Below are 68,886 nucleotides of genomic sequence, written 5' to 3'. Positions count from 1 at the left end.
ATTAAAAGAATGTTGTGTTATCCTTCTTTTTAAGGTATCTGAATATATATTTAGATTTTTAAATTTGTTCTTAAATGGTGTTATCTTTTTTTTTACTTTAGATAAAAATATACTAACTGAAATTGCCAAAAAAAATATGGATATTAATAAATCCTAAATTAAATTGTTAGAGGTTTTTATTTTGAATAATAATTGTAATAAATTGTTTTAATTTTTGTTTAATAATTTTTGATCCAATGGTTAAGCTAATGAGTTAAATTGTAGAGGTTTATATATCATATATATTCTGAAGTAATTGCATTTGATTCTTTTTTTTAAATACATTGCTTAACATTAGGCATTTTAATTTTTTTTCTTTTAAATAGTTAAATAAAATTGTTTTATAGATGAGAAACCAAGTAAGGTTCAACATTGTGTATTTGTTTTTGTTACCAAATAATATCTTTTTGTTACCAAATAATATCTTTTTGTAGATATTATCTATCTTTTTTATATTATTTATCTTTTTGTAGATATGTTTAACTTTAGACTATTAATATTTTGATATTTTTATTTAATTTTTTTTTTGGATGGTTGATATTAGGCTTAAATAAGTTGTTAGAAGAAATACTATCAACTTAAAAATAATTGATAATTTAGTGAAATGATTAGAACTAGGCAAGCTGATATTAATTGTTGTCAAAATATAAGAAATGCTGCTTGGTGAGAAGAAATTAATTTAAACCTAAATTAGAACATGGTTAGATGAGTTGAAAGTAATTATCACATAAATGAAAGAGATAGCCTAGGCGAGATTAATCATTCTCAAAATGTACGAAATGCTCCTAGACAATCAGAATATATTGTATAGCAAGAAGTGATACTATTCTAGATTATAATTATTAAGGAGAAATGAGTCAGATCTGTCAGCATTGCTGTGCTTAAAATTTTCTTGATGAAACACATTTTTTATGTTGTCATAATAGAAGGGTAGTTTTGCTTCCATTTCACTATTTCTGCAAGATTTTCAGGAAGTTATGTATATATCTCAATACCAATTTTTAAAAATATATTAGAATTTATTATGCCTGTCTTTATTTTGCTTTATTTACTGATAATGTGGTTTAACTTATAAATCATAGGCCGCCATGTTTTAAAATGTGTGTCAAGTTTTTTATTGTGTAGATAATCTTAGACCAGATCAAGATATTCCGCCAACATTATCAACTGTATATCTCTGACCCACTTGCAGCAGTTAATTTTAGAAAGTAATAACATTGCAATCAACTTTGCTTACATAATTTAATGTTTCAGTTGCAAACTATAGTTATTGAAGTTGCTGTTGTACTTGTTGGAGATGGTTCACCTGCTTCCAGGGAGGTTATTTACCCAAAAAGTCATTTAAAAGTTTTATTGAGAATGTCAGCTAATTTAGATCCTACGGTTTATAATAAATTTTAAGTTGAAATATAGTCTTTGATTAAAAAAGATTGCAATTTTTATGATTGTTTTATGTTTATTTATTATTCAGTTGTAACAATAGTAATGTTATTGGTAATATGGTAGTATGTTATGTAGTATGTAATAGTAATGTTATTGGTAATAGCGGTAGTGGTGTTGTGGTAAAGCGCTCGCTTCATAAGCAAGAGGTTCCGAGTTCAATCCCCACCGCGTCCCTGGTAGTACCGCGCTCAACTTGTTTCTTCGCGCAGTGGCCTTGTTTGTCAAGGTTCGTGTTTCGGAGTTATAGAGTTGATAGAGAGGGTTATAACCACTATTAAGTAGCCTCCTCATCTGTAGTGGCTTTATCGGCCTTGAGAAGGTGAATAACAAAAAAAAAAAAAAAAAAAAATATGTTTAATGATAGTAGTGAAATTGAAATGGATAATATTAGACTCGATGTTATTAGTGTAAATGGTAATAGGCAACATAAAAATAGTTGTTGTCAAATAAAAGAGATAGATCTAGATAGGATAAAATTAATCGTTGTTGAAATGCAAGAAATGCTGCTCAGCAAGCAGATAACTTACTTGCGAGAATTCAGTGTCAAGCAATGTTTGTTAATTCCATTTTACTTTAGACATTTGAGAACAAAGCAATGTATGAATTTTTCTATTTATAGTAATATTATTTATATATTTATAGTAATATATTGAGTGATTTATAATATATTTATAATAATATTTAGATTAATAACAGTTTATAACAACAATTTATAAACAAACAGTTAATAAAATAAATGGTTTTAATTTTTCTTTATAATTTCAAACATAATTGTTCTTTTTTTTATAGTTTTTTTTTTAAACATCTTCGCTTCCAACAAGGCTGCAAGCAACCACTAATTAGAGTTGGAAGTTGTCTTTGTCATTACTTGATTAGTTTGCTTACTGTTGAAACATGGTTTTAATTTTGTAAATTTAATATGATGTTAAGTTTACTCTATTAATCATTAGTCAACAGTCAGAGAGAAGCCAGAACTTAATTAAGAAATGCTGAAAGTTTTAATCAAATGCTGGGATCTTTTAATCAAGGTAAAAATAATTTTGTTTTCTGGTAACATAATAAACCAGTTACTATTATCTATTGTGTGTTTTTTTACTTTTTTTAACATTCTGCTTCGAAAACATTTTCTTTCTCTCTTTCTCTTAGATTAGAGGGAGAATTAATAAAACTTATTACATATTTCTTAATATAACAATTGATAATGACCATTTATAAGAAATATCTTACAAGTTGGTTGCTATTTTCTGATATAATTGATAACAAATTAATAACTAAAATTGTCCCTTGATTGTTCAAATATTGTAGCAAATGAAATCCTTTTAGTTCAAGTATTTTAGTTAATAAAATATCTTATTAAGTTGTGGTGTTATTTTTACGTTGTATTGTCTATCCTTTACATAATATTTTCTTTTTTAATTTTTCTGGAGACACAGTAATGTGTGCTTACAAATATCCTATGCTATGCGCTATTGTTACTGTGTTTTGTGTTGATAGTACTAGGCTGTTATAGCTATTTTTTTAATTATTTATATTTTCTGTAATATTATCCTAATTCTACTAACAGTAAAATGCAAATAATACTTTTGTATTAAAAATTGTAATTTTTTTTGGATTTCTTTTTTTAGGTATTAGTAGGCTTTACTTGACATTCCTTTACTGATACCTGCTGTGTTGTGACATATTTTAAAAAGAACTTAACTGATGTTAATGCAGTTTTTATGTCGTTAACTATAAGCAATGACATTGTTGATCAGGAGTCAAACTTAAGATGTTATTTATAGATAAATTTGTCTTTAATTTTTCATATCAAGTTATTGTGTTTTTATTGTTATAAATGATTTAATTATTAATATCCAAAGAGTATTTATTCCAGTAGACGCTCAAGGTAAATTGGACTTTGATTATAAAGACATTAGCATTAATAAAAAAATTGTTAGTTTTCAATCCTTTCCCAATGTCAAAGCGCAAAATTTGAAAAATCATTATTATCTCAAATCTCACCATAATAATTATAATCAAGAGAAGGAGAATAAACCCAACGAAGAAGATAAAAACGATATAAATAAGGAAAAAGAAAATCCGTTAAAAAAAAGAAAATGGAGTGAAAGTACCTCAATGAATGGCGAAGTTCTGAATGGTGAAATTCTGAAATAACGAAATTTTTTAATGCATAGAAAAGTTGATACTTTTACTTTGTAAAATAATTTTATTTGATAATATCAGTTAGTATTTATAAGTAATAATTTTTTTTTTCTTTATTCATAAATAGATGTTTAAATCAAAGTTTATATACCATTAATTTGATGGTATATAAATCAAGATTATTTATAACACTCTTAAATTTTAATGATTAAAATTAAAGAGTGTTAATAATAATCTTGATTTTATTAATACTATTAATATGAAGAATTGTTGTCAAAATAAATCTAAGTATATTGATAATGCAGACATGTAGTTAAAGTTAAAAAGTTTGGTGCACAGTGATTAATGAAGTACATAAAGTTCAGGTATTTATAAAATCTGATTTTTTAAATTTATTTTTAAAAAAATTTAATAATAAATTCTGTTAATAATTTATTTAGAGTTCGTCCTAATAAACGCACACCTTTGCAGCCGTTGGAAAACCTAACCAGTGGAACTGACTCTTGGACTCTTTGGAATGCTTTTACAGCACTGTTTCTTTAACCGCTGAATGTTGAAAAAGTGAGCCACTATCGCCGATTTGTTCTCCACCATTAGTTCCAATGCATATATCTACCCCAGTTTCTTCTAAACAACGTGTTGATAAAAACCAATCACAAATTTCACCTCCTAGCATTTCAAATTTTTGTAAACCTTTGAAAGGCAAAGTGTCCGCATCAGCTTCAGTTGGTCCAAAAAAAGCACGAGCAAATAGTAATTGCATTTAACAGGTGTTAAGCAATGCCAAGGATGCAAATGCTTATGACAGTGCACATTCTGATCCAAAATGCCAAAGTAACTTTTTATTTATTTTGTGATACATCTCTCTCTCTCTCTCTCTCTCTCTCTCTCTCTCTCTCTCTCTCTCTCCCTCTCTCTCTCTCTCTCTCTCTCTAGAGTTAGATTTTTATATATATATATATATATATATATATATATATATATATATATATATATATATATATATATATATATATATATATATATATATATATATATATATATATATATATTATATATATATATATATATATATATATATATATATATATATATATAATATATATTTATATATATAATATATATATATAAATTTTTATAGGGGCTGTTGAATACAAGAAATTTAATAATGCTATGGATACAAATGATTGTGACAGTGCACATCCTGATCCAAAATGCCAAAGTAACTTTTTATTTAATTAGTAAAAATATAATAAGGTATACTCTTCCGGCTGGAAATCTATATCGGCTGGAGGTGCATACGCTTCATTAATTGCACCATCAATAACTATGTCACCTTTAATAAAAGTTGTTCATCAGTAACCTAACTACTCTATGATTCATATGTCAAAATTTAATTTTATGCTATTTTTTAGATGCTGCACATGAATTACGAAGACCAATGCCCAGAAAACATCGGATGTTTAGCCAATCTAATTTATTTGATGATTCAACAGATTCAAATTAATTTATTTTAAAAATATATTCAATTTGGATTTATATGTGTATATTTTAATTGCTTAATCCTTTTTTCTTACATGGTAACGTTTATACATCGAAATTTAACTTAAGTTTAACTTTCAACTTACAAACAAATTTTTGACTAACTGATTTCAGTTGCTTACTTATGTCACTATTTATAAATAAAAAATTAACATTACCTATTATAAAAAACAATTTCAAAATGTTATTACTTAAGTAATAAGTTTTAAAATTGATTTTTATAACAGAAAACAACGGAAAAATTCATACTTAAGTAATAATATTTTATATTACTAAAGTAATAATATTTTTAAATTATTTTTTATAATAGGTAATATGTTAATTTTTTATTTATAAATAGTTATTAATAAAAATACCTAAGTTTAGGAATTGAAATATAAAAAGGAAGAGACAGGACTGCAAGGCGAAATTCTAAAGATCCTAAAGGTATAAGTATTTTGTGAAATGTTGTTTTAATTGTTATTCGAAGTCATTACTATTTTTTAAAATGCTTTATATAACAATGTCCCTATGTAGTTATGTAGGAATCCTTGGTATGAATATTTCCAATATTTTATGTAAATTCTTGATGGGTGCATTTAGCAATTAAGGATGCATTAGGTCAATTTATTTAGGTGCTTTTAAACGTGATAATTCAAAACAATTGTAAGTATTATATTTCTAAGTAAAACAATTTTTGTTAATAAAGTAATGTTTTTATATTTTTTTTTTTTATAATAGGTTATATGCTAATTTTTTATTTATAAATAGTTATTAATTTAGATGTAAAAAAACTTTGGGATTTGAATAAAAGAGAAGAGGCAGGGTTGCAAGGCGAATTTCTAAAAATCCTAAAGGTATAATTATTTTGTGAAATGTTGTTTCAATTGTTTATTTGAAATCATTATTTTTTTAAATGCTATATATAACAATATACCTATGTATTTATGTATTTGTATTTAAGAATCCTTGGTAATAATATTTCCAATGTTTTCTATAAATTCTTGATGGGTGCATTTAGCCATTAAAGCTGCATAAAGTCAACTTATTTAGGTGTTTTGAATGTGATAATACACTTTAAAAGCTTGTATTTTTTCCATAAGTAATAAAATTGGTAATGCATATATAGTTTGTAATATATATATATGTATATATATATATATATATATATATATATATATATATATATATATATATATATATATATATATATATATATATATATACATACATATATAAATAGATATATATTTAATTGTTATAGGGGCTGTTGAATGCAATAAATTAAACAATGCCAATGATATATTTTGAACGGTCCACATACTGATCCAAAAATCCCAAGTAACTTTTTAATTAATTAGAAATGTATTAATTTTTATATTAGAAATATAAAATAATTGCTTCGTTCTCTGAAATCGAAAGTAGAAACTACGTTGATTTCTACGTTTCTAAGTTGAAATCTACTTTGTGAATTATATTATTTTACTATAACACATATCAATAATACATTTACATATATTATTGATACGTAAAAATTTAATTTTTTAGATGCACACAGTGAATTGTCAGTAAACAAAAAATGTTGGAAGTTCACCCGATCAAATTTATTTGATGATTCAACTGATCCAGATTTATTTATTTGAATAGAATATATAATTTTATTTTATATTTGTGCTTTAAATATACTTCAGTTAGTTTATCCTTTTTTCCGTAGTTATCTTACATGATATATTAACTCTTACATTAAACTGATTTTGATATTATTCCGATTTATGTTTTTGTGTAAAAATTTGTTTACGATAGTTCATCGTCTCGTCGAGCATTTGTGGCTTTTTTTAATCCTCGGGCCTAGATCAGCTGCTGACATTAGACCGCCATCCTTCGTTTCCTTACTGAATCGCGTCGGGGCGAGATCGGCCAGCCGATGATATAAGCGGTATCGCGTCGGCTTAATATCGGTCAGCCTATGCATCGCGATAGTTTGGGGGGCTAGCCGATGTCGGACCGACATCGATCCGTACGGACAAAAACGATGGCGGTCCGATGTCGGCAGCCGAGCTCGGCCCGACATCGGCTTTAACACAGGGTATTAGTTATAGTGAAAATATTTGGATTAGACACAAAATAAATAACATACAATCTAAACTTTTACTTCAAACAAAATTTAATCTTAAACTGCAAGATATTAACTTCACTTTACAACCTCATGTGCATCTTTGTGTGTGTACTATTTGCAACGACATTATACATAAACCAATTATTATCAAAAACTGTTTTCATTCATTCTGTGCACCATGTCTATTACCACTTATCATTGGCAAACTAATATCAAAAACAAAATGCTCTAAATGTTCCTTTTCAATTCCAAGTAATGGGTTAATTTCATCAACCAATGTCATTGAAATGATAGAAAATTTGCAAGAAGTATGCAAGCAAGATTGTAGTAGATTGTTTAAAGTCAAACAACTGTCAGAACGAAAGAAACATCAAAAAAACTTGTCAGACAACTCCGATATCAAGTTCAACAACATTATCAATATCATCGTCATCAACTTCACAAATAAACTTTTCAGATATATTTGCATTGGATTCAACAAGTGTTATACCAAGAAATATTGAAGATGCTGATCTGCATGTAATAAAACAAAAAATGTCTCAAACAAAATCCAATGTAATTGAATTTCCGACAGGTGGACCAAGGGTAAGACTATCTTTACAAAAAAAGAGACTGTAAAATTACTATAACAAAACAAAAATGCTTTTAATTTTATAATAGAAAACTAAAGTATGATTTTTTGAATATTTTAAATAAATTACACAACATTTTACACCTTATGCTTCACATCAACACCAAGAGCCTACAAAGAAAGTTCAGATGTATGTTTACACACAATTCACAGATGACAATTACATCTAAAACATAATATGAGTAAAACATGTGGAGAAAACATCAGTTCTACAATCAAGCAAACTGCTACTCTTTTGAAATCTTTTAATGAAAATGAAAAAGAAAACATTCTGAGCAAATCAAATATTTTAAAAGCCAAAATATCTACTGAAGAAATGATCGGTTTAAAAGCAAACATGAGCAGTACTTATGTCAACATGAAAATATTATCTAGGTACACAAGATTGCAATTATTATATAGAAATCTTGAAAAGACAAATTCAATACTTTTAATAGTTATTGATAATAAAAAAAACATTATCATTTTAGGTGGTTGAAAAAAAACAATGTAATTTGTGCTTCTAATGCAAAACAAAAAAATGTGGCTAAGAAATGGTCATGTGATGATCTTATTGTTAAAAACGCTCCATTTATGGTTGAAAAAAAAAATTCAAAAGGTTCTTATGAAATCAAGGAATTGCCATGTGCATATATCGAAAATCTACAAGGACATATAACAAATGTACTAGATAGACTAGATAGGTACAAACAAATCTTTTTTAAAAAAATACTTTAACATGCTACAATTAGTTAAATTACTTAAAAAATACTACAATAAATTAAATGCAATACTATAAAAACAAAAATTAATTTTTCTTGTTATAATTTCAGCAACAACCTCTTATTATACAACAAGATTAAAGACAACGAAATCCATATAAAAATATGAGGTGATTATGGAGGTGATTCGTTCAAAATGTTTTATCAAGTAGCAAATGTGGAAAAGCCTAATGCCAAAACTAATACAACAATATTTAATATATTTGAGGCAAAAGATTATACCACAAATTTGAAAATTTCATTGACAAGATTTACATCAGAAATTGATCTGGAAGTAAGAACATATTACGAACAACAAAATAATTCAATTATCCAAGCACACTAAAATTCAAAAACATCAAACCAATATTTGACATAATCAAAATCATCAACTATTGATTTCTTACCACAATTGTCAGGATTATGATAGATTGCAGTTTCTTTTTAAAGAAATGTATAATAATTTAATTCTGTTCAATTTTAGAGAAAAACAGATTTGTGTATTTGTATTCAGTGATTATGAATTCTTGTGTGCAATTTATGGAATAACTTGTGCAAATGGTAAGTACATATTTAGTATTTTAAAAGTATCCTTGAACTTTGCAACTTTATATCAAACCTTGTAGTCAAACTTGGATTCAACAACACTGATATACACAGAGAAACTATTGAAGTTTGTAAAAACTTCAAGGTACTCTTCTCTAAATTTGGAATATGTCACAAGCTTATTAACTCCTGCAATCAGTTCAATGAAGATAACAAACAGGACCTTGGTATGTCATATGTTATAGTTTAGCAGAACACAATAAATAGAGAAAATTATTTTTGTTATTTGATCTTTATCTTTGTTTTTTTAAATCATTGTGTATATATATATATATATGTAAATTATATATATATATATATATATATATATATATATATATATATATATATATATATATATATATATATATATATATATATATATATATATATATATATATATATACACATATATATGTGTAAATTATGAACATTGAGCACTCTATTACAAGTAAAGTGCTCAATGTGCTTAAAGAACAGAGCAATAAATTAGTAAAAAACACTTATCTAACTTTTTTCTTCAACTTTAAGTTTCACCATTGCTGGATCATCAAAAAGAGTAGGACTCTTCATGATGATCCAGCAATGGTGAAACTTAAAATTAAAGAAAAAAGTTAGATAAATTTTTTTTACTAATTTATATATATATATATATATATATATATATATATATATATATATATATATATATATATATATATATATATATATATATATATATATATATTTATATATATATATATATATATATATATATATATATATATATATATATATATATATATATATATGTATGTATGCATATATTTATATATATATATATATACATATTATTGGTTACAGAAAATCGAATCAAAGATTTCATGAAGTACTTCCGTGAAAACTAGCCAAACGCTTCAATCACACCAAGCTTCATTTGCTGGAATAACATGCATTACCTTTCATTAGAAAATGGGGAGTAGGACTAGGTACTTATGGAGAGCAAGATGGAGAAAGTCTTCATGCTGAAATTAACCGCATGAAGAGTACCTACTGCGATATGAAAGGAGTATGTAGATTAAAAAGCATAATGAATGAGCATTTCATAAAAAACAACCCGACTGTAAAAAAATACCAAAAAAAAGCTCAGCCAAGAAAAAGAAAAATCATAGATACTAAAAATATTACGAGAAAATAATGCAAAATGATTTAAAGAAAATTAATGGCAGTATTAAAGTCTATATAATATTTCTGTCAGTATTTTTAACCTTTCAAATAAAAAGAAAACTTACCAATCTTTAAAAGCATTATATTATCACAAAAAAAAGTAACCGGTTTTTGATTTTTGCTTTAAGCAATTCACAAACTTTTATATTTTAAAAAAACAAACAAAGGTCGTCACTAAAAAATTTAAAACTTTAGAATATAGACTATAATGTAAGCACAAGTTAAACTTCGCCTAAAAAATAGCTTAGTTTCACTTTAGTCCCACTTCTATTCTCTATGTAAAATTATTTAAATGATAGCCTTGATGACACATAACATATCTAAAGTATTGTTTTGATATCATTTTTTATAGACTATTTAGAAATATCTACAAATAAATCTAATTTGAAGTTTAGCAACTTTATTAGTAGTTCTTTGTTTACTTGCGGACATTATTGTTTACCAACATCTAAGCAGAATAACGCATGCGCATAATAAATGTCCATTACAAAACCACCGTGTCTTCAATTAACTTTTGAAAATAATTAAGTCATAAAAACAACAACAACAACAACAAGGTTTCCGAGTATAAGGCTTCCGAATCTAAAACTCCCGAATTTAAATTTCCATAAAGAATCATTTTAAAATCAATCCTAAATTTAATTTAGGTAAAAAAATAAATTAAAGTTAAAATAGTAAAATATGATGTTTTCTTAGCTAACTAAGTTTTTTAAAAAAAATATAGAGGTGTAAACAAGTAAAAAAGTTTAAATAACTTGTTTAAAACTTGTTCAATTAGTTTAAAGTTAATTTTCTGCTTCCAGTTTAATTTGTGTGTGTTTGTGTTATCTTTATACAGAGTTAATTTAAATTCATGTATAATAATTTCGTGGTCATTTTCACTTTTTCGAAACTTTTTAGTTTAATTTTACTAAAATACAAAAAAAAACAAAAACTAAATAAAGTAGATTTAATGAAGAGAAGTTATGCCTCAGCTAAATGATGTTGTATGGGTAAGAAAATTTAATCTATTAGCTCTGATTCTATTATAATGATGCTGTGTTTTTAGGTTGACAGTGAAATTTTATCAAATTGCATAGGTTAATAGAGGAATTTTATTAAAGAAACTGTTGTGGAAACGTTCCTATAAACGTTTTAACAGTAACTTTAATTTGAATAATAAAATGCTCAAGATCATTTAATTCAATTTTAGAGTCAAAGTGGTTTTGAAGATTTAAAGAAATTGTTTTGTAAAAACAATGAGTTTCTTCGTGATGCAGCCTTACTCTTTTTTGAAAGGTATTATAATTGTTTTTAATAGTTAAGTAAAATAAGTTTAAAAATTGCATAGGATTTATTTTAATTTATTTTTGCATTGAAAAAAGTAAGAAAAACTTACATTTTGTGAAGTTAAATGTAAAATATATCTATTCGCAAAAAAACTTTATGTAAATGTAAGTGTAGGCTTGTGAATAATTAACCCTCTAACCTAATCTTGCAGAGAGTGCAAAAACATGAAATAAAGATAATGTTTTTAAAAAAGATTGGTTGTTTTTTTTCGTATATAGTTAGTTTTAACTTATCAAACTAAATTTTTGTCCAAAAAAAATTACTAAACATAAAAATTACTAAACTTAAACACCAAAAAAAAAATCAAGTTTAAAATTTTTTTGTATCTAATATTTATTTCTAGTATATCTTTGTTTTTTGATTTTTTTTTAACTCATTTTGATTGTTTTTATTATATTCATTATTGTTGTTATTGTTTGCTTTATTTTTTTTTTAATTTAAAACTGTTTTAGCAGGTTGGTTTTTACTTACAGCATCTTTAAAAAAATTAAAGTTAAATGATATTATAAAAATATATATATATATATATATATATATATATATATATATATATATATATATATATATATATATATATATATATATATTTTAGGGTGCATCACAAAATAACAATTTAAAAAATTGATTTTGTCTAACACCTAATTGTGTTCTATATATCAAAAAAACAATGACTTTCAAAAATTTTAGAATAAGAAATATTTTTAGAGGTCCCCCGACACTCTTAAATATTTGACCAGTCCCTAATATTTATAAAATATATAGTTTTTTAAATGTAGGTCGTGTTAGGTCTCAAATTAAGCAAAATTTTCAAAAAATTTCAAAAATAATAATTAACAAAAAAAAAAAAGTTATATTTCACTGCTATGTATATATAAAACTACTAAAAATGCACCTTTTTCATTTTTATTTTTAAAATGTCATATTTATTGCAGTAAAATCTAATGTGAATTTCTTTTAATAAAATGATGATTATTTTTAAAATTTTCATAAAATATCACTTAATTTTAGACCCAACATGACCTACTTTTAAAAAACTATTTTTTTGAAATTATTAGGGACTAGTCAAATATTCAAGGGTATTGGGGGACCTCTAAAAATATTTCTTATTCTAAAATTTTTGAAAGTCATTGTTTTTTTGATATATAGAACACAATTAGATGTCAGACAAAATTAATTTTTTAAATTGTTATTTTGTGATGCACCCTAATATATATATATATATATATATATATATATATATATATATATATATATATATATATATATATATATATATATATATATATATATATATATATATATATATATATATATATATATATATATATATATATATATACATATTTTAATATATATATTATAATCTTAATATATATATATATATATATATTATATTATATTATATATATATATATATATATATATATATTATATTATATTATATTATATTTTATATATATATATATATATATATATATATATATATATATATATACATATATATATATATATATATATATATATATATATATATATATATATATATATATATATGTATATATTATATCTGCGCCAGCCTTTCCATTTTCTAGTTTAGGATGTTAGTTGCTGGATCTTCTTGACTCAATGCATGGTTTTTGCTTGTGTCTCTGTTTTTATGACTAGGCAACTCATTCTATTATCTCCTAATGAGGGTGCAGCTCTAAAACTCAGTTTTATGGTTCTGAGGCCGGCTGGTAGTCTGGTTTCCCGAACTTTGTGGTAGCTCTCAGAGAAACTGATTCCATCAACCGCTGAAAAATATCAAAGTATTAACAGTGCTATGTTGCGCATGGATGGTGTTCCTGTTTGTACTTTTAGTGTGCATTGCCGAGGCCACATTTGGAGCCCTTTGTTATGCTTAGGGTTTATTAATAGTAATGAGGCAATTGCTTGGGCTAAACAGTGTTCTAAGTACCATCAATGCTTTGTGTCAAGTTCTTTAACAAATTTAAAAATAAGTAAGGTACCAAAAACTATAAAACACAAAAAACCAGCATCATCACCAAGTTCTCTAAACCTATCATTCTCTAATATTCGTGGTCTTCAAAGTAACTTTTCTTCTGTTAAGTCTTATCTCTTGCAAAGTTCACCAGACCTACTTGCTCTTTGTGAGACTAATTTGAGTTCAGCTGTCTCATCTTGTGGATAGTATTGATGGTTATCTTCCTTTAATCCGTAAAGACTCCAATAATCACATACTTAGCCTGGGCATTTACATTTGTAAGAATTGACCCATTTGTAGGGAAACTAGGTTTGAATCCACAGACTATTCTTTTATGTGCTTTTGTTTAGCACCACTTCACTCTATTGTCTTTCTCTTTGTTCTATATCGCTCTACTTCATTCCAAGACTGCACTCTTTTTGATGGTATTTCTGATCAAATTGACCAAGCCCTCTCTCTTTATCCATCAGCTAATATAGTTGTTGTCAGTGACTTTAATGCTCACCACTCTGAATGGCTTGGCTCTAGTGTCAGTGATTCTGCAGGCATTCAAGCCCAGAACATTTGCCTTTCTCAATCCCTCAAATCTCAAGTAGTCAACTTTCCAACTCACTTTCTAGACAACCCAAATTATTTACCTTCTCTATTCGACTTATGTCTTGTTTCTGATCCTAGTCAGTGCTCAATTTTTTCTCCACATTCACCCTTTGGTGCTTCTGATCATGGTTTGATCTCTCTAAAACTAATATCTCATTCTTCTTCATTACCTGAATCCCCCTATCACCATACCTCTTATAACTGCCTTAAAGCTGACTGGGGCTCTTTCCGTGATTTTCTTCTTGATGGCCCTTGGGTAGAAATCTTTCTTCTTTTTGTTGATAAATGTGCTTCTTACATAACTTTGGGGATTCAGGCTGGCATGGAATTTTTTATTCCCTCTCAATAATTCCAGGTCAAACCTTACTCTTCTCCATGGTTTTCCACACATTGTGCTGCTGCGATTGCAAATTGAAACCGTTACTTCCATATCTATCAGCAAAACAATTCTCCAGAAAACTGACGTCTATTTATTACTGCTAGAAACCATTGTAAAAAGGTTTTGTCTAACACCAAAGCCCGCTATTCTCAGGTCATGAAATCTTGTATCTCATCTCAAAAATTAGGCTCTCATAAATTCTGGAGAATCTTTAATAGCATTGATAATAAGGGCAAATCTTTAATTCCACCTCTCTTATATTGTTCAGACTTTGTCACCTCACCTAAAGACAAAGCTGAATTGTTTGCTAAAAACTTTTTATCCATATCATCTATTAATTCCACTAGTTGCGTTCTACCTGTTATTGCCAACAAACAGGTTGATCCATCGCTTGACATTCGTATCACTCCAGCTTCTGTATCTAAAGTGATTTCCTGCCTAGACTCTTCTACAGCTTGTAGCCCGTAAAACATACCTGTTATTGTCTTGCAGTGTTCTCTGTTATTGTCTTGCAGTGTTCTCCGGAGCTGTTGTCTTTACTCTCAAAACTATTCAACAAGTGCTTATCAAAGTCTTGTTTTCCAGCCTGCTGGAAAGCGGCATCTGTTATCCCTATCTTCAAAAATTTTGGAGAGCGATCTGATTTCTTTAACTACCGTCCCATTAGTCTATCATAAGCAAGGTTTTTGAATCTTTAATTAACAGACGCTTAATTTCTCATCTTGAATCTAATAACTTACTTTCTGATCATCAATATGGATTTCGACGTTCTTGTTCTACAGCTGATTTGCTAACAGTAATAACTGATAGGTTTTATCGTGCATTATATAAAGGTGGAGAGGTTAAGGCCATTGCTCTTGACATTTCTAAAGCTTTTGATAAAGTTTGGCATGCTGGTCTTCTCCATAAGCTTTCTTCTTACAGTTTATCTGGCAACATTTTTAAGATTATTGAATCCTTTTTTTCCAATCATACTTTAAAAGTTGTTCTCGTGGACAGCACTCTTCTTCTTATTCTGTAACTTCAGGGGTTCCTCAAGGTTCTACCCTTGGCCCTATACTCTTTTTAATTTACATTAATGATCTTCCATATATTCTCACATCTATGGTGGCATTGTTTGCTTATTATACTACCATTTATTCTAGTTGTGATAAGAAGCCAACACTCTCTGATTGGTTGGAGGGGGTTTTTGAGCTTGAAAAGGATCTCACTTCTGCTACAGCATGGGGCTCACATTGGCTGGTGAACTTCAATACAGATAAAACTCAAATTTTATTCAGCCAATCATTATCGCAATAATTTAGATCTTCCTATATATTTATGAATGGTAATGTACTTGATGAGTCATCCACTCTTTATCTTTTAGGATTAACTCTTACTTCTTATCTTTCTTGGAAACCATATATCAAATCTGTTGCAAAATTAGCATCTGCTAAGGTTGCATCTCTTTATTGAGCTTGACACTTTGTTACTTCAGATTCCATTCTCTATCGCTATAAATCTCAAATCAAGCCTTGTATGGAATACTGTTGCCATATCTGGGGCAGATCTTCTAATGATGCCCTTTTTCCTTTAGACAAGGTGCAAAAACGCATCGTAAACATAGTTGGACCTTCTCTTGCAGCCAACCTCTAACCATTATCACATCGTCATAATGTTGCTTCTCTTTCTCATTTCTACAAATACTATAATGGTCACTGCTCTAAAGAGGTAGCGTCTCTTGTGCCATCTACTAAAATTCATTCTCATTTTACTCGTCATTCAATTAAGTCTCATCCTTTTTCTGTGACTGTTCCTAAGTGCTCCAAAAACTCTCATTTCTCTAGTTTTTTTCCTCGAATATCAGCTCTTTGGAATTCGCTTCCTTCATCTTGCTTTCCTGATTCATATAATTTGTCATATAATTTAAGTTGTCAGTCAATTGTTATCTTGCTCTGCAATCTTCATCTTTTCTCTTCCAGTAACTTCCAACTCTAGTTAGTGGTTGCTTGCAGCCTTGTTGGAAGCGACGATGTTTAAATATATATATATATATATATATATATTTAAACAATTTTAAAATGTATTCTGCAAAATAGAGTGCTCAATGTTCTTAAAAGAACAGAGTAATTATAAATTTATATATATATATATATATATATATATATATATATATATATATATATATATATATATATATATATATATATATATATATATATATATATATATATATATATATATTTAAACAACTTTAAAAAGTATTCTACACAATAGAGTGCTCAATGTTCTTAAAAGAACAGAGCAATTATATTAGTAGTAGAAAATCACTTAACAAAAATTTTTTCAATTTAACACTGTGTTTCATCAACAAAGATTCATCAGAAATGGATGATCAAATTAATAAAACTTCAATTTATACCAAAAATTAAATTACAGGAAGTTGCAAATATCTTAACTACTGTAAATTTTCACACATTTGTGGAATTTGCTGACACTATTATAAAAAGAATTCTTTAGAAATGATTACTTATGCTATTTTTTTAAAATGCTTTTTTAAAAAGGGTAGTTAATGTTAATATTATTTGAACTCATTTATTTTTATAGTTTTTTAGGAGAAACTTATTTTTGTGCCTACATTTAGAAATTAATTCCGATCTTTTGTTTAGTAAGCATTCTTGATTTGCATGTGTAATTATTTCAAATTTTTCTTGTAGGCATAGTATGCATTTTTTGGAAATATTGTTATATGCAGGCGCTGTTTTAAGGATAGACCAATTCAGTATAAAATCATCAATATTTTTTTCTTTTAATTCCCATATATATTTTGACAGCATGGTGTCTTTTGAATACTTTTTATTCTTGAAAGATTGCTTATGATTGGCAAAACGTTTTTTCCATTCACCCTCTGTTATGCCAATATATTGTTTATCAGGTACATTCTTAGAGGAAACAACACATTTATATACCACATTTTTTGATAAACAACTTCCACTCATTGGACAATTGATTTTTTGTTTACAATTACAATTTTCTGTAGTTTTTTCATTTAGGATTTCTTTTTTGTTTAACAAAGCCTTATTGTGACCTTTTATAATTCTATCCATATTTTTTACAGTTGCACAAAAATTGATGATTTTATACTGAATTGGTCTATCCTTAAAACAGCGCCTGCATATAACAATATTTCCAAAAAATGCATACTATGCCTACAAGAAAAATTTGAAGTAATTGCACATGCAAATCATGAATGCTTACTAAACAAAAGATCGGAATTAATTTCTAAATGTAGGCACAAAAATAAGTTTCTCCTAAAAAACTATAAAAATAAATGAGTTCAAATAATATTTACATTAACTACCCTTTTTAAAAAAGCATTTAAAAAAAATAGTATAAGTAATCATTTCTAAAGAATTCTTTTTATAATAGTGTCAGCAAATTCCACAAATGTGTGAAAATTTACAGTAGTTAAGATATTTGCAACTTCCTGTAATTTAATTTTTGGTATAAATTGAAGTTTTATTAATTTGATCATCCATTTCTGATGAATCTTTGTTGATGAAACACAGTGTTAAATGGAAAAAATTTTTGTTAAGTGATTTTTTACTACTAATATATATATATATATATATATATATATATATATATATATATATATATATATATATATATATATTATATATATATATATATATATATATATATATATATATATATATATATATATATATATATATATATATATACTATATTGCATATAGATGTGCGTTTGCCAACTTTTTTTTGCTGGTTTAAGTTTTTGCTGTTTTTTTGCAAAAAGAAGTAAAAACAAAGAATAGTGAAAAAAAAATTGTTGCCCTAACTTAACTCAGTTCATATAGCAGCAACTCCCTTGCATGTTCTCCCTTTAGTTGATATATATAATGTAGCCCATTGCAGCTCTCTATTTTAGTATGGCATCCGAGTGCTAAAATAAGAATGCTTTTATATGTGTATAAGTATTTGTACCATAAAGTATTAACATATTTTAAAAAAAAAGTTGTTAATATAGAAGACCTGAAATTGTTTAAAAACTCGAAAATGATTTTTTGTAAATTGATAGATTGCCTGTCTTAACCAAAACCCTTAATTGATGTAGAAGCGCTCCTCGTTCATTCTCCCTATTTTAGTCAGTTGATGTAGCTGCACTTCTTGTATATTCTCATTAATTAAGTCAGTCAGTTATGTACACTCCCTGCATTTTCTCTCTATTTAATTCAGTCAATGTATGTCCACTCCTGGCATGTTCTTCCTATTCAAGTAACTTAATGCATGTGTACTGCTATAAATTATATCTAATTAATAGTAATAAAGTGAAAAAGCTTTAAACTATACTTTTTATGGAAAAAAATATTGACAGCAGTTTTATTACTCTGCTAGTAATTTTTTTAGTTTTTTAATTGCAATGCACCTGTGAAGTATGACATTTATAAAATATAAATGTTGATTGACATAAAATATCAATGTCACTTAATTGACATTGATATTTAATGTCAATCAAATTATTATTATTTTTTTTAATTTACACTACACTAATAAGTTCTATATGTCTACATTTATAAATTGAGAACTTTGTTGTGTTTCACTTTGTAAATATTGCTTAGATCCAAATTAGAACAAGCATTTGCTGAGGGTTTAGTAAAGTTAGCAGCAAAAGCAAAAAAGATCTGTGGAGAAAATGGGTATGTTCTTTTGCATTCTGAAAAATAATAATTTCAAAAAAACTTGCTAGTTTTGCATAGGTTTTGTATAATTGTATATATATATAAAGTTTTTTAAGAAAGAAAAAAAAAGAATACTTTATTGTCTTTACTTTTCTAAAAAGAACTTTAAAAACTTCTTGGGAAGAGCTTGCAAAACAAACTGAGGAAGAAGCTGATATTCATAGGTTTAATATAGTATCTTTATTTCTATATAAATATCTTGCCCTTCTAAAATTTAGTTGATTATCTATTTGTTTTTTTTTTATATATATAGGTTGGTATCTACTAATTTAATGGAAGATATATTTAAACCTTTAAAATTGTTTGCAGATAATCAAAAAGAAGCTCGAAAGGCTGTAAGGTTTTTATGAATTGAAAATATACTATTCGTGTTTATAAATTAAAATATATTAAATTAAATAAGTAAATTAAATGAGATTCTGAGATGCAGAGACATGCTTTCACAAAGTCTTTGCACTTTAGTAGTTAATTGTTAATTTCAATAAACTTAAGTTTTTAAAACTTAAATAAAGAACTAAAAACTTATATTGAGAAAAGTGATTTAAAAAATAATTTTTTTTAACTATATAAAAAATTATTTTTATCTTTTATCAAAGCGCAAAGTAAAAAAACTAATCAAACAAAAGTTTTTTGGCCAACTTTATTAATACCAATCAGAACATGGTGCAAAAACTTTCCTAAATACACCCTGTGAAGTGAGTTAATGGAGAACACAGGCATTCCAGGCTTTATGAAAAAGCCTTTAATATGTTAAGAGCAGATTGAAAGCTTAAAACTTATTGAATATATCAGAAAGGTTTTATGCACCATAAAATTTTTATAAAAGGTATTATGCACCTCTTTGTTTTTATAATTAAAAAATCAGTAAGATAAGTCAGTAAGATCCATATGTCAGAAAATTTTTATGCACCATAAAACCTCTCTGTTTTTATAGTAAGAAATTAGTGGGTTACGTCAGTAACAGTAATCAATGTATAATGTTGCACTTAAAATGAACTATTTTACAACACTATACATTTATTTAACAAAAGTTTGTTAAATAAATGTATAGTGTTGTACTTAAAATGAAATATTAAAAATTTGTTAAATAAATTTATAGTGTTGTACTTAAAATAAAATATTAAAAAATTTTTAAATAAATGTATGTTGTACTTAAAATAAAATATTAAAAGTTTGTTTAATAGAAAATCAGAGATCTTACTAAATGTAATAAGAAGCAGAATGGGCAATAGTTGGAAGGTTCCAAACAATTTCTAAAGATTTAAAAGTAGCACAGATTCTATTCTCCTGCAGATAGGAAAACAAGGTTCAGTTCAGGAAAACAAGGTTCAGTCATTACCTGTGAAAGCTTTAGTTAACATATATTATAACAGAGAGTATTGAAAAGAGTTCTAGAGAACAAGTTCTGGAGTTTGCAAGATATGTGACATTTATGCTGTTTGACCTTAAGCTGTAGTAGTATTTAAGTGAGAAATGATTTAAAAAAGGCAAGTTGCAGTTTTGGGCATGTCTAGCCAGGGATAAATCTGTTTTGCTTTGAAGGAAAAGTTTGATAATTTGATTCAAGAGATAAGTTAGAGAAAAAGTTAATTTTCTTTTACTTGGCAGGCATAACAAACTCAGTTTTTTGACTTTTTTATTTACGCCATCAAAGGATTTTCAAAATTCTCTAGAAGCTAATTCCATAATTGTTCTTAATACTGGTGATTTTTTTTTTTTTGTTGCGTCAGTTACTTGCCGTAGTAAAAAATTGTTCTCAGTAGAATCAGTAAAAAGGATGAAAGTTATTGTTAAATTTTTTATTACTTTTTATTGCCCAAGAAGGAGAAAAACACGGGGTAAAGTGATGCTTGACCTAAAATAATGAGAAAGAGAAAAAGTCTTCTTGTTTGCTTGAATCAGAGTTTACATAAGAATTGTGTTATTTTCATCAGAACAGCAGGCATCAGCCCAAGGATTATCATGAAGTAAATCACAAAAGAATTCCACTCAGTTTTAAATTAGTTGTAAGATCATCTAAGCTACCTAAGGGAAAACAAGGACTACTTAAAGGAAAATGAGAAAAAGCTTTGATAGAGACAAGACACAAATTAAAAAGCAAATGTAAGTGATTTAATTTGTCCGTAAAACCTAAATAAGAAATTGAGAAAGGCAAAAAATTTTGAGACTTAGTGCCAGCTAAGTCAATAGTGCTGAAGTTTTAAAAAGATGTTCTAAAGTGGTGAAGTTCTAAAAGATGATTAGCACTAAAGTCTTTGCCTTCTGCAAGACATTAGCAGAATGCAGTTTATATCAGCCCAAAATAAAAAATATAATTAAGAAACCATCTTTATTCTTTAATCAATAAAGAGCCCTTTGTCTCCTTAGGGGAGTATTTTAACCCAGAGTTAACTTCTGACTTTCTCTGAAAAAATAAGTACTTGAAGTCAAGAGGTTATGTGTCAATTTGTACTGGATTACATGTTACTAATGCCAAATGATCAAGATATATTGAAGTTCATTTACTTAAAGAGGTTATGTGGTAGTTATTTCACTTAAAGAGATTATATGGGAGTTTATTCATTTAAAGGCCATGCAAATGTTATGCCAAAGTAGAATGAACTTTAATATTAGTCAACTTTTAATAAGCGAAAGAAAAATAGGCTTTGTATAAAATACAGAAGAATCATGCACAACTACAGGCCTTGTTTTAAAGCGTTACGCGTAGAGCAATTTATGTACGCCTTAAGCGATTTTACGTAAGCAGTAAGCAATTTTGGTTAAGCGACTTTTTATCATTTTTTAACTTTTAAATTATTTTATAAGCGGTATGATAAAAGAAGTAATTAATTTTGAAAAAAATCACAATAACTTTTGAATGACATTTATGTAAAAATATTTTTTACAAAAGTTTGAATGACAATTATTTATTTATTCATTTAATAATAACTGTGTACATGTACAATGACAATGTACGGAGCCTAGGTAATCTAGGCTTTAACAGCCAATTTATGTTAAAAATAAGTCCAACTTTGATTTAAATTGTTTAAGTGTTTTAGAATCTACAATGTTTTGATCTAAATTACTCCAGCTGTTAATAACACGGTTTGTTAAGAAATAGTACCTCTTTGGATTTTTAATTAATTGTCTATGAAACCTCAAATTGTGACCTCTCGTATTTGAAGTTATTAAATCTGGTGGGTATTCCAATGTTAAGTTATCTATTTTTTTTACTATTTTGAAAAGTTGGATTAAGTCATTACGTTCGCGTCTTTTTTCAAGAGTTGTTAATTTAAAGTAGGTTAGTCTACTTTCATAGTTTTTCCCTTGAAGACATTTTATTCGTGTTGCTTTACGTTGTATCGATTCAATTTTTTTATCTTGTTCTAAGTAAGGACACCACACTGAATTTGCGTAGTCTAGATGCGGTCTTACAAGAGAGGTGTACAATAATTTAGATGCGTTTATGTCTAAGTTTTTAAATGAATGTTTTATTATTCCTAACATTTTATTAGCTTTACCATACGCTATTATGTTAGATATAAGCGCTATTTACTAATGAAAAATATTCAAATAATATTAAAAATTTATTTTTATTTTGTTTTTATTTTAATGATTGATTTTTTCACATAAAAAACGCTAATACTTTAAGCAAAGATCATAATAACATTTAATTTTGATAAAAAGATATATGATTTAATTTAAAACTAATTTCATAAAAATATATAAATTTATTCTGATAAAAAAAATATATATAATTTAATTTAGATTTAAAAAATATTTAATCTAGTTTTGATTTATAAAATGTATATCAGTTTAGTAAGTTAAAGTTAATGTTTAACTTAACTGTTAAATTTATTTAAAAATATTACTAAATATTGTTTAATATTTAAATTTTATTTCTTCTTAAAAATTTGCTCATTTTTATTGCAATTGTTTTTTTGGTTTTCTTTCCTAAACATTTTTTTTTTACTCAAAATGAAATTTTAAATAAATGGCTGCATTAAAAATTTGCTCAAAATGTAAGTTTTGTGCAAATTTTTTATGTAGCCATTTATTTTTTTATAAACTTTTTTTTTTATAACGCTAGTTAAATTGTAGTGATTATTTTTCTAATAAACGATATATACAGCCATATAATTTTAACAAATGTTTAGAAAAATAATCTTTGCTTTCACAACAAAACATACATTCATTATGCTAATGTCGAGAAAAGAAAGAAATTTATTAATATCAAATATTTTTTTAAATGTAATATTAAATTTAATTAATATTAAAAACTAAAATAAAATAAAATAAACATTCCCTTATTGTAATAATAAAAAAACTGTGCGTTAATTAATATCATTGCAATAATTTAAAAAAGATAATGTCTTTAAAAATAAAAAAATAAAGAGGATTATGACATCAAATTCACATTAGGCTATTTATATATATATATATATATATATATATATATATATATATATATATATATATATATATATATATATATATATATATATATATATATATATATATATATATATACATATATGTATGTATGCATATATATGTATACATATATATACACCTATAGTATCACTTAGGGGGACAAAAAAACAAATACTTACAGGGACATTAGCATTATCGGGGACATTTTGTGTACCTGTTAATTTTTTTTCCCCGTAACCATCGTTTTTTTGTAAAAAAAATATCCTAGTTTTATAGCAAGTGAAAAGTACATAAATCAACTATCAAATAGTCTGACTCGCAACGCTGCTACATTGACTGAGGGTTAGGTTAGGGTCAGCATCAAAGTCAGGTTTAGGGTTAGGGTTACGGCAAAGTTTAAATATGGTTATATTACTGTAATTAATTGATTTTGTAAATAGATGGAAAAAAAAATAGAAATATAATATATAATGAATAAATAAAAAGAACAAAAATAAATATAAAAATACATTTTTATAATAAAATAATAAATTTAGTTAAGTATAAATAAAAAAGAAATATAATAAAAATTTAAAAAAATATGTAAGTATGATAAAAAAAGTAAAAAAAGAGCACTATAAAAAAAATGTCCCTGAAACGCTAACTATTGTGTATACAATTACAAAGTGTAAATGTGAATGCATATATAAAGTTTTGTATTATGCGCACCTCTATTTTTATTTAAAAATAACTGTTTAATTTAAAAATACTTTAATTGTTTAAAAATGTTTTAATAAACATTTTAATAAACATTTATGTTGTAAATGTTATTTGTAGGCATTGAAGGTCTGTTGTTTATTGTATTCGGTTATTGGAGCCATCATTTTTGTTAAGTTCAAAAAGTTATGAAAATTAACAGCGATGTTCCTATAATAAAGAAGTAATGTAAAATATATACATGCCACTTTAGTTGTCAATATACATGCCATTTTAGTTGCCAAACTTAAAATATTTATTTTAAAAAGAGGGGTTTTTAAACTTTTACTTAGTTAGAATTTTAAAATGAAATAAATGAATATTTTTAAATAATTCTATCTTTTAAAGAAATCTTTGTTTTTTATTTATTTCATTGTCTTCAAATAGAGTTTTCGAAGAAGTTTAAATTCATTTTTTTAAATATTAAGTTCATTTTGTAATCAAATGATAGTTTTAATTAGTTACATCATGTAATTGTAAAAGTCAGGCCCTGTTTTTAGGGTCATCATAATCTTATATTAATAATCTTAATATTAGGATCATCATAATCTTATATTAATAATCTTAATATTAGGATCATCATAATCACCCTGCTGATTATAATGATCCAAATCAGCTGCTACCAATCATGTAATCTAGTACAACTTGCCTCATATTCTGCTGCCCTGTAGGATTCCTTTTTTTAGGCATCTAAAATGCTCTCTGATAATAATCTATAATGCTTTCTGTCTTGAGGTTCTTAATTAATTAAATAAAGAGATGATCTAAAAAAAAAATGTTTATTCTGGACAGATGTTAATTGGATCAATTTTTAGGCTGGCATAGATGTAAATCTGTGTTCATTGTTTTCTGTCTAGAATGGTATATGGTTGATCTTCTTGACTCTACTCATTGGTTTCTGCTTGTTCTTTGTTGTAGCTTTGATTTAATTACCAGGAATGAGGCAATTGCCTCATTCCTACTAAGTAAACTCATTGGTTAGGGTTTCACGCTCTTTCTATAATTATAGAAACAAGTTCACTATTAATTTAAAACATTAATTAAGTAAATGCTAAAAAAAAAAAACCACAAAATTTTTCGAACTATCCATTACAAATGTTTGTAGTCACTGAAGTAACTTTTCATCTTTTAAATCGTACCTCTTACATAAATCACCAGAAGTGTGCTCTTTGTAAGACATAAACTTAACTTTTCTTTCTTTGTAAGACATAAACTTAACTTTTCTTTCTTGTAAGATATAAACTTAACTTTTCTTTCTTTGTAAGACATAAACTTAACTTTTCTTTGGATCTCAGTGGTTGTAGTTATTATCTTATATAACTCCTATTCAACTTTTGATCTGGACAACATTCCTGTCACAGTATTATAAAAGTCCAGAACTTTCTTTATGACTCTAAACTGTTAAAACAGTGCTTAACTGAATCTTGTTTTCCTGTCTGCTGGAAACTGACATCTGTGAATCTATGGAAATTAGCATCTGTGGCATCTGTGAATCTATTGAAACTGGCATCTGTGGCATTAGTTCCAATTTTCCAAAACTCTAGAGATTGCTCTGACCTCTTTTACTATCATTCAATTAAATCGTCCAATCAAATCACCCAATCAAATCATCCTATCAAATTTTATTATTAGCAAAGAATGTTTGATTAATAAACTTATAAAATGTCATCTTGAATCTAACAACTTATTCTCTAACAATCTTTTCTTGTTCTACTGCTGACTTATTTACCATAATAACAGAAAAGTTGTTTTATCATGCATTACAATGAAGTGATGAGATAAGTTTTTACTCTTCAAATATGAAATATGAAGGCTTTCAATAAAGTCTGGCATACTGGTCTTCTTCATAAGCTTGCTTTATATTGTAAATCTGGGAAAGTTTTTGAGATTATTGGTTCATTCCTTCCTAACCACAAAATTAAAGTTTTTCTCAAAGGCCAACACTCTTCTTCATTTTCAGTAATACTGTGGGTATCACAATACTTTAACCTTTAAAGCTTGTGTTATTCTTTATCTATATAGGTAATCTTTCTGATAATCTTGCAGAATTTTTATGTTCCATCAACCAAAACTTCTGTGTGGCTTGTCATTCAGCAAAGCTGCATTCTCAAAAAAAAATTATTCATCTTTTCTCTTGGTGCTTTGGAAGTATATTGTATACAATATGCAGGCTTATTCATAAGACTTGAATTCAATATTCATCAGGCTTGAACGCAAAAATTTTTACATAGGTTGTGATTTGTTTTTATTTTTTTATTCAGGCTGAATTAGTTGTTGATAAAGCAGCAAAATCATATTCTGAAAAGCATTTAAAAGAAGTTCAGGTTAAACTGAAACTTTTAAGTTTTTATATTTACTCAAAACAGTTATTCATTGGTTTTCAAATAATTTTTATTTTAACAATTTTTTTATTAGTCAAAGAAAAATGCTTATTTAAAGTCAAAAGAGTCTGAAAGCTTAACTACTCAAGCAGAAAATTCAAGAGATAAAACTGTTTCAGAAAAAGAATTGTTAAAAGTAAATTTAAATTTTATTTTTATTATTATTTTTTTATAATTACAAGTTTACTCTAAACTGTTTCAATATTATTTCAATAGTTAAATTGATGATTAAAGATTATTTGATAGCTATATAAGAATATATTTGATAGCAATATAACAATGTATTTGGCAGCTATATAGCAGTATTTTTAAATGTATTTTTCTGAAATCTTATTTAAAAAAAGTTTTACAAAAACACATATGTTTTTTATACAAAAACACATATGTTTTTTATACAAAAACACATATGTTTTTTATACAAAAACACGTATTTTTTTATACAAAAATACATATGTTTTTATACAAAAACACATATGTTTTTATACAAAAACACATATGTTTATATAAAAACACATATGTTTTTATACAAAAAGAGATGTTTTTATTCAGGAACACAGGTGTTTTTATACATAAACACATGTAAAATATTAATTTAGAGTTCATCAAGTATGAAGAAAAATAAAAATAACTCAGAATTCAAAAAAATTAAAAATTTTAAAAATTGTAAGATAATATTTATCATAAAGAAAATAATATCAATAAATAATATCAAAAATTTATCACAAGCAATCACAATAAAAGTACTCAGTATCTGCAAAACAGGTTAATGTCAGCAAAAGCATCTGTTGGTAAAACAGCGCATCAATTCCAGAGTTGTTAACAAGGCCAAAAGTTCTAAGGCCAAGGACAAGCCAAGGACAAGAGTTTCAAGACCAAGGCCAAGATAAAGAGTTTCAAAGCCAAGGCCTATGCTAACATTTTCAAGACCAAAGACTTAAAATTTGGCCTTAAAAAATTTGACTTAAAAATTAACAAAACTGTAGGTAGAAAGTGCTGTGACAGTAAAACCCCAAGTTGTAAAATTAGACCAAGGTTATGCACAGAATTCAACGAAGTCAATAAGAAAATATACTTGTTAATAAATATGAAAGCTGAAAACAAAAATACATAAAAATAAAGAATTAAAACTTTTAATTCTTTAATTTTTGTACTTAATGCTAACAACTGATATTACCATCTTTTAATTAAAGATATGTTGTTATTAGCATTAACTATTAGTCATAACCATTAACTATATTGCCTTTATTACATTTAAGAAACATCAAAGCCTCAAGCAACAAATTAGACATACAAGCTCTATTAAGGGCACATTATCAATCCACACTGACAAAAGATTAGTTCGACAGGAGCTGACAGTGCAATTATAAGAAAAAATCATGTTTAAATCTTATTTTGAATTTTGAAATGTTTTAACTAAAAAAAAACGTTATTATACATCATGTGTCTTAATATATAGATGTAATAAATTCTCATTAACCAAACATGTCATTGATTGTTGCTTTAAAATGGCTCGTCGAAAATGGCAATTTAAACTGTAACATAAAATGCAAAATTAAGTTCTAAAGCTTTCAAGTAAACAAAAATAAATCTTATAAACAAAACCAACTGTAGTAAAATTTTTAAAATGCAAACATGAAAAGAAGCTCTGAATTCTTAAAGAAAAGGTGAAGACCAAACAATAAAGGCTAAGGCCAAAATTTTCAAGGCCAAGGCAAACAGTTTCAAGGCCAAGACCAAAGCGAAGGCAAGCAGTTTCAAGGCCAAGGCCTTAGATTTTGGCCTTAAGGCAAAGCCAAGGACTAACGATTCTGATCAATTCTTTCATAATGTTGTATTTAGATAAAAAAAATTTTGTGAGTTCATGCTGGTTTCCATAATATAAACCATAAAGTTTGGACTAGTGGAATGCAAACCAGTTCGAACTCACAAAGCTATGGTTTAAAGCTATAGTAATTAAACCTTTCCTTTACATTTTATTTTAATAAAAAAGCAAATATTTGAAATAAAATAGCATAAAAATCTATTTAACTTTTTAAATTGTTTTTTCAAGTTTTAATGCTTGTGGTTTATATATTTTAAGCTTGATCAGAAATGCAAGAAAGCTGAAGAATCTGTTTTAAAAGCAGGTTTTATTGTTTCATTTTATAGTTTTAAATTTTTTTATGTTTAAATTTAACAAATTAATGTGGTTGTGATAAGGCAGCAAATTAATTTAATTTGCATGAAATCTAATGCAATAGATCTTGAATTTCCATGAAATCTTTTGCAAGAAATCTTGAATGAGATTTTATTATTCCTCTGATAGTGCACACATCTGTATCTTCTTGTATAAACAAATATACAAATAATTAGTCTTTAAATGGTAATAAACCTTGGTGAATTCTAAAAAGAACATTTTTTTGAGCATTTTGCAATTTTTAATATTTTCAAGTTTTTCAAACTCTTTTACAGCAATTGTTTTCATTTCTTAGTTTTTTTTACATCAAAATAAATAAACATGACTCAAAATTTTCTAATATCCAGGTTGTTATTCAGAAATAAAGAATATTAGTAGCCTGATTCTGGTTGATTTAGGAAAAACTTCAAATTTTAACAACAATTTTCTAAAAGTTAAAGATTCATTTTATTTTTATTTTTTATTAAGTTTTTTGAGTTTGCATTCAATTCAAGCTTTTGAGTATTTCATAATTTCTTTAAATTAGGTATTTCAGAATTTCTTTCAAGTTTGCTGGTGTACATTCTCTCTAAGATTGCCAAAGTGCTTTAGATTTTTTTCAAGCTTGCTGAAGTACATCAGAATTGCTTAATGTGAAGAATTTCAGAATCCTCTAAAATAAAGTACTTTTGCATTCAAATAAAATACTAAAAAATCTTTTTTTTAATTAAAATACTTCAAAATTCCTTCAAGTAAAATAATTCAGAATTTCTTAAAGTAAAGCGTTTCAGAATCTATTTTTATTGAATTGAATGTTATCTTGCTTTATAATAATATTGTTTACAGTTTTTTTTTAATTTTTAATTAATTTTTTTAATTATTTTTTTTAATTCAAAATATATTATATTTTAATTTTGATATAGTTATAAACATAATTTAGAGTTATAAGTTTCCATTTCTTTTAGATGATGAGTACATTGCAAGATTCATAGAAGCAGAGCGTGCACAGTTGGCACTAGATAGCTCTATAAGTTCCTCTGTGAAGGTTAATTATTTTAGACTTTTTTTTGTAAAAGTTTGAACATGTTGAAAATCATAATTTTTATTATTATTACTGTTATAATATTTTTTTTATATATTTAGTTATTTGAAAAGATTGAAGATGAAAGAATAGACTATTTAAAAAAGACTTTGCTTCAGTATTCATCAATGCTCAGTGAAACAGTTCCTAAATATCAACAGGTGATTATGCTAATCTTTGAACATTTTAGATGTTAACTACAAATGATATTATGATTGAGAGCATTATGTATAATGGAGAGATACATAATGTATAATGCAGAGATACATAATATATAATGGAGAGATACATAATGTATAATGGAGAGACACAAAATCTATAATGAAGAGATACATAATGTGTAATGGAGAGATATATATAATTTTGATTTTGAAACAGCAAATAAAAATAAAAGTAAAAATATTTAATCATTATTATTACTAGCAGTCTTGACTCGCTCAACTCAGTTTAGTTATTTTGTCAGTTTGACTCACAGTTATATTATAAAATTAACTTTGCAGTTCATTTTGCAAGGTGTTACTGAAAAGTATTGCATCATTTTTGAGTGTTAAAAAGACTTAGAGTTTAAAGCAAAATATATTAAAAAGAAAAATTGATTAAAAAGAAAATTTATTAAACAAAATAGTAAAAACACAATTAAAACAAGTAAAACAATAATTATCTATTTTAACTTAAATTCTTTTATAATCTTTCAAGATTAGAAAAATAGATTTTGGGTTTTAGTTCAGAGTTCAAATATTTTATTGGAACTGTTATCAATTATTTTTTAGGATACTGTATCTAAAACATAAAACTAAAAAGTCATTTTAAAAAAAGTTTTTTAAAATCTTCATTTTCTTTTTGTCAAAAAAACCTGAAAAAAACCTGACCTGTCTAAAATTAGAATATTTGTGTTCAGTATCCAAAAAAACCTGACCTGTCTAAAATCAGAATATTTGTGTTCAGTATCCAAAAAAACCTGACCTGTCTAAAATCAGAATATTTGTGTTCAGTATCCAAAAAAACCTGACCTGTCTAAAATCAGAATATTTGTGTTCAGTATCCAAAAAAACCTGTACTGTCTAAAATCAGAATATTTGTGTTCAGTATCCAAAAAAACCTGTACTGTCTAAAATCAGAATATTTGTGTTCAGTATCCAAAAAAACCTGACCTGTCTAAAATCAGAATATTTGTGTTCAGTATCATAAAAAACCTGACCTGTCTAAAATCAGAATATTTATGTTCAGTATCCAAAAAAACCTGTACTGTCTAAAATCAGAATATTTGTGTTCAGTATCCAAAAATACCTGACCTGTCTAAAATCAGAATATTTGTGTTCAGTATCATAAAAAACCTGACCTGTCTAAAATCAGAATATTTGTGTTCAGTATCCAAAAAAACCTGTACTGTCTAAAATCAGAATATTTGTGTTCAGTATCCAAAAAAACCTGTACTGTCTAAAATCAGAATATTTGTGTTCAGTATCCAAAAAAACCTGACCTGTCTAAAATCAGAATATGATATATTTGTGTTCAGTATTCAAAAAGTACTATCAAAAAAGTGATGAGGAATAAAAAGCTGTCAACTTCCATTATAAAGACATTTTGATCTTAATTAACTGCATACTTGATATTCTTGATACAAAAATTCAAAAAATAGAGATTTGTTTAGAGTGTTAACAACTTGAATAAATTTTTGCAATTGTATAATTTAAGTTTGTATTTTATAAATATGAATCTGCAATCTTTTTAATCCATAAATTAGTAGCGCCGGACTTTTGCTTTTTAAAAGTATTAAACCCTTGAAATATTGAACCCTTGAAACATTGAACCATTGACTTATTCGCTTTGTTTGTATTGTAAAAGAATGGCCAGTAAGTTCAATAAACAGTTGCAAAGGAGTGAGATTAATTTTTTTCTTTAGTTCATAGGACGTTTCTTTCCTAGATATGCTTATAATATTACAAATAAATCAATATTAACTATAACTCTCAACAGCACTTTGTAACTAAAGTTTATTTTTATTTCAAGGTAACTAAAGTTAAGATTTATCAAATTTTCTTATTTTAAATAAATGTAGTATAAGTTCCTTTGGTAGCCTCAGTGGTTGCAGTTTGAAGAATGAGTCAACTGTTGTGTTGTCTTTATTTGTTCCTCCATGGTATTTTTTGCTGAAGTACCTAAGTGTATTGACCCAATCTTTGAATCTATGTGATTTGACCCAATTTTTGTATATAAGTGATTTAATCTTTGTATCTATGTGATTTGACCCAATCTTTGTATAAAAGCCAGTAAGCAATTATATAGGATGATATATGAATTACAAATCCCATTTACATATGATGCTACTGTAAATAAATGGCTGCAAAAATTAACTCTCACTCTAAAATTAAGAAAAATTAAGAAAAAAATTTTGACTCTAAAAATTATGTTTTTCATTTATTAGACATAGGTTCACTAAATTTGGTCAAAATTTATTAATTTGTTTAAACAGTTTAATAGGACCCAATAGTGTCAGTGCCAAACTGGGTTCATATCATAAGTAAACATTTAAAAATAAGTTTTTTATTTACCTAAAACATCATTTTTGCAAAGTAAACTTCAGCTTTTCAAGATTTTCTTTTCATCAAATCTGATAAATTTGTTTATGTAGTTGATATTTGATATTAATACAAAAAAGTATTTTTAAATAACTTAGTTGAATGTCAACAAAAATAATTAATAAGAATAATTAATAAGAAAAAAGTTTTGTTATTATTGTTATTATTATTATTACTATTATTATTATTATTATTATTAAGTTTTTTTATTGTTATTATTATTTAAACTAAGAAAAAAATCATTAAAAATGGTTTCTTAAATTTATTAAAACAAAATAATAAAATTATAAATAAAGTATAAATTTCTTTGAAAACAATTTTTAAATCTTGTACTAGTTATTTACTATTGTTTATGAAAAAAAAATTAATAATAGAATATTATTAATAAAATTAATAATAGAAATAGCATTAATATAACAGGAGAAATGCAAGAAACTTTCAAGTCTCTATTTTATTATTAAAAAAAATAATAGTAAGTGCCAAAGCCTATGCATATACCTAAATCTGTGGTTACTGTGGTTCCTCTTGTTCCTCAGTCCTTTATGTACTAAGTATAATTACTATTGCAACAACACTTTATCAGTAGGGTTCGTCTCACAACAATCTTAACTCACCTAACATTCCCTATAAATTCAAAAATGAAAGGAAAAATGTTTTTTGAACCAGGGACTGGCTTTAGGTCCAGCCATGCAAACTAGGTTCATCGTTGACACAGGAAACTAATTAGACTGATAATTTTTGGTAGCAGTATCATGAGTGAAATCGTAAAATGGTCTTAACAAATGAGCTTTATAGAAGAATTAACAACAAAAATGTTAGCGGTCACATTCAAAACCTACACTTAGCCTCCCTCAAATAAACAACAAAAATAGTGCAACTTTTTTAAATTGGAATTAGACATGAGAATTACTAATACAGTAAAAGTTACCAGTTATTTACTTAACTATCATTCACTTGAAAGAAAAAAAATAATAAAATGAAATAAAATATTTTTTTACTAATGTACCTATTTTTTACTAATATACCAACTCCATTTGTATTTGTTCTAAAGTTTTTGTGATAAATAATTACTCTGAGAAAGTTTTTTTTTTAATTTTTATCAGTCTGTTGGACATTTGTTTCCTCAAATCACCACATAAATCTCTGATTTATTCTTAGTTATTGTGTTTTTTGTATAGCTGTTTTTGTATAGTTAATTATTGCTGATTTAATGGATGTGATGTAATTGTTACATGCTCGAGGAGACCATTTATCAGTGGTGAAACCAATCCGCATAATTCCCTTGATCTCACTTTTTTGACAGACTCATACATGTTAAGATGTTTGTTTTGAGCATATTCTTGCAAAGTAAACTGTTTACATTAAAGATAATTTAGATTCTGATAATTTTTTAATTGTTTGTCTAGTGTTTAAACAAACAATTAAAATAAAACCTGGTGTTTGAAACTTATTTTACTCAGTTGTTAGCATAAATGATTTTTACAAAAGTGGAAATATTTATAAAATTTATTTTATATATGCTTGAAATATTTGTTAAATTAAAAAGGAATTCCATAAAATGAAAAAAATTATTTGAGTTAGCAAATCCAAAACACACTTCGTAGTCAAATCTTAATTCCATTAGATCTTTCGACTGCAACTATAGAACTTGTGGTTGCTTTTTCAAATTTTTAGCGCTGTTGAAAGTTATCACCTGTAATTTGTTTACTTATTGTACATTATTTTTTTATTTATTGTACAATATAATTTTATGTTTGCTAACTTTTTAAGATAAAGATAAAAATCTTTTTTTTTTCTTTGTAATATTTCGACCTGTTTTTGCACAAATCGTCATCAGACATAAAATGTAAAACAAAAAACCATTACAAATATTTCATAATAACATCAAAGAAGACATTGAAAAGAAGCCATATATGATTACATAATAACGTAAATATAAAATATTATTTTGATTTCGTTTTTCCAAATAAACGGAATTAAATAATATTTGCTATCTATCGATAACTTTTGCTTTACTTTTAGAAAAAGATAATAAAAAATCTGATGCAGAAAAGATTCGACAAAACGTGAGTAAAATTCTTATCAAAAATATAAAACCTAGATTACCCGATAATTTAACAAAAGTACAAATATTATCTTCAAATAATTTGAGGAAAAAAATGAATGGTTTAGCAGTTTATCAATTTGAAATAGGAACAGGATTTATACTAATAAATGAAGTGGACGCATTTTATAAATTAGAAGAGGAAATCAAACATTCAGTAACTATCAACTATGACCCGACTCAAACCCTTATGACTAAATTCCAGAAACTATTATGCAAATTACCAAAACAAAAAATGTTAGATAACAAGACTTATTTTTAATGTACCCTTCTGACTGCGTCCCTCCATGTTTATATGGAGTCATAAAAGCTCACAAACTAGAAAAAAATTATCCAATGCAGCCAGTCGTTTCTACTATAGGTACCCCATTATATGGAGTATTAGAGTATCTTAAAAATTTATACAAAAACAAAATAAGATTGTTAAACTCTTCCTCTTTTGTCAACGAAGCAAAATCTTGGTTAATTGATCCTAGTGAAGTTCAAGTCTCTTTTGATGTGGTGGCATTATATCACTCCATTCCAATTGACAGAGCCGTTCCTGTGGTTATCGATATTTTAAACAACAACATTGATAATCCTTAAAAAAGAACCAAATTAGCTCTTAGTGATATACATAAAATGATCGAACTCTGCCTTAACCAATATTATTTTTTATACAAAAATGAAATAAGATCTATAACGAATTTGAGACCTATAGGACTGTCCTTAATAGTCATAGTTGCCGAGGCATTTTTGCAGCATTTGGAAACAAAGCTCTTATTATTGCTGAGGTTGGTCATTTTTCAAAGACTTACAGAAGGTATGTAGATGACAGTCATGCAAGATTCAACTCAATACAAAATCATGATAAGTTTCTGAAGTTATTAAATAAACAAGATCCAGCTATAAAATATACTTCAGAAGAAGAAAACAATAAAAAAGAATTAAATTTCTTGGATATAACTGTAACCAACACTAATAACTCTTACTATGACTTCAAAATCCATCGAAAATCGGCTATCACTAATATACAAATAAAACCAATATCAAACATTAATTCAAAATAGTTATGAGTGTTTTTATAGGTTTTGTATCTCGTGCCATTAAAATATCTTAATGATGAAATACAGTTTTTAGTAAACATGTTTGCAGAAATGGACACAATATATTGAAGCTTGAAATAAATGCCAAGCACTATATTCAGAAAAGAAAAACCTTTCTAAAATAAATTATAGTAAAACAGAAACAAGTAAATATACAGTTGAGCTTCCATGGCTCCCAAGAATAGGTCCAAAACTTAGAAAGGAACTTAAACCTTACAGCGTCAGAATAATTTTTACTACAACACCTACGTTAAAAAACATCTTTTGCAACAACAAGTCAAAGTTAATTCCCAGTAGCAATCCCAGTGTCTACAAACTCACATGCTCTTGTGGCAGTATATACATTGATGAAACAATTTAAAAGGTAAATGGGATGCATCTGGGGCAACCGAACATGGTAAAAAATGTACTGGTATGTTTGATTGTTCACATCCAAAAACTCTAGCAATAAAATCAAAGTATGATGAATGTAAAATTAGAGAATCACTAGAAATTAACTATGCCTCAACATACCAGGAAATAAAATCTATACTTTTCAACTGTAACAATAGCGTTAAAATTTCTTCTAACAGTTGGAGACCTCTGTTTAAAAAAATTACCAAAAAAAGCGGAATTAAATAATGTTTGCTAATTTATATTTACGTTGTTTTGTAATCATTTATGGCTTCTTTTTAATGTCTTCTTTGATGTTTTTATGTAATATTTGTAACGGTTTTTTGTATTATATTTTACATCTGATGACGATCTGTGCAAAAACAAAACGAAATGTTACGCAAAAAAAAATTTAGTTTGTACGCAGCTGTTGTTTTATGCTTTATATTTTAAATATATATATATATACATATATATACATATATATACATATATATATATATATATACATATATATATATATATATATATATATATATATATATTTATATATATATATATTTATATATATATATATATATATATATATATATATATATATATATATATATATATATATATATATATATATATATATATATATAGAACTCTTAACTGGTTGTCAGAAAGTTTTTCCATATTTTGTTGACAAAAAGTAAAAAGTAAAATGCTGCTACATCGACTATCTTTTAGCCTGACTCCCAATGCCTTGGGAGTCAGGCTAAAAGATAGTCGATGTAGCAGCACTCTGTTGCGAGTCAGGCTATTTGTCAGTCGATGTAGCAGCACTTTGTTGCTAGTCAGGCTATAAGATAGTCAATGTAGCAACACTCCACGCATGATTTACAGTAAAAAAGATAATAATAAAAACATTTTATTAAAAAAAATAAAAATAAAAACCCTTTATAAAACAAAACAAAACATTGTTTATATTGTTAAAAACATTCAGATTGTTTTAAAAACATTCAGAATGTTTTTAAAAACATTCTGGTCAATTAAATTTGCGTTTTTGCGGTTTTTTTAAAAAACAATTGTCGTCAGAAATGCATGAAAATCTGAAATAATTCAAAAATACTAATTTTTAAAAGCAAACTCAATTTTTATGACTTAATAATTGTCAAACCTTCAAGAAAGTATACTTAGAATAATTTCTTTCTAGTGCACTGAGTTATTACATTTCATCAGTGAATTATTATATTAATTTACTAAACATATAATTACTCACAAGAGAGATTCACACAAAAGCTCTAGTTTTCCAAATTGTATTTCTCTTGTCCAAAATTGTTTTTAAAAATTTGGACAAGAAATTAGTTTTGCAAAATTTTGGAAAACATTTCGTAAAAATGAGCATGTTAATTGCATAACTTAAATTTTAATATATTAAAATTTAATACCCAACTTTTTTTGTGCAATATCCTAATCAAAAGTTATGTCTTTGCAAATTTTTATCTTAGTTTTTAATTATTATATATATAATTATATATATAAATATATAAAATTATATATATATATATATATATATATATATATATATATATATATATATATATATATATATATATATATATATATATATATATATATTATCTGTGTAACTATTTATGTAAAATACTGTTGCCAAATCGGAAAGTGCAGGTCATGGTCAAAAAACAACTGCCTATTTTTGTTGCAACATGAAAATTTGCAACATGTTGCACTGAAAGGTGGGTTTTTGCAACATGTTGCACTGAAAGGTGATTTTTGAATGGAACTATTGAAAACTAGAATATATATTTTTCAATAGTTCTAGATTTTTCTGGAAAATTAAAAAGTGCTGTCTTCTTTTAAGAATCCTACTATTGCCAGTATAGTCAGAAGTAAAATTGCATGATTGCTTGTATTTTTAGCACAATCTACTATTGCCACTAGGGTTATTTGAAATGTTCAAGGTAATGTTACAAAAATCATTTTAGAAATTTCCTTTTTGTGCAAATGGGAAGATTGAAATCTTCTTTTTCTGCATGTCTTACTGAAGTTAAAACTGTTCATTTTTGGTGATTTTTTTTTCTGATTTCTGTTTTTATCCCCTAGCACATATTTCTAGCTGGTCTTTGATCCCTTAAGAAAATTCTTCTACTTTGAAGCTGCAGAATGACAATAATCATTTTGATTTCGTTTAAACTGCATTAGCTGCAAAAAAGTCCCTATACTTTTCTGAAGCAAATGCAGTTGAAACAAAGTTTTTTTGTCAGTTTCATCATTAGCTCCATTATTATCTTCTCAAATGTTCTTGTTTAACTATTTCATTAAAAGTTTTTGTTTTTTAATTTTATTCAATGCTGACCATTCCTCATAGAAGTTCACAACTTTGTTGCATGTATTTTGTCTTACCTAAGTGGACTTTTTCATAAATGGTTTATATAATGATATATATTAAATATTATATAATATAAATTAATAGAAAATCACTCATCAATTTTTTTTTTACACAGTTATTATATAATATATATTGTTATTCGATTTATAACACTCAGCATATATAAACATTTGTTTTATAAATGCATTAATATCAGTTTTATACAATAATGATGTATGGTTTGTGAGTGAGTTATATACCATGTGTGAGTGGATTATATACCATATAAATTATTTTTTATTCGTTTTTGTTTTCATAATTTCTTTAGATATATTTTTCTTCTAAAGATTTTAGGAAAAAAAAATTTATGTGAATGATTTTCTGCCGCATTCTTGGACTTCTAGGACTTCATTCTTGAACTCCATTCTTGAACTTCATTTTTGAACCTCATTCTTGAACTTCATTCTTGAACTTCATTCTTGAACTTCATTCTTGAACTTCATTCTTGAACTTCATTCTTGAACTTCATTCTTGAACTTCATTCTTGAACTTCATTCTTGAACTTCATTCTTGAACTTCATTCTTGATCTTCATTCTTGAACTTCATTTTTGAACTCCATTCTTGAATTTTTATTTTATCTATTTATTTGTTACATTTCTCTTAGTTAGAGATTTTATAAATAGAACCTTTTTTTTAGAGTTACAAACAAATTGAAGATTGTATAAACAGAATTAATAAACTTGAAGATATGCAGTTACTCTGTGAAAATCATGGAACAAAGCGCTTACCAGCAGAGCAATCTCTATTTACTTGCTATGTAAAAGTTCTAAATATTAATACTGTTTTAATATTTCAAGTTTTAAAAATATTTTAAGATGTTCATAAAGTATTACTTATTAAGAGGATTATTTTGCTGAAATTAGGAGGATGACTTTACTAACACAATGAATAATATAAGAAGAAAGATGGCGTTGGAAAGCAAAGTTTCAAAGCTTGCACGATTGCTTGTTGCTGAAAGAAACTCAATTAAAGGTTTTTTTTGTGACAATTAATGATCATGATAAAATGATTTTGGTTTAAAAAAAAATTTAATGATATATTTAAATTATTAAAATTAAAAACTAAATTTTGTTATTTATAATTAAAATGTTTTATTTAAACTTTGTTTTATTTACATTTTATTCATTACAAATGTTTTACTGTTATACTTCATAACACCTTGAATACATGTTGTATAACTTTCCTTTAATTTTTAAAAATTCAGCTTTTTACTGTTAGACTTGGAATTCCTTCTCTGAATATGGCTCTTGCACATCATACTCTTGCTCTTATTGCCTCTTCTGACTCACAAGCCTATCCAGTTGTAATTCTTACCAACATACTATCTTTCTACCACTGTTTATTTCATTATTTATTTTAATTTATATCTTTACCATTTTATTATTAGTTCTAGTCCTACATAATACTATACATATATATTACTACATATTACTACCTTCCTTCAGAAAAAAATAACTCATTGCCCCTTTTTTTAGGCATTTACTAAGACATTTTTGCAACTAAATTTTGAATATATTTGCGTTCTGCAAATATATTCAGCCCAGCTTTGAAAGAGAACCCTTGTGGAACACTACCATTGCAGGAGCACCATTAGTAGCAACTGACAAGGTATTGCTCAATGGGTATTTCTTTTTCATAAAAAAACTCTTCAAATGCAAAAATTATTGATTCAGTCTTTCACAGGAAGATGTGCGATCGCACGTCTTTATATGACCAGGCAAATTACATTTTGCTTCGACAATTTGACCACGGCTATTTCAAAAAACATTTTAAAAACAAGCTGAATGAAAAATATTCTGAGTTATACCTTAAGTAAAATAAATTATATCAAAACTTCTTAACAAATGTTTTTATATTAGCGAAACGCTTTTAAATAAAGTAACATTTTACTGATAATGGTTTTTTTTTAATTAATATAATTGACAGTTGCATATATTTTTTTAATTTATAATTTATAAATTGTTTAAGTGTACATTTTTTATAATAAACTTTATTAAAAAATAAAAAATTGTTTTGTTTTTATAAACAATGACATTCTACGACAACGAAAGTCTCTTTAACAAATTTTAATATAAGAATAAATCAAGTTTTAAAAAGTTAAACAAAATTTCGTTGAAAAAAAAAAACAATTGTTTTAGAAAGCCATTACAATTAAATAAGTTTGATCTTAAATGCTTTTATATTATCGAAACGCTTTTTAATGAAGTAACAAAACACTACTAATGAATTTTTATAAGTATTAATAAACTGTTGTTTTTTTTACTTATATAATTATGTATTTTTTATGATAAATGTTTATCTTTTGAAACATATAAAAAAAAAAAAAGTACAAATTGTCGTGTTGGTTTGACAAGGTTCTAACTGATTTTTTTTTATATTAGGAGAATAGCAAATACATCGTTTTTTCTTTTTTTTTATTGTCTTAATTAAAATATTTATATAATTGTTTTTTATTTATTTATGCATTTTTATACATCAACCAAAAAAAGAATACATAAACAAATTAAAAAAAACAATAGTATAAATAATTTTAATTAAACATTAAAAAAAAGTTAAAATATTTTTTCTAAATTCTTTTAATATAAAAAATTTCAGTTAAAACTTTGTCAAACCAAAGCGACAAAATGTTAAAACGAAGAATGAAATGGTTTTTTGATGCGCAAATTAAATAGATTAAGTCTTTTAGTTTAATGAATTTTGTTTTAGTTGGGTTATATATATATATATGTATATATATATATATATATATATATATATATATATATATATATATATATATATATATATATATATATATATATATATATATATATATATATATATTAGGGTGTTTCATATTTTATCAATTTTTGAAATTAAACTTGCGAATCGATTTATAAATTGACCATTTATATGAAAATAAGTTTGAACAAAAAAAAGTATGCTTGTACAATTTTTAGGGTCCCCGCCAGTTTGATTTTGGGCAATAATGTTGGGTGTTTTAAACGCCTGGCGGGGACCTTAAAATTTATCCTATAAAATTTTTTATTCTTTTAAATAATATATGTTGGATTGGATATTAATTACATAAAAGGAGCATGTTGAAAAAGTTAAGATACGACTCCGAGTTATAAAATACGCCTCCGAGTTATAAAATACGCCACCGAGTTATAAAATAGGTTTTTGTAAATATTAATAACTCGGAGGCGTATCTTAATTTTTTCAACATGCTCCTTTTATGTAATTAATATCCAATCCAACATATATTATTTAAAAGAATAAAAAATTTTATAGGATAAATTTTAAGGTCCCCGCCAGGCGTTTAAAACACCCAACATTTTTGCCCAAAATGGAACTGGCGGGGACCCTAAAAATTGTACAAACATACTTTTTTTTGTTCAAACTTATTTTCATATAAATGGTCAATTTATAAATCGATTCGCGAGTTTAATTTCAAAAATTGATAAAATATGAAACACCCTAATATATATATATATATATATATATATATATATATATATATATATATATATATATATATATATATATATATATATATATTTATTTATTTGTGTTTTTGCTTTAGTTAAGTATTTTTTTTATTTTGCCTTTTGTTAAGATTTTTATTTCTTTTTGAAAGTTTTTTTTAGATAAGTTTAGGTAAGTTTTTGTAGCGCTTTCTTAAATTTTGAAAATATGTCAAAAGCTGTAGTCAAATCGTCAAAACAAACTATTTTTTGCGTGGTCATATAATTGCGTGCGATCGCACGTCTTCCTGTGAAAGACTGTGATTGTTCTTTAGTATCAGTTTGCAAATTCTTAGCAAATAATAATTTGTTTCAAAGTTGTTCTTCTTTTTTGGATTGCACATATACTAAAAGTAAAGCTTTATTTGCTGGCAAAGTTTACTCATCGGGCCGTAAAGAGAATCAATCTGTTTTTAAATACTTTCATAATGAACCTTCAACATCTGGAGACATAAAATGTCAAAATTATCAATTCTTCTTTGCACTATTATTACTCAAAGAAAATTCTTGATAATATTAGATTTTTTTTTTTTTTTTAAACATCTTCGCTTCCAACAAGGCTGCAAGTAACCACTAATTAAAGTTGAATGTTACTGGAAGAGAAAAGATGAAGACTGTAGAGCAAGATAACGATTGACAGGCAACTTAAAGGATTGCAAATGATATGAATCAGGAAAGCAAGATGAAGGTTTGAGAAAGATGCTGGCTTGCGTAGCGCGGGTTGCTCATTTTCTTACAATTTTGATTGGTTAACATATTTCAAATAAAGTATCTATGACAGCGTTTGAGTTTATTGAAGACTATTGTTGTTTTTTTGATTTTTCAAAAAATTTTATGAGGTTCACTGCTTTCTGATTGTCTTGGGTTTATTGATGATAAAAGTACCTATTTGGTTTTATACGTCTTAAAATAAATTTATTAGTATTTTTGAGTTTCTATTAGAATTTTAATTTATTGTGTTTTCATTTTTTCTTTCGGTGGAATGGTAAGTGATTTATTTAGTTATTTTTATTTTTGTTTGTTTAGTAGATCTACACTCTTAATATCATATCATCAAAAAAATGCTTTACAAATTTGGGGATGGTTTGGTTTTTTCTATTTGTAGTGAGTCCTTTTTTACTGTAGTATGGAATAAGCGTAAGGCGTGGGGTAAAGCATAAGTGGCAATGACAGTTGTCTGACGGGATAAACTAGTTATTAGTGCTGATCCTCATCGAAACGCCAGTAATAATAACAGTAATAATAGACGCGACTCTGAGGAGATGTTCATAACTTAATCACTACACAAATTATGTTTACACATCAACATTAATGTTTTTTTTCCATTCTGAGGTCTTACATTGTTGTATGCATACTTTTTATTTTGTAATCATTTTTTGTTTGGTGATATATTTGTTGTATATCTTTGTTCATATTAGTGTTTATAAAGAATATATATATATATATATATATATATATATATATATATATATATATATATATATATATATATATATACAGGGCTGGAAACTAAGTTTTTGCCGACTTACGAGAATCACAAAACATACAACAAGAAATTTATTAATCATCCTCTCTAAGGAATTCGAAATAGTTACCATCACTCAATACATCTTCGCCATCTGTCCGGCAGCTTGGCAATGCCAGTTGCGAAAAATTCAGGGGGCTTTGCATTGATCTAGAGCTGAACATCCACATAATTTCGGCAGCATTGTTGAAAATTTTCCCCTTCAAAGCCGATTTCATGGGTGAAAATAAATAAAAATCTGACGGTGCCACTCTTTCCACAAATTTCCACTCTTTTAGCTTTCTCTGTCAAAGTTCATTGATGCAATCAAAAAAACGCAAAACAATACCCTTGGCAATAATTCCTATAAAACAAAAATGTTCATTTTTATTTTTTTCACAATAAATAAATACCTGAATATTATTTATTTTCATTTATTAAGTGCAATTATAAAGTAAGAATATTCTATGAATACATAGAAACACAAACGATTTACTTCTCTCACATAAACACATAGATATAACAAATTATAACTCGGCGAAAACTTGTATAACAACCCTGTATATATATTTTATTATTATTATTGTAAGTACTGTTTAGGTGCATTGTCTATCATGTTTATTCTTAAATATTCCTCTATTAATTTTTATTTTATCTTGACAACTTTCAAAATTTGCTTTGTTTAAAAAATAATTCTCCTTTATTTTAATGTACCTCATTTCTTCCCTCAGATGTTCACTGCTCGGGCATGACTATTCGGCAAATTTTTATAAAAGTTTATAGATAATTTTTATCAACTCAAAAGTTATATAGAGAAATCTTAAATGTCTTGATGTGAGTTACTAGGTTACTGTCCTCACTCATAGCTGGTAGAATTAGTTCGTCACTAGTAGTCTTCACTAGAGGTCTTCCCAATTTAGCAATTAGTAGCAAAATGTTGCAAAAAGTATGCAACCATTAACTCCTTGTCTCCAAGCCTCCTTGTCTGCAGTGGTCTTTTCAGCCTTGGGGGGGTGAATTAACATTAAAAAAAAAGTTTAAATCAACCAATCATAAGTCCCACATTTTATTGCAATTCCTATTGCATTTATTTAATGTTTATTTCAAATAAATATAAACATTAATTATCTTTTGTATTTAATTAAAATTAAAATATAATTTTTATGATTACAGGTTTAAGTCGATTAAACTCTGTGTATGAAGATACACCAAGCTACTCAACTGAGAGTGTTCAACAAAATATTATGCTTCAGTTTAATCAGGTCATTAATTACATAATTAAATCAGCAATCTAATGTTAATAATAGTGTAATATATAATATTCATATTAATTATATAATGTTATTCAGGTTAATTTTTTAATTTCAGTTTTATAAATATAAACTTTTTTATTACAGATAAAGAGTATGATTAATCTTCTAGAAGCGAGTATTTATAGACTCAATGTTTCTCTTTCCAAAGTAACACAAATGCCTCCTCCTGCACACAAGTTATCATCATTTATAATGGATTCTAAAGATAAACAAGTATGGCTTTTGATGGTTATATATATATATATATATATATATATATATATATATATATATATATATATATATATATATATATATATATATATATATATATATAAATATATGAATAAAAATTTTTTTGAGTGATAGTTATGTTGTTTTACATAATCAATTTTTTTTTAATGTGTAATTATTCTAATTTTTTTTTAAAAAAACATGGCATATTTAAGCTGTCAATATATATTGACAGCTTAATTTTTAAGATAAATGCATATGTATGGTACAAGTATATTGATTGCTTAAATATTTTTTCATGTTTTGTGGTTAGCACAATGCACTTTTTCATTTTTCCTCAGTTATGCTATTATATTGTTTACTAGAGTTGTTTGAAAGGAAATGATACATTTGTAAATTACATAAACATTTTTTTTTCAATAAACATTTTTGACTTTATAAAGCAGACTTTATTTTAAATAAAGTACTATTTTTTTTCTTTTAGATTTTTGATTTAATTATCACAATTGTGTGTTGTGACCTTTTATAGTTTTTTTTATTTTTGACTTTTTTTTTTTATTTGAGTTTGAACAAAAAATTATCTTTTATAATTCTTCCTACTCAAAATTTTTCAAATTTCAGCTTAAAACATACAACAACCATGTTGCAGGAACCACATATTGTGGATACCTGTAACATATTGAAAAGAGCTTACTATATATTGTGATAACCTACAATATGTTAGGTATTTTTTGCTGTCCAAAACATTTTTTGGACACCTACAAATAAAATCTGTTTTTAAAAACCAACGCTATTTTTTTTTCTAATTATGTAACAGTTTTAGTATTTTCAATGCCATGAGATAACTTGGTTGATTAATATACATGTATAAATTTTATTGCAAAATGAACATTAAATGTCTGCTGGAACAATGATTGTTAAAAAATTTTAAACAGCCTTATAAAATGGAAACACCAGTATATTGTCTAACATAATTACGTCTTTACATATTCGCAAGGAACTTCTTCCAGATGACCCTGCCTCAGGAGAAAATGACAGTAGAAGCTCAAGTTAGATAAGTGTTTTTTTACTAATTTATTACTGCTCTGTTCTTTCAGAACATGAGCACTCTTTTTGTAAAATACACATATTTTACAAGTAACTGTTCTTAAGTTATAAAAATGAGCTCCATAATGGCAGATGTGAGAAAATGTGTGTTTTACAAGAATAACATTACACAAGAACTGTTTACTTATGATCATTTTAAAATAAAAAAAATGTTCAGAAAACAACTTTTAAATAAGATCCTTTGATTCACAACTTTTAAATTATTGTTTAAAACATGAAAATAGAAAGAGTGAAGAAAACAAAACAAAATTTGAAAAGGAATGACACAAAATTTATAAAAAGTCAAGTCACTTAGGTTGCTGTTTATTATGAAAATAATGTCAAAGCAACCATTATATAGCAGCCAAAATACAGTCACAAGTCAAGTCACAAAATACAGTCATAAGTTACAGTCACAAGTCACAAAATACAGTCATAAGTCACAATCACAAAATACAGTCACAAGTCACAAAACACAGTCACAAAGAATTACTAGCAAAACATTCTGAGCAGTAAAGTCATTTGCTCAAAATGTAGACCCTTAATGTAAAAATTTTTAGGAAGATTTTAATTTTTGATGATAAATCTTATTTTGCTTTGACAAGCTCTACTATTAGTACCCATTTCCAAAGAGTTTCTGAAAATGGGTACTATTCCACCATGTCAAGCGTTCTTCTCCTGACCTCAAATACAACAGAAAAGCTAAATTTGAAAGCAAAATATAGTGTTGCTTGTAATTAGTTCCAAAGGTATGACTAGAACAGTAATCAAGCAATCTACTATTCAGTTAACAAAAATGCATACAAAAAGGATTCATTCAAAATATTTTAATTCTGTTCATTCATGAACATGACAGTTATGTTTTCATCCTGGTTTAGCTTTTGCTCATTATGCCGAAAATATAATTACTTTGCCTAACAGTAAAAATCAATTATATTCTTATAAGAAATATTAATCCTGCCAACTATCCTGAGATAAGATTCATTGAAAATTTCTGAGTTTACCTAAAATTTCTTTAAGGGAAGTGGGAAAAAAGTAAAAAGCCAAAAAATTTAATTGAATGGATTGGTAGAATAATGTGCTGTTTTAAAAGTCTTAAAGTAGTATTTTGCAAGCTTAAAAGAAGATTGAATTTAGTTTGGCTTAAAGGAAAACCAATAAAGAATTGATTAACAATGTTAAATGTAAATTAATCCAGCAAATTAAATTTAATTTGTTTTTCTTAAAAAAAAAATTATCTACTTTATTTTATCTTTATACTAATAACCCATTACATCTAATAATATAATAGGCTCTATTAACAAACAGCGTATCTATTTTGTACAAATCAAAAGTTAATAGAAGTATTAGATATAATAAAGTTTATATTTATAAATTACGAGTTATAAATATTCACACCAAAGTCAAATTTTAATTATAGATAAGTTCAGAGAAAGCTATAAGTTATCATAAAAATAAGAAATATGTTGAAATCGAAATAAATATATTATAAGTATATATATTATACAATTATAAATGAGTTTAAAGAGAATTATAAATAATTATAAAGATAAGGAATATATTGAAATCAAAACAGATATATTATAAATATATATATATTATACAATTATAATTAAGTTCTCAGACAAATAAACATAAAAATAAGGGATATATTGAAATCAAAACAAATATTTTATAAATATATATATATTATACAATTATAAATAAGTTCACAGACAAATAAACATAAAAATATTGAAATCAATTTTGATAGTTGTAGCTGAAAGGTATAAAATTTAAATATTGAAAAAAAAAACAAGAAAAATCTTAGTCAAGGCGCAAAAAATGTGCAAAATGATAAAAAATTAACGTAAAAAAAAAAAGAATAACAGAAAGAATGTATTAAAGTTGGTGTAAGTAAAATGTCAAAAAAAGTATTCAAAAAAAGTAGACACCTAATTTAAAAGATTTGATCAGAAATTATTTTTTATTACTATTACTATTTATTACTGTGTATTTATTACTATTTATTGTTATATTTATTGCTATAAAACACATTTTAAAAATTCTCAAAAGTTTGTGGATGCCAAAAGATTATAGGAGTAAGAAGAATAAAGTTCTAAAAATAACTAAGAAGAATAAAATTCAGATCTCCTTTGAGGTCATTAAGACCATTTGGTCTCGATTAAAGAAGCAATTATTTTACTAGTTGAAAGATTAGGAAAGAACCAGAACTTCATATCTAAACTTGTTTCTCCGCGCAGCGGCCTTGTTCGTCAAGGTTCGTGTTTTAGAGTTATAGAGTTGAGAGAGGGTTATAACCACAATAAAGTAGCCTCCTCATCTGTAGTGGCCTTCTGGGCCTTGGGGAGGTGAAATAACAAAAAAAAAAAAAAATTACCTTTTGAAAATGTCAGGTTACTTTTAGAACTTTGTCTTTCTCACTGCTATTATTTATATAAAAATCATATTCATGAGTAACTTTTATGGTGGTTTTTGCCAAGTGTTTTTTACAGTATTATGAACATAATGCTCTCTTAATGACGCTTAACAGTAACATCAATATGAAATTATTTAAAAGATATGTTGGTGATATACATTTAAGGTTCAGTGTAGAAGAAGATGCATAAAAGATTTTAGATCTACTTACTAAACAACATAAAAGTATTCAATGTGTATTCAATACACAATGGAATCTGCTGACTTAACAAATAAATTAAACTATCTTGATGTTCCAGTCACAAACAATAAAACAGCTCCATGTAGTTTTAAAATACATTCAGTTTAATTTGCAATCACAAACGTTCAAAGTAAACTGAATTTCGCCATAACCCCAAAGTTATCAATGGTGTATTTATTGCTTTTGTCTATATATAGTAGAAAATGGTGTACGACCTTGTATGTTTATGGTATGACATGTAGGTGTTTTTTTATTAATGATATTTTTAATTAGCATGGTAAAAAATTTAATCAAATTTTTTTTGTGTGTGCATTGAGTTATGTTGTTTGAGAGTGGGTGGTAGGTTTTGGTGTCAACTTGTTTCTCCGCGCAGCGGCCTTATTCGTCAAGGTTCGTGTTTCGAAGTTATAGAGTTGAGAGAGGGTTATAGCCACAATTAAGTAACCTCCTCATCTGTAGTGGCCTTCTTGGCCTTGAGGAGGTGAAAAACAAAAAACAAAAAAAAACAAAAAAATAATAACTTTTCTTTTATTTGTATAGTTGCTTGTGTTGAGAACAATGATGCTGACTCTTCTTTCATTTTTTTATTTTTTTTATTTTTATGTAATACTTTTATTAGATTCTAAATTTCTTTATTCTTCTCTTAGCATTTTGTTTAGATAAAAGACTTTCATGTGTCTGCTGTTTAGTAATGTTGATATTATAAATAGTTTCAAAAACAATGGTAAGACTTTAATGTTTGTGTGGTGGTGGTGGTAGTTGATTGACATTTTCTCTTCCGCAGTTTAGAAACATTAAAAAATAACTTTAGTTATATTTTGCTTTTAAGTTATTAATGGCATCTTTTAAGGTTGTTTTTTATTAGTATATATTTTTCTTACAGGCTTTATTCAATTCCCATGCTCAAAACCTGTATTTTCAGTTTTATAAGTAGCTCTTAATTCTTCCATGAGTAAATATATTTATATCAATAACCAAAAAGTTAATGATATTATATGATTGGTTAATGATATTATATAATTGGTTAATGATATTATATGATTAGTTAATGATATTATATGATTGGTTGATGATATTATATGATTGGTTAATGATATTATATGATTAGTTAATGATGTTATATGATTAGGTAATGATATTAACCAATATAAAGATAATTATTAAACATTTAAGATATGTTAAAAAAAAATCAATGTCTTAAATTAGCAAATAATTTTGAATGTTTATGTAAACAAATAATAGATTCTAAAATAAGTTAAATAGATAAATCTCAAAAAACAATATGTAGCTTATTTTTTGTTTATTAATATAAACAAAATATAAGCAAAATAATTAATACATACGTTAGTATGTAAAAGTTAAGTATGTTAGGTTTAAGTATGTAAAAGTAAACTTGGTCAGTAACCATAGTTTACAAAAAAAAATTAAAAGTATGTAATAATTAAATTTTGTACTTGTATTCATAGTTAAATAATATGTGTACATAACATAAAATGTTCAATAGTGGGTAGGGTGGTCCTAAAAACAACTTTTTTGAAAAAAATCTGCTCCCACCCCTTAAATGTGTTCTATATAATACGAAAACACTAGGTTTAAATTTTTTTTGAAAAAAACATATTTATAGAGGTCCCCCAAGACCCTTTAATATTTAACGGGTCCCTGGTATTTTCAAAAAAAAAGTTTCTCAAAAATAGGTCAACCTGGTACTCAAATGAAGCGCAATTATATAAAAATTTTAAAAATAATATTCATTTTGAAAAATAAATTTGAAGTTTAAACTTATTTATCACAATTATCATGAAAAATTCACTTATTTCATTTTTTGCTAAAAAACAAGATTTTTACGTAGTAAAACCTAAAATAACTATATTATTTCAAAATGAATGTTATTTTTGAAATTTTTATATAATTTCGCTTCATTTGAGTACCAGGTTGACCTATTTTCGAGAAACTTTTTTTTTAAAAATATTAGGGACCCGTTAAATATTAAAGGGTCTTGGGGGACCTCTATAAATATGTTTTTTTCAAAAAAAATTTAAACCTAGTGTTTTCGTATTATATAGAACACATTTAAGGGGTGGGAGCAGATTTTTTTCAAAAAAGTTGTTTTTAGGACCACCCTAATAGTGGGGTTGTTTTTTAATGATGAAAAGGAACAAAGGAATTTAATGAAGTAAAGGAAAAAGAAAATTAATGAAGCATTCTTGTGTATTGTTCATTGGGCATTGTTATGTATTGTTCATATTGTCATGTGTTTTTGTGCATTGTTTGCATTGCCCTGTATATTTTTTAGTTTGTTTAATGTTGCTTATTTTTCTTATAGTTATTATTATCTTGGGTATTATTTTTAACTTTTATTTTTATTTAAATAATTTTTTATTTATGTCAGTTGTTAGTTATTACATTTTAACAGTTTTTAATTGTTTGTACCTTTGTATATATGGCTGTTGTGTTTTTAATTGTTTGTACCTTTGTATATATGGCTGTTGTGTTTTTAATTGTTTGTACCTTTGTATATATGGCTGTTGTGTTTTTAATTGTTTGTACCTTTGTATATATGGCTGTTGTGTTTTTAATTGTTTGTACCTTTGTATATATGGCTGTTGTGTTTTTAATTGTTTGTACCTTTGTATATATGGCTGTTGTGTTTTTAATTGTTTGTACCTTTGTATATATGGCTGTTGTGTTTTTAATTGTTTGTACCTTTGTATATATGGCTGTTGTGTTTTTAATTGTTTGTACCTTTGTATATATGGCTGTTGTGTTTTTAATTGTTTGTACCTTTGTATATATGGCTGTTGTGTTTTTAATTGTTTGTACCTTTGTATATATGGCTGTTGTGTTTTTAATTGTTTGTACCTTTGTATATATGGCTGTTGTGTTTTTAATTGTTTGTACCTTTGTATATATGGCTGTTGTGTTTTTAATTGTTTGTATATATGGCTATTATGTTTATAAAAACAAGTGACTTATTATTTTTATTATTATTATTGTTATTGTTGTTTTTCTTATTGTGATACTTTTGTAGATTATTTTAAGTATTAATTTTATTTTTATAACCATTATTATTTTTATCATTGTTATTAGGTGTTTACTTAATGTTAGTAATTATACTATTTGTAAACAAACTATATATCTAAGATCAACTATTTCAGAAATTTATTTATTGATTCTAGTTTAATAAATTTTAAATTAATAATATTACACAAATTTATACAGTTTTCCTCACAATTGCATCTACTAAGCTACTGTAAATACAGTCATATGATCAAATGTAAACATAGTAGTATGACTACAGTAGTAGTAGTGACTAACTTAAAATAAACTATGTAGGTAGCTGACTACAAATAAAGTATATTACAATGTGTATAGACTAGGGCTTACAATAAAGATTTTTCCCCAGCGTGTTTTTTAAGCTCATAAAATTGAAATAAATTGAGCATTAGCGCAGGAGAGGTTTTTAAACCATGATGAAAGCAACTTAAGAACCTTGCTTATCTTGGAAAAAGAAAACTCTGATATAAAACCCCCACTTTGATTGTTGGTAAGAGTAAGAGGTTATTTTTTCGAGCTTATAAACCCCAAGGTTCTCAAGCTCCTTCCACTTAAATACTCTAAATTAATTGGAATAATCCTAAAACACTTTTATTTATCCAAAATAATTATAGTAGAAAAATCAGCGAGACAATTAAAGAAGACAGATTGCAATTTTGCTACCCAAAAACTAAAATTCTAAACCAGAATAATGGCAACCTAGTAAAGACTCACCATTGTAAACCATTTTTTGTTAAATATAAAAAACTTTTATAATATTAGTCAGCAATGACATCGTTATTTTAAACTACGAATTTTTGTAACGTGTTTTAGTTTGAAAATGGCTCCAACTATATGATCCGAAATCACGTTTAAAATTAATAAAATTTTAATAAGTTAATAAATAGTATGTCACCGTAAATGATGTATTTTCAATTTATATATATATATATATATATATATATATATATATATATATATATATATATATATATATATATATATATATATATATATATATATATACACTAGTGGCCATTGAATTAAAGCCACTTGATGATTTTGCTGTAAAATGAAATATGTATAAAAAAGTAAGAACAACGTCATGCTGTTTGGTTTGTTTATATATGACGTCATTATTACTTATGTTATGCATATTATACACGTGTTTGGCTTAGTATTTAATTAAATTTCATGATTTCTTGCTGAAAAACTATAATGTTGTTATTGCTTATTTTAGTGTGATAATGGGGAAAAAGCCAGATATTAATGATTTTGTCAAGGGGCAAATTGTAACATTGAATGCTGAGCGTTATTCTCAGCGTGATATTGCAAAGAAACTGAAGATTTCTAGAGGTGCCGTTGAGAATGTTTTAAGATCTGGAGGTGTTTCACGACGTTCCAACTGCAAGGGAGTACGAAAAATAAATCATCGTGATGATCGTTATTTGAAGAGCATTGTTGTGTCTAGTCCGCATACTTCTTCTGCACGCGTTGCAAGCCTAGCTAGTGACAGGGGTATTCAAGTGAGTGCTAGGACTGTTAGGAGACGTCTGTCAAATGACTTTGGTCTTGTAGCTCGCAGACCAGCGAAGAAACCTCTAATCACGAAACAACAACTCCTCCAGCAATTGAAGTTTTGCCGTGCGATGAAAGACAAATTAAGGGAGTGGTGGCAATTATTATCGAGGCCCTGGTTACAATTATGTCAGACGTCCTGCCTTTCAGCGATTCAATCCCAAATACACCATCAAAACTGTCAAACATCCACCAAGCGTCATGATCTGGGGTGGCATCACAGCAAGTGGTCGGTGTGGACTGCACATCTTCGATAAAGGGGAAAAGGTCAATGCCAAAAAGTACTTGGAGGTTCTTGAAAGTAAGCTTCAAATCCACATGAACATCTCAGGAGCAACAATTATGCAACAAGACTCAGCCCCTTGTCACACCGCAAAGATTGTCCAAAAGTGGTTTTCAGACAACAACATTGAACTTCTTTCCAATTGGCCATCAAATTCACCTGATCTAAATGTGATTGAAAATTGTTGGCAAATTATGAAAAGGAAAGTTGCTGCACATCGTCCTACATCAGAAAAAGACCTGAAAGAGATTTTGAAGCGTGTGTGGACGACAGAAATAACACCGGAATACTGTAGAACACTTTCATAGCATGCCTGATCGCATTAATGCTGTGCTTAAAAATGAAGGATATCCTGTGAATTACTGACTTTTATTCATCGTTTGAGCTAGAACTTTATTCAGTGTATTGTAAGGTTAAAGTTGCATTTGATAATATGCCTGCTAGACCTTGTTGCTAGAGTAAACTGTGTATTTACCAAAAATTTGCTGCTGGCTTTATTTCAATGGCCACTAGTGTATATATATATATATATATATATATATATATATATATATATATATATATATATATATATATCTATATATATATATATATATATATATATATATGTATATATATATATACATATTAATGTTTTGTATTCTATATATATAAAGGGCAATGTGTGTGTGTGTGTTTGTTCTCTATAGAAATCCAAACCGCCGGACCGATCTCGATGAAATTTGGCATGGGGGTAGTCCTCGAGGGGGAGAAGGTTCTTAGCTGGGTTTTGACCCCGTACCCCAACCCCCGGGGTCAGGGGGCCCAAAAATGGGCTCTCCTGACCCAGGGGTCAGGGGGGCCCATTTTTGTGTACAGATATCAGGTAAGCCAGTTTAAATATTGGCCCGGGCAACGCCGGTTAACTCCAGCTATATATATAAAGGGCAATGTGTGTTTGTGTGTGTTTGTTTGTTCTCTATAGAAATCCAAACCGCCAGACCGATCTCGATGAAATTTGGCATGGGGGTAGTCCTTGAGGGGGAGAAGGTTCTTAGCTGAGTTTTGACCCCGTACCCCGACCCCCGGGGTCAGGGGGCCCAAAAATAGGCCCCCCTAACCCCGGGGTCAGGGGGCCCATTTTTTGGGCCCATTTTTGTGTACAGATATCAGGTAAGCCAGTTTAAATATTGGCCCAGGCAACGCCGGGTAACTCATGCTAGTGTTATTATAATTTGTAAATAAAAATTTTAAAAGAAAAAATCATTATATTGTCTTTTCTCATAAAGTTTTGCAGCCAACTTGATTTTTATAGTGAAGCTGGTTTAAAGCATTATTTTGGTAGTTCTACGATTTAAATTTTATAGATTATTTTTAGTATTAGTCTATTAATATTATTATTTTATTTACTATACATTTTTATTTTAAATTTATTACTTTATTATAGTTTATATACATTTTTTTTAGGTTTATAATTTGTTGAAAAGTTTAAAGATTTAAATTATTAAAAAGTTAAAAATATTTCCAGAGTTAAACTTAGTTAATTTTATTTTTAACTTACTCACATTCTACAAATAGTATACACACACGCGCGCGCGCACACACACATCTCACTACCTACATGCGCACATTAAAGACGAAAAATTTAAATAGATTTATCAACATTGTTTACAGGGAATCGGAAACTCCATTCTTTGTGTTCCTATTGATTTTGGTAACAACGATAATTATGAAGAAGAAAATGTTTACGAGACAGCGATAAGTCATATCTCTGTATATGATACTTTAAATCGTTACGAGAGCGATGATGAAGATTTTGATCCGGACTTTGATGACGTAGATTCTGATGTTTGTGATGGACAAGAGAGTCAACCACATGGTTGTTTTTTTGTTGTTGTTTTTGAAAAAGGGATGATAATAGTCTTTATTATTTTTCTACCTACGACGTTTTTTATTGTGTACTCTTAAATTATTTAGTTCAACGTGAAAAAGTCATATGTGTTGCGGATTTTGATTATACTGCGGCAGCAGTGGATGAGCTCACAATTCGACGTGGAGATCGTATATCCATACTGGTGCAACATGACGACGGATGGTGGAAAGGCGAGTCAAGAGGCAAACAAGGATTATTTCCTGCTACCTATGTTCACGAGCTTAAGTCTAAAAAGTGATTTTTTTTATGTACATCGAATTATGCTTACCTAAAATACATATCATATGCATTTCTTGCGAATGAGTACAGAATGTGTGTATTTAAATGTTGACTTCTTCCTTATCCCACTTACTGAATTCATTCATTAAACTCGGCGAATGTGTACCACAATAAATGTACCACAAGTACAATTGTTAGCGTCACTAACAGTTAAGTGTCAGTGTGAAAGTTTATTTCCTACTTTAATGTTAATTTTTTTATAGTTTTTGTTTTTAATAACTTTCAAAGCTTTAAATTTTTCGTTTTTTAAATTTTTTTTTAGCGTTTTGTATTTAATGAAATTTCTTAATAAGTAGTTGTTAAAAAGTTTTTTGTGTTAATTCTTTTTTTATAACAACAATTCTTAGTTGCTCCTCTGAAACCAATTTCACAAAATAAAAAATATGTATATTTAATTATTTAATGTTTTAATCGTATAAAATAATATATGTTTTTAATTGAGCAAAATTTTTTTTATTCTTATCAAACGCTAAATAACAAAGAAATCTTTTTTTTTCAAACTTTGTGTTTTCTGATTTTGTTAAACCAACTGTTCATTATTTAACTTTCAATAAAAGTTTTGCACCCACGATGTGAAGTGCTCTCATAGCCGCAATCACAGTGCTGCAAAAATTAAAATTTTATTGAGTAAAACAATTTTATTTTTGATTACAAAAACGTCTTCAAATATGTTGGTGTATTGTAGTGAATAGTTTGTTTTAGTTTTTCTTATTTAATATTAGACATTTATTTTATATCTTATTTAATATTAGACATTTATATTATAAACAATATACAAGTTATTTGTAATTGATACCGAAAATCTTTGTTTATGTAAGATCGGTTGCTGAATTCTTTATTTCTTATTACCTCTTTTTACCTAATACTTACTTGATTTCTAAATTTTAAATCTTTATTTAAATATAAATTCACTTATGACATATAACAGTCGATTGACTATTATATGTTATTCTCAGAGGGTTTTATGATATTATATAACAGTCAATTGACTATTATTCTTAGACGATTAGTTTATGTATAAAATCTTTAAATACTAAATGGAATTTTTAGATATGAAAAACGCAATAACACATCGCTCCACCCCAACAGAACCTGATCGTTGGAATAGTTAAACCTGGTGCTCCAAAGCAACTCTTTGCTTGACAGTTTCTTGTTGTATATTAGAAACTGGGATAGTTCTCCCTGAAAGGTATCGTTATAGTTGCCACTTCCAATCAGGAAATTTCGTTGGACTTCAGAAAATAATTTTTTTTCGCTCAAATTAGTCTGCTTTTCCAGTTTACCATTTAAGTAAAGTTCGATTTGCGCTGAGTCAATCATTATGCAAATATGATTCCATTCATTATTTGAAAAATCATGGTGAACGTAACTAAGTATTGTCTTGTCATCCAGAGTTACAACTGCGTAACCATTTTGAAAAAATAACGAAATATTTGAGGACAATGTAAAGTACTTAAACACGAATTGCTTGTTGTACGTTCGTTTGTTTTTCCTTTTAAACCAAGTACAAAAGGAACAAACATTGCACGACATTTTATCGATAAGAGATGAGTAAACTATTTTGTTTTTATTATCTTCGTATAAACTCAAATCCATCGCATATTCTGAAGTGAAAAAAAAATTTGTAGTTTGTTAGCGTTTTCTTCTTAATATTTTTAAGCACTTAAAATCATAAAATTAGAGTTATATAAATATTAATTATATCTAACCTGCTGAAAGAGTGAAAGATGTGCTGTTTATGGTATCATTATTTGAATTTGATGTGTTCACTATTAAGAATTTTAAAATCAGTTACAAAACATTTTTTTTGTTTTTTTTTTACCTTTAAATTAAAACTAATTTATCCGAAAAATCAAGTTAAACCAAGATTTCAAAAAGTTACTTTAGAGTTATAAGCTTTTTAATAAATAATGCTTGAAAATAAATGAAGTTCCTTTTTGGCTCAACAAGATTTATCGGCTAACTTGGTTCCATGCAAAGGTTTAGTCAAAAAATAATGGCTTTAAAAGAAGTTTTTATTTGTTAAAACTAATTTAATTATCAATTAAAAGTGTTACCTTGGTCACAATTAATAATTGTTTTAAAACACCTCGTGTATAAAATAACAAATATAACGGAGGTAATCAAATTGCAAGCAAACAATACAGCAAAAGCAATTTTGCTAATTTCTCGATATTTTTTTTGAATTTTTGCATTTCTTCCTAATCGATACATTATTGCAGATTCTTCAAAATTACTCCATAACTCTTTAGATATGTTGACTCCTTTAAACATATTTCATTTTTGTTAAAGCCTTTTTTTTAAAAATTTATTTGATTTTATTACTCATAAATAATAAAACATTTTACGATAAAAAATAAAATAAAACAATGTCCCATTGAGACCAGACGTTCAAAGGTAATTTTATTCATTTTTAAATATTTAAAAGTTTCATATTTTTACTAAAATTATAAGTCTGCTTTATGCGTTTTACATAATTATTTTAAGTATTTATCAGCATTTATCATATAAGTTATTTAATTTTTTTTTTTTCTTCTTTTTTTAGTAACACATTTTATTGAAAAAGTTTTATCATAAACTTCATCACTAAAATGTGTTTTGATAAAATAGTTGAAATAGTGAAAAAGTTATTGAAACACAGCAAAGTAAAAAATATAAACACCATATTTTTTCAAATTAACATGTTTTTTTTTGGATAACACATTTTTTTATTTAAATCATAAAAATGAACCAAACAGTTTTTTATATCTGTTTATTTATTTTCCTAAAAATTATATATATATATATATATATATATATATATATATATATATATATATATATATATATATATATATATATATATATATATTTTATTTAGGTGCTCCAAGAAGTCCCAGAGCATCTTGGAAGAGCGTTTGACTAGGAAGATCAGGCCTTCTTCTTTAAAAATGTCGTTTATCCGGCCTGAGCCGACATTGAATTTCCGAAAGAAACAAAAACATTAAAAAATTTTACATATATATATATATATATATATATATATATATATATATATATATATATATAAATTATGTTAGTGTGTTCTACAAATAGATTGCAAAATGTTCTTAAAGAACAGAGCTATAATAAATTTATATATGATTATGTCGGCCAGAGCCAACATTGAATTTCGGAAAGAAACAATTAAAATCTAGGATAGTGTAATCCACAAATAAGAAGAACCGTTTAGATTTTTTCTTTTCTAGAGCGGTTTCCTTTTCATTATCATTATATAGAAAATATTTTGGATAGATACGTCCCAAAAAGAAGTTAAGTATTTGCTTAGTTCCAAACTATATTTTGGAACAACAAAGTTGTTTTCTGTAAATCTTGTGATGTATTTAGAAGTTTAAAATATTTAAAGCTTCAAATAAATACAGGAGAGGTTCGCAAAATTCAACTTTATTAGTTTCAAATGCAATTCAACCTGCAATATTTTTTGTTTGTTTAGTGTAAAGCTTTTTTTGCGAACTTATTACTAAAGTGTTACAATGTTGTGACGAGGAGAGGGAGGGGGGTTTAAAATGGTCAAACGATTGCGTGAGGTAATTTGTAGACGACCCATATGGAACAAGTAAAATTTACTTTTATTTGAGAAAGTTTGTTACTTACAAACTGCTTATTATTTATTTGATTATTAACGGGTTTCTAAAGTGTTTTAATATTTTGTTTGAATGAAAAAGATTAGAATCAATACGCCTTTATGTTAGCTTGCAGAGTTTCTGAAGCAAAGCGCTGTGGTTCAAGTCCTACCACTTATACCACTGGCACTTTCTTTTGAGCAGCCGTAGCTCAGTGGTTAGCGCGCATGTCTTAGAAGATTTGTGGTAGTGATAAGACCGTAAGAACTTATAGAGGCACTTAAAATAAAAACAAACAATAATAAAAAAGAATCATTTGCAAATAGAAAAAAATTTATAAGATTTGATGATAAATATAGATCATTTATGTTCAGTAAAAACAATAATGGCCCAATAATAGAGCCCCGGTGAAACCCGGATTAACAGCTTATCTTCATTGTTTATTTAAAAAAAATTAAGTTCTGAAAAAAAAATTAAGTAAAGTTATAGTTTAGTCAAAACTAATTAAAATATTAAACGAAAATCTTTTCTTAAAAAAGTCTCTTTCTTTTTTTAATTTTGTTCTTAAAGTATGTTCTAAAGTCAACATGAGAAGTATAACTATTTGGTAACCCAGTAGGCTCTATGAAAAAAAGATGAACTTTGGTTTGAAAGTTATTAAAAAGTCATTGGTTTTATTTACTTTTCGGAAGCGGGTACAAAAGAAGGTAGGCATAATCCTTTATTACGTGTCTCAAACCATCAGCAAAATATTTTTTTTTCCAAAAGTCAACCTGCGTCTCAAAAGAACCAAAATTATATGGGTATTTTAGAATTCACTTTTTTTTTTAATTAAATATTTAAAAAAAAAAGTATTGCCATAAAATATAAAAATGAATATATACCACATGTGCTTTTTTACATAAATACATATGTCATTATACGTAAACACATGTGTTTTTATACATAAACACAAACTGTGAAATGGTGTGACTTTTACTCTATAAAAAGCTATAAAAAAATTGAAAAAAAAAGAAATTCTTTTAAGGCTAGCAGCTACGTTTTTCAAAATTAGTGTGTGTAACCTTGTTCAATAAAATTAACAAGAAGCATGCTAAAAAGCCAGGTGGACAAATTGTTCTCTCACAGAATAAATTATATTGAAAGCAATAGTTAAGTGTGGTAACTAGGAATTTCCCTTCAAATAATGTTCATCAAATATTATTTGAACCAACCAGGAAGTTTCGAAAGTTCAGGGAAAATTTGCAGTTTCGAAAGTTCAGGGAAAATTTTCCGGGAATAAATTTTGTCTACTCGATGTTGAAGAGAAATTCTTCTATCGTATCACAACGCCTCGTAGCAAACATAAAAAGAGCCCAAGCTGGAAAGACCGTTGAAAGTATCTACGAGTATTTTGATAACTTGACAACTACAATTTAGAGGATCACAGCTTCCAATATATACAGTTATGATAATACAAATGTGACTGACAACCTAGATAAAACCAAATTTTTATATAGAAATAAAATTCAGAACTCTGAGAAAATTTTAAACCACCTAAAATCTGCAACATTTCTTATGGTATCTGGATTGTCTGTTGGGACTTTATTATCATCCAATGTAATTTATAAGAGTGAGCACTTACGGAATACATGGAAACAAACAAAATCATTCACCGCGAACGGAGGTGTTTATTTTTGCTCTAAAAAAAATTTCAAAATGGCTAATAAATTTTCATCTGCGCAATTAAAAGACATCGGAAATTCATGAAAATACTCTTATGAAGATATTTAAAGTTAGAATATTTAATGACGAGAATAAGGAATTAAAAAAGGAAGAAGGCGAACTTAAAAATCTGTTGAATTTATGAGTAGTAGTTAAGATAAATTAGTTGCTAATCATCTAGCAACCTAGCTGATCATCGAGCACCTAAAACATCAACAAATAATGAAAAGGAAAACAGTATGAATAACAAATTAGCAGAACTCGAAGACAGAAGTCGGCAAAACAACTTGAGATTTAGTGGGATTGTGGAAGACGAAAATGAAAGTTGGGAAGACAGTGAAACGAAAGTAAGGGAATTTCTAGATAATAAACTTCATTTAGAAGGAAATTTTGAAATCGAAAGAGCCCATTGAGTTGGGAAGAAATTACTGGATGATAATAAAAAAATCAAGTCTATCGTCCTCAGATTTCTAAATTATAAAGACAAACCTACGATATTAAGAAAATACACCGCAATGAAATTATGGACTGAAAAGGTTTACATAAACGAGGATTATAGTGAACATACTGGGGTTGCGAAGAAAACTCCAAATCGAAGCAAAAGAATTGAGAGCGAACGGTAAGTACGCTAAAGTCGTATATAATAAATTAATCACGCGTGAGTAAAATAAATTCTTCGATCTCATTGGTTTTTTATTATAACAAAATTAAAATGGATTCTACCGAAACCATGAACTATGAGTCTAGCTTTTATAACTTTTTTAAAACTAATGATTTTTTTATTAGACAATGAATCTAACCCTGACCTAATTATTTTTCTGAATATATTGCTTTGCAAAATACATGCAGCTACTTTAATACACATGAAATTAAAGGATTTCTTAACAAAAATAAAATTAATACAATTCACATTAATATACAAAGTTTAAGAAAAAACTTTGAAATTTTTAGTAATTTTATTGAAGAAACTTGTAATATTTTTAATATAATTTGCTTAACAGAAACTTGGTGCAGTTCCGATGGCGTAAATCCATTTACAAATTTCGAACTGCCAGGTTTCAATTTAGTTTGATTACCACAAAAAAAAACAAATAAGCGTGGTGGAGGTGTTCTTATTTATGTTAGAAATAGCTTAATATATATCACCAGGCATATTATGAGCATTTCTGATGCCGAGAGGTTTTAACGATAGAAGTTTCAACTAATAAAACAAAAAAAATTATTCTATGTTGTTGTTATCGCCCACCTTCAGGTGAAATTAAAAGTTTTAATTCGTTTTTATGTAATGATGTTATTAAAAAATATAACCACGAGAAGAAATTTATCTATTTATTAGGCGATCTAAATTTCAATTGTTTTCAATATCACGCTAATAATAACAGTAAAAGGTTTTATAATGACATATTTGAAAATGGAGCAATTCCTTTGATTAACAAACCTACCAGAATTACTCAATCAACTTCCTCTTTAATTGATAATATTTTAACCATTATAAAGGGTTTGCAGAGGTTTTCTAAAATCAAACAAAAACTATACATTAAATACTTCAAAACTAAAATAAATGAAAATAAAATTATATATAAAAATTACGCCTACCTTTTTGATCGTCTCAAAAAAAAAAAAAAACTATTACATAAATTTACTTGATAAATATAAATCAAGTTCGTAACGCACGTGGTTTATTATAAGAGAAGTTACTGGCAGAAAAAAGTTCACATCACGGTCACTACTTAATATATTTAAGCTTAATAATAATTTTTCATATAATAAAAGAGAAGTTGCGGAAGAATTTAATAAATACTTTGTGTCTGCAGGACCAAATCTTGCCAAACTCATTCCTAAATCTAACACTTTAATAAAAGACTTAAGTTTCCCAATAAACTCTTACCTCGACTCTTTTTTGAGGAGTTTGAAAACGCCTTTAAAATGTTAAAGTGTTACAAAGCAGTAGGTCCGGATGGTGCTAATGGCAACATTGTTATAATTTCATTTGATGTTATAAAAGATAAACTCTTTAAGATTTTTTTAATTTCAATTAAACAGGGAATTTTTCCACAAGCTTTAAAATTAGCAAAAGCAGTATCAATATTAAAAAATGGTGACATTAAAAACATTAGTAACTATCGTCCGATTTCAACACTTTCAGTATTCTCTAAAGGTTTAGAAAGAATTTTGTACTACAAAATTTATAATCATCTTACTATTAACAATTTATTATACAGTAATCAATATGGATTCCGAAAAGACAATTCTACTGAACATGCAACTTTTCAATTTATTAGAAATATTTCTGATTCATTTGAAAAAAATCAATTTACATTGTGTGTTTTAATTGATTTGGCCAAAGCCTTTGATCACTATTATGATAAAAGAGAGATGATATATATATATATATATATATATATATATATATATATATATATATATATATATATATATATATATATATATATATAAACTATTGATTACGAAATTCTTTTTAAAAAGTTAGAATGGTACTGAATTACTGGAAATATTTTAGTTTGGCTAAAAAACTACCTAAGTAATAGAAAGCAATATATTTATGCGGACGAGAATATATCATCTAGTTTGTTGAATTTGGAGTGTGGAGTTTCTCAAGGATCGATTTTAGGACCTTTCCTATTTTTATTATATATTAATGATCATCTAAAGCTTTTAACCTAGCAACAACTATGTTTGCTGATAATTCCAACTTATTTCTTTCTCATAATAACATTATCGCACTTTTTAACAACATAAACATTAAACTAGTAAAAGTTTCCGAATGGTTTAAATTAAATAAATTGTCATTAAATATTGGTACAACTAAATGGATTCTTTTCCATCCAAGCGGTAAAAAACACCTGCTGTCAAGTAACTTGCTTTTTCTTTATACGGATTTTATAATAATTGAAAGAGTTTTAGTCACAAAATTTTTAGGTGTCTAAATCGACAAAAATTTAACATGGAAAAACCACATTGCAAACTAGTGCAGTAAATTTTCAAAGAGTATAGGTATTTTATACAAAACAAGAAGCGTTCTTGACAAACTTAATTCAATTATATTACTCTTTAATTAATTGTCATATTAACTAGGAGTGCGCAAACAAGAAAAAGATAAGAAAAAATTTAGCAAACTAAATTATTAACTATATAAACAAATCTTTATTAAGAAATATATCATGCGCGACGGAAAAAGTCATGAATTGTTGGCTGATATCCATTCCGCAGCTTTTCTCGTTTAATTTTCATAATTACTGACCGTATGTTTGATGATAGTTGTTCGTAACTATTCATTAATTTATCGTTGTCATCTTTTAAAATTGCTTTAGCTTTTTGTCATTTTAATTGCTTGCTAATATTGATAAATGTATAAATTCAATACCTAAGAAGTCTGAACCATCGTCTATCTCAACATTATTAGCTTCTTCTTCATCAGAATTGTTATATGTAGCAACTGGATTATCATTATTTTCTTGAAAAGACAAACCATCTTTAACATCTTCCTTGATTGCTTCAATATACGTTGAAGAATCTACACAGTCAAATGATTTAAAATTGCTGATATCTTTCAAACTGATCATATTCCCTATTCCTTCAATTTCGTTCAGCAGCAAGAGCATATTAAAAGATGCGAAGTCAGCCTCCTCAGAGCATAGTTCAGTGTTAACGGGACTGTAAATCTGAAATAATTCTGCCTTGTCGAAGCAATTTTTCAGAGATGAAGGTTAAATTGATTTCCAAGCCAAAGTTGGAATAAGAGAACTGTGAATAGACGGCTAAATTTAAAATGAAGACGGCTAAATCTATAAAATTTTATTAAAGTTTTTTCAATGAGACTTGACTGATAAATCGTTAAAACTTATTATTATCTGCTTAAAACAAGATTTATCATTTACATCGATTCAAATTTGAATTCGAATTGTTTATCTATTTACATTCTGATAAAATCATTATCTCAAAATATTTATGATAAAAACTAGTTTTTAACTTAACACAGGTCTAGTTACACTTTCAACAAAAGACTCAGTAAAAAATTGAAACTCAAATATTTTGGGCATAAACGCGCAATTAACTGGGATGCGCAACTAATTGGGTGCGCAATTAAGCGAGAGACTACTGTAAATAAGTATTTACATAAATATGTTGCAATATGAGTTTTACTGTTTTTTGATCATATTTGTAAGTTGACTTTACTTGCATGTACTGTAATGCAATGTATTTATTTTTGTACGGTAACGTTATGTAATTTTTTTTTTTTTAGCGGTTCTTGGTGACAAGACCTAATGGTCATTTTCGAGTGTCCGCGTTCTTTGTTTTTATTAAATATTGTTAAAGTTTTAATCTTTTTAATGAATTTTGTAACCTGTAATTTCATTTCTTGTATATATTTGAATAAATATTGTAATAAAGAACAAACAAACAAAAAAATACATGGTGTCTCAAAGGCTCCAATGGAAATCCCTGCTGTGAGATGTTCTGTTGAGCAAGAGAAACCAGTTTTTCGAGAACCAAAAGTGGATGGGTTGTGTGACAAAATTGGATAGTTACATTCAATGTTTGGTTCAAGAGAACATTTCCACCAAATGCAAAAAAAACAACTTGGTTACAAATTTCTAATAGAGGACTGTTTGAGTTCTCAGAAAAACATATCAGTAGTTTGTTATGAAAACAACACCAAATTTGTTTGTCTTCCTTCCAACTCAAACCACTTATGTCAACCTCTCAATGTAGCATTCTTTCGTCTATTCAAAAATGCCTGGCGTAAAAACTCGTTGTCTAAGAAGAGTACACATCTAATGTTTAAAACAAGTATAAAAAAAATTGTTTCAATTTTTTGTTGCTTTTTTTCCTTTTGAAAAAAGCTACAAAAAGTATAAAGTGTTTATAATGAATGAACAATATTGAAATGAAAGAAAGTGTGAAAAAGAGAGAAAAAAAGAAAATTATAAATATAACATGATAAAATAGTATTAGCTCCAACTTAGCTCCAGGCGGTTGCAAATATTCATTACTTCGTTGATAAAGCAGTTATCCTTATTAATATAAGGTATTTGAGTTAAAATCAAGGAAAAACAAGTCGGGTTGCTCAGTAATCTGATAAACAGATTCAATTTGTTTCGAACGAGGATGGTAGATGCGTCATTAATTTTAAAGTAGGAATGCAGATATAGATTTTTGGTGTATTTTGAATTACTGAAGAGAAATTTTAATGCTGATCTTCCAACATCGTTTAACTTATTAAGAAAAGTATTGATATAATCACAAATTTCCAATCCGTATAATAGATTTGGTATAGCCAGAGATTTGAACAAATGCACTTTAGTTAATGGTTGACAAAAACGAATTCCAGATTTTATAAGAGCTCGGGAGGTTGATTGAAATTAAATAATTCTTTCGTTTACATTTGCAGATTGGATTGTAGCTATATTTTGTCCATGGCCTTGATTTTCCCATAGGAATCTGAGGTGTTGCAGTTTATTATTGAGTTTCAGGAAAAAACCGTTAATTTGTATTACGTATTTTGTAACTAAAGTTTTACCGGAAATTGTGTATACATATATATATATATATATATATATATATATATATATATATATATATATATATATATATATATATATATATATATATATATATATATATATATATATATATATATATATATATATATATATATATGATGTATGAGATACCGGAGATATGTATATATATATATGAGAATGCTCAAATTAACGAGTGTTTTTTAATGAACTTATATAGTTTAAAGTCCTTAAATAAGAGTGGTTTAAATTGCTTTTTGAATAAAAGCAAAGCATAGTAAAATTTTTTATTATTACAAAATTACCAAATATCTTTCTGCAGTTTAATTTCAAAAAATTTGTATTTTTATTGTTCAAAAGTTTGATAAAATAAAAGTGTTTATTGTTGTTTTTTTTGTTTGTTTTTTTTTGCGTGAAAAAAAGTGGTTTAAAATTTGTTTTTTTTAATGATAAGTTTTGTTAATAAAAAATCATTAAATTCCGCAAATTAGTATTTCTTTATTTAATTAATGTTATTTTTTAAAGCTAATTTAAAGTTCTAATATTACCAAGTGGTCTGGGTAGTATAACCAGTTTTGCTACTTTTTTAAAACCTCTGCGTTTTTAAGAAAAATTTCGGGTTTTCAATAATCTAAGTTGATCATGAGTAGTGATCTCATAAATTTGTTTATTTTCATTATTTTTGGACCCAGCATAGCTATATTTGAAAATATTCAAAGGTACTGAATAAACCATTTTGTAAATAACTTTAGAAATAATACTCTATTTAAAAATAAAGTTGAGTTAAGGTACAAAAACGGATAAGTTTCCACTTATCCGTTACACTACGGGAGTGCGAAGAAAAAGGAAAAAAAACTACGTTACGCATGCGAGGTTTCGTTTAGGAAAAATTAAAATTTAAACTATTTATTGTCTGGTTTTTTCTTCCTTTTTCTATTCTTTTGAAAAGCGGGTAAGGAGAATAGTTTAAGCTGATCGAGAATATATTTGTATCTAAAAAGAGAATATGCTCAATATTATTAAGAACGTGTAAGAACTCAATATTATTAGAACGTGTTATGTATAACAGACTGTTTTCTTTTTTAACTAATAATAAAATTCTTTACGAAAAACAATTTGGGTTTAAATCTGGCCATTCAACCGATCATGCAATCATTCATCTAGTACACGAAATATTTAAAGCTTTTGATGAAAACAAATTTACTTTAGGCGTCTTTATTGATCTAAGTAAGGCTTTTGATACGGTGGATCATAATATTCTCCTGCACAAACTTAAAAATTATGGTATCATAAGTTTTAACTTAGCATGGTTTAAAAGTTATCTAGCAAACAGGAAACAGTACATCTCGTTTAATGATAGTAAAACGGATTTAGCGTCAATTTCCTGCGGCGTCCCACAAGGATCAATTTTAGGGCCCCTTTTATTCCTCATTTATATAAATGACTTAAATAAATTTTCAAGTATCTTAAATTCAATCCTATTTGCAAACGACATCAACTTATTTTATTCTGATAAGGATATTAATTCTTTATTTGAAACAGTAAACAAAGAGCTTGCAAAACTAAGTGAATGGTTTATAGCAAATAAATTCCATCCATAAACATAAAAAAAACCAAATATACTTTCTTCCATCGTCTTCATGAAAAGAGACTCATCACATTAAATCTTCCAATTTTAGTTGTAAATAACTCTTGTATAATAAGAGAGCGTTCATTGTTATTTCTTGGTGTTGTTATTGATGAAAATGTGAGTTGGAAGGAGCACATAAATATAATTCAAAATAAAATAAAATGCTATTAAATAATGAGTTAAAAACTATTTCTTCTATTAAACAATTTAAAAACAAACTTAAGCAAAAGCTTTTAATAAATGACAA

The 68,886-nt window shown here is 26.6% G+C and overlaps 2 protein-coding genes and 1 long non-coding RNA gene across 3 annotated transcripts; 2 read left to right on the top strand and 1 right to left on the bottom strand.

Moving 5' to 3' along the window:
• The first annotated feature begins 3,886 nt into the window (after window positions 1-3,886).
• Window positions 3,887-5,306, top strand: LOC136087168 (uncharacterized). The gene is made up of 4 exons (XR_010641595.1): window positions 3,887-3,989; window positions 4,065-4,458; window positions 4,766-4,846; window positions 5,040-5,306. It is a non-coding gene; the product is annotated as an uncharacterized LOC136087168 (long non-coding RNA).
• Window positions 5,307-11,290: 5,984 nt separating this feature from the next.
• LOC101234838 (nostrin) lies at window positions 11,291-56,660 on the top strand. Its single transcript, XM_065809833.1, has 16 exons — window positions 11,291-11,415; window positions 11,616-11,701; window positions 19,335-19,412; window positions 19,556-19,618; window positions 19,708-19,789; window positions 26,864-26,926; window positions 27,018-27,119; window positions 29,064-29,109; window positions 30,104-30,183; window positions 30,282-30,380; window positions 39,432-39,551; window positions 39,658-39,766; window positions 44,978-45,066; window positions 45,202-45,330; window positions 55,623-55,827; window positions 55,926-56,660. Exons 1-16 carry the CDS (start codon window positions 11,389-11,391, stop codon window positions 56,117-56,119), a joined length of 1,572 nt encoding a protein of 523 aa, XP_065665905.1. The 5' UTR covers window positions 11,291-11,388; the 3' UTR covers window positions 56,120-56,660.
• Window positions 56,661-57,072: 412 nt separating this feature from the next.
• On the bottom strand, window positions 57,073-58,453 carry LOC105846518 (uncharacterized). The gene is made up of 3 exons (XM_065809834.1): window positions 58,218-58,453; window positions 57,870-57,929; window positions 57,073-57,764 (listed from the first exon to the last, which is right to left on the bottom strand). The coding sequence occupies exons 1-3, from the start codon at window positions 58,432-58,434 to the stop codon at window positions 57,187-57,189; spliced, it is 855 nt and encodes a 284-aa protein (XP_065665906.1). The 5' UTR covers window positions 58,435-58,453; the 3' UTR covers window positions 57,073-57,186.
• Between the last annotated feature and the right edge of the window lie 10,433 nt (window positions 58,454-68,886).

The sequence above is a fragment of the Hydra vulgaris genome, chromosome 11 (assembly GCF_038396675.1).
Source record: "Hydra vulgaris chromosome 11, alternate assembly HydraT2T_AEP".
Taxonomy (NCBI): domain Eukaryota; kingdom Metazoa; phylum Cnidaria; class Hydrozoa; order Anthoathecata; family Hydridae; genus Hydra; species Hydra vulgaris.
The sequence above is the reverse complement of the archived record's forward strand: the minus strand, read 5'-3'. Positions and strand labels throughout refer to the sequence as shown.

What these genes read in the sequence shown, in the direction of transcription:
- LOC105846518 (XM_065809834.1), bottom strand. Translation starts at nt 58,434, where the DNA reads ATGTTTAAAGGAGTCAACATATCTAAAGAGTTATGGAGTAATTTTGAA. An exon ending in AATTATTAATTGTGACCAAG is followed by an intron (nt 57,930 to 58,217) that starts GTAACACTTTTA and finishes AATTCTTAATAG; the next exon opens with TGAACACATCAAATTCAAAT. An exon ending in ATCTTTCACTCTTTCAGCAG is followed by an intron (nt 57,765 to 57,869) that starts GTTAGATATAAT and finishes TTTTCACTTCAG; the next exon opens with AATATGCGATGGATTTGAGT.
- LOC101234838 (XM_065809833.1), top strand. Translation starts at nt 11,389, where the DNA reads ATGCCTCAGCTAAATGATGTTGTATGG. An exon ending in AGCATTTAAAAGAAGTTCAG is followed by an intron (nt 26,927 to 27,017) that starts GTTAAACTGAAA and finishes TTTTTTTATTAG; the next exon opens with TCAAAGAAAAATGCTTATTT. An exon ending in CAGAAAAAGAATTGTTAAAA is followed by an intron (nt 27,120 to 29,063) that starts GTAAATTTAAAT and finishes ATATATTTTAAG; the next exon opens with CTTGATCAGAAATGCAAGAA.